This window comes from Mytilus edulis, chromosome 3 (assembly GCF_963676685.1).
Source record: "Mytilus edulis chromosome 3, xbMytEdul2.2, whole genome shotgun sequence".
NCBI lineage: Eukaryota > Metazoa > Mollusca > Bivalvia > Mytilida > Mytilidae > Mytilus > Mytilus edulis.
The window spans coordinates 51,842,066-51,914,154 of NC_092346.1; the positions used below are offsets into that span (position 1 = coordinate 51,842,066).

General features: G+C 32.3%; 5 protein-coding genes across 7 annotated transcripts; 4 read left to right on the forward strand and 1 right to left on the reverse strand.

Moving 5' to 3' along the window:
- Positions 1 to 1,867: 1,867 nt before the first annotated feature.
- LOC139516802 (uncharacterized) lies at positions 1,868 to 24,477 on the reverse strand. 2 transcript variants are annotated; one of them, XM_071307118.1, is made up of 8 exons: positions 24,342 to 24,477; positions 14,831 to 14,949; positions 13,915 to 13,969; positions 13,353 to 13,420; positions 12,813 to 12,918; positions 11,522 to 11,640; positions 6,729 to 6,868; positions 1,868 to 4,237 (listed from the first exon to the last, which is right to left on the reverse strand). In XM_071307118.1, the coding sequence occupies exons 1-8, from the start codon at positions 24,400 to 24,402 to the stop codon at positions 4,132 to 4,134; spliced, it is 774 nt and encodes a 257-aa protein (XP_071163219.1). In that variant the 5' UTR covers positions 24,403 to 24,477; the 3' UTR covers positions 1,868 to 4,131. The 2 variants fall into 2 exon arrangements, with proteins under 2 accessions (XP_071163219.1, XP_071163220.1); XM_071307119.1 differs by lacking the exon at positions 24,342 to 24,477 and adding an exon at positions 16,109 to 16,275.
- Positions 24,478 to 24,524: 47 nt separating this feature from the next.
- LOC139516801 (serpin B6-like) lies at positions 24,525 to 33,094 on the forward strand. Of its 2 annotated transcripts, none has more exons than XM_071307116.1 (2): positions 24,525 to 24,628; positions 30,713 to 33,094. In XM_071307116.1, the coding sequence occupies exon 2, from the start codon at positions 30,730 to 30,732 to the stop codon at positions 31,831 to 31,833; it is 1,104 nt and encodes a 367-aa protein (XP_071163217.1). In that variant the 5' UTR covers positions 24,525 to 24,628; positions 30,713 to 30,729; the 3' UTR covers positions 31,834 to 33,094. The 2 variants fall into 2 exon arrangements, with proteins under 2 accessions (XP_071163217.1, XP_071163218.1); XM_071307117.1 differs by lacking the exon at positions 24,525 to 24,628 and adding an exon at positions 29,399 to 29,664.
- Positions 33,095 to 44,706: 11,612 nt separating this feature from the next.
- LOC139516803 (serpin B6-like) lies at positions 44,707 to 48,806 on the forward strand. Its single transcript, XM_071307120.1, has 2 exons — positions 44,707 to 44,912; positions 45,968 to 48,806. Exon 2 carries the CDS (start codon positions 45,985 to 45,987, stop codon positions 47,287 to 47,289), a length of 1,305 nt encoding a protein of 434 aa, XP_071163221.1. The 5' UTR covers positions 44,707 to 44,912; positions 45,968 to 45,984; the 3' UTR covers positions 47,290 to 48,806.
- A 6,629-nt stretch (positions 48,807 to 55,435) lies between these two features.
- On the forward strand, positions 55,436 to 58,422 carry LOC139516773 (uncharacterized). Its single transcript, XM_071307064.1, has 2 exons — positions 55,436 to 55,711; positions 56,493 to 58,422. Exon 2 carries the CDS (start codon positions 56,493 to 56,495, stop codon positions 58,155 to 58,157), a length of 1,665 nt encoding a protein of 554 aa, XP_071163165.1. The 5' UTR covers positions 55,436 to 55,711; the 3' UTR covers positions 58,158 to 58,422.
- Positions 58,423 to 64,295: 5,873 nt separating this feature from the next.
- Positions 64,296 to 71,159, forward strand: LOC139516804 (monocarboxylate transporter 12-B-like). Its single transcript, XM_071307122.1, has 5 exons — positions 64,296 to 64,947; positions 66,175 to 66,318; positions 67,369 to 67,515; positions 68,495 to 69,649; positions 70,654 to 71,159. Exons 1-5 carry the CDS (start codon positions 64,902 to 64,904, stop codon positions 70,812 to 70,814), a joined length of 1,653 nt encoding a protein of 550 aa, XP_071163223.1. The 5' UTR covers positions 64,296 to 64,901; the 3' UTR covers positions 70,815 to 71,159.
- Positions 71,160 to 72,089: the final 930 nt, after the last annotated feature.

Sequence of the window (72,089 nt, forward strand, 5' to 3'; positions counted from 1 at the left end):
AAGAAGCATTCAATACTTATAATTACATTTTTTAGCTATGATCATGAACACACGAATTTTATATATTTTATTATTTAATTCACCTGTGCACTTTATTGTTGGAGCACATGTTATCATGAGTGAAAAGTTGTATTGAGCAATGCAACTGCTTACGGAATAACATGTGATGTGCAGTTAGCCAATCAGAATAAAATATTATAATGAAACATACATCTAATGTTATTATTAAAACATGAATTGCTCACTTATGATGAGTAATAGAACTACAATGTCTACTTGGTATATTATATGGTATCCTTGCAAAGTCTTCAAGTCTGTTGAATATGGTTTGTCCAATTATGACCTCATTTTATGGATTAGTGATCAAGATTAAGTTTTGTAGTGAAGTCCATACCTCAGATTCTATAAGTAATAGGTCAAATTTTGTTGGTTTATGATTGTACGGTGTACTTGACCATCTGAACCTCAGGCCTCATCTTATCAATTTATTGGTTAATTTTAAGTTTTTGTGGGTAAGGTCTATTTCTCAGATAATGTTAGCACTAGGTCAACAATTTTGGTGCATGGAAGGATTATAAGGTGTACATGCCATATGAATTCAAACATGATCAGGAAAGTAAGCAAGACCTTTCAGTGTGTACACTTTTATAATTTTCATTTAGAAAATCTGATAGGGCAAAAGACAATGAAATGAAGTCTCATTGCTGAATTGGCAGTTCAAGAGCATTTTTTTTCTTCAGGACTTTGAATCCAATTTTCTTCAGAACTTTATAATTTTGATAAAGAAGCACATGATAAATATATAAATGGTTTCTTTCAAGCTGTACTTGATTCCGATTAAAACCTGATTTGTGGTGGACTACAATAGGGTTCCAAAAGAAAGTTATGATGCCCTAAAAACTCCACTGTATTCAATAGGTATGTTATGTAATCAGAATCTAGGATATCTTCTCATGTCTTGTTTTTACCTGCGTCCCATATGTGAAAAGCCAGTCTAGTAACTATTACAAGCCTTTCATAGCTGACTGAGATATTGGTTTTACTCATTGTTGAAGGCTGTAGAGACCTATAACTAGTAATGTCTGTGTTATTTGGTCTCTTGTGGAGAGTTGTCTCATTGGCAATCATACCACATCTGGTCCAACCCTATTATTTGTCTTGATACTTCCTAAAAAAAAACACTTGTGTTTATATAAAGGACCTTCCTGCTTCCACTATTTTGATACATATTTAGTCAAGTCCTTTGTCTATTGATCAGCCACAAATGAGGAATCATGTGTACAGTCTTCCTATCATCATTTTTAAAAAGTTCAAAATATTTTACTTTGTAGCTAGTTGAAGACAAGATTGACCAATTAGAGTATAGATTTGTCTCTGATGACAACAATTTTTGCATAAAAAAAATAAATGATATATTATACAGTTTATACTTCTATAAATGAATGTCAATGCATTATTCTTGGCTAATTTGGTAGACGTTTTAAAAGTAGAATATGACATAATTTCGAAAAATATATCGGAACATATATAGAATTATTCCCAACATGTATGCTGACTTTTCAATACAAAATCATGAGTTCCTTGGAGTCATCAATCCTATAAAGTTGAATTTTGCATGTTACATTTTTGGAATAGAATACATTGAACCAGTAATTAGAATCAATCATTTCTTCTGGTACCATTACATGTTTTTATGCCAAATTGAAATAATTTTTTTTTAGAGATCTTCCATACATATTATTCCTGTTAAGTTTGGTTGATATTGTATTCATAATTCCAAACAAGATAATAAAAAAAGTGCATTCAGGGAGAGCATGAAATGATAGGATAATACAGAATAATTTCACTAATAAATAAAAAGTCAAAATAAACAAATAATTTTATTCACAAACAAAAACAAACAAAAATATCCCCAAATAAAGTTACTAGCTGTTATAGTTGCACCAAATGATAAACATATAAACTACTCAGAATGATCATAATGATAATTGACAATCTACCACTATACTGTAAACCAACTAATTTTAGCAAGCGATTTATTTTTCGGGACCTTCGCGAGTAGTAACAGAACGTCAATATAAATCGTCAAGAACTTGTAAAACTTGAATCTTTCCTTATAGAATTAAATTTGAAAATTGCAAAATTAAATGGCCATGAAATTGTCATGAAAGGACTTAACGCGAAATACAGTATCCCAAAAAAAATAAGTTGGTTTACAGTAACATATATTCAACATTCAAAATATCCATTTTGTTATGCTTTTTGACAATAAACTGATTTTTTAAGGTATTATCACATACTTTAGCTTAGCTTTACAATGAAAGTGTCATGCTATATCAAATGTTTGCCTTTGATTTCCAAAGAAAATTGTGAACAATGTAACAGACATATACAAATCTATAATGTGCATAGACAAATGTAAGAAAGATCTTTCTCAATATAATGGAACATGAAAATATGATACAATAAAACATAAGAATAATTAAGTTATAAATTTAGAGAAAATAAGAACACCTAATCCTGACCTCTGCCTAATTTACACCTCTCCAAGGCAAAATGATTTTTACGATTAATTGCTGTGTCATACAACATCCATTAACTGATATCTAACAGTACAAAACAGGAGATTCAAAAATATAAAATATTAAATGTACAATAACAGCTGTTTCCCTAGGCAAATTAAAGTAATGCAATGACTGGATATAAGCTGCAATTAGTCTTTTAAGAGGGGGCAGGACCTTTTTCGGGACGTTGGGATCAGGTTTTTAAAGCTTGGGATTTCAGGATTGATCCTTTCTGGATTGTGATTTCTTTTTTCGAATTTTGTGATGTTGGGATATAATTTTTTCTAAATTTGGGATCTTGGGATTTCATGTTTGTAACGATTTCCCCCCATTTTACTAATTAACGGAAAACGGTGCTTTTAGATTAGATACACCTCATCCCTATTTGTAAGCCATTATTGGACTTTACAAAAGTTCTAGTAAAATTGTGATGTCAAAATAGAAAATATCTGAGAACACAATGGAAAAGTGATTGTTGTGTGACATCAAAAGTTCAAGCAGAACAGATTTCCAAATAGCGATAAATATAAAAACAAGAAGATGTGGTGTGATTGCCAATGAAAAACTATCCACAATAGAACAAATGGTGTAGAAGTTAGCAACTGTAAGTCATAAATACATTAAGCATTTTCAAAAAATTCAGAAGACATTTGAAGATGAATTAATGCTTTAAATTCAATGTGCACCAAACCTCTATATAAAACTTACTGCATTAGACATATTTTATAAAACATATACCGATAAATAACCCAAAATCCCTAGTTACAAAGGTGAAAAAATAAAAATAATACCCTATTGCACAATAAATGATTGAAGATACATTTGAAAGCCAAGCAAATTTTCATACTTAGGGTTTTCATAGAAGAAAAAAAACTACAATGTTTTCAGTGTCTTTGATTTTGTAAACATAATTGTTATGGAAAACATTTTAAAAAACCAGATGCTACGGCGCAGCTTTATAGGACAGCAGAGGTGAAACCCTGAACAGTTGTGGCAAGTATGGACACAACATTTAAGCTTGATACAGGTCTGAATTTGGATTGTGATTAAATAGTTGACACAACATAAGTTTCTGACACAGAATGAATGTGGTCTAAGAACTTAAACTTAAAAACTTAAAATTTTTAAATTGGACGTTTACCTATTATGGTCCAATATCCAAAATCTAAATACACGGTTAGATTTGGCATATCAAAGAACCCCAATAATTCATTTTTTGATGAAATCAAACAAAGTTTAATTTTTGACTCTTTTGGCCCCTAATTCCTAAACTGTTGGGACCAAAACTCCCAAAATCAATCCCAACCTGCCTTTTGTGGTCATAAACCTTGTGTTTTAATTTCATAGATTTCTATTTACTTATACTAAAGTTATAGTGCGAAAACCAAATGTCTTCCGACAAAGACGACAACGACCAAGACGCCTATGTCATACCAATATACGACCAAAAAATTTTCAATTTTTGCAGTCATATAAAAATCTAATGTGAAAAAAATGCTTTTGTGATGGATATATTTCATGAAGACATGTGGTCCGTATTAACATTGTTCTTGACTTGTTTCCTATGTTAGGATTGTTGTTGCAAAACTAAGGCAGGTTGTACCATTTCTTGAGTTAATTCTATGGGAAACCTTGAGATCAAATTAGCTATTCCACTGGTTAATTGTAACAACCTGAAAAAAACAATTTGTTAAAATAATTTTCATTAATTTTTTTTTCTGTTGGTGAAGAAAATGTAAAAGTTTTAAAATATTTTGAGCTTCCTTGCTAAAACAAGAATGATTTCTGTTGGTGTTTGATAAAGTATAATGGTGTTTATCCCTGTTCATACTCTTGTTATCCAGTAAATTGTTATACTACCGTTAGGTGTTTTATGTACCTATTTTTATACGACCGCAAAAATTTTAATTTTTTGGTTGTATATTGCTATCACGTTGGCGTCGTCGTCTGCGTCGTTGTCGTCGTCGTCCGAATACTTTTAGTTTTCGCACTCCAACTTTAGTAAAAGTGAATAGAAATCAATGAAATTTTAACACAAGGTTTATGACCACAAAAGGAAGGTTGGGATTGATTTTGGGAGTTTTGGTCCCAACATTTTAGGAATTAGGGGCCAAAAAGGGCCCAAATAAGCATTTTCTTGGTTTTCGCACTATAACTTTAGTTTAAGTGAATAGAAATCTATGAAATTTTGACACAAGGTTTATGACCACAAAAGGAAGGTTGGGATTGATTTTGGGAGTTTTGGTTCCATCAGTTTAGGAAATAAGGGCCAAAAAAGGGCCCAAATAAGCATTATTCTTGGTTTTCGCACAATAACTTTAGTATAAGTAAATAGAAATCAATGAAATTTTAACACAAGGTTTATGACCACAAAAGGAAGGTTGGGATTGATTTTTGGAGTTGAGGTCACAACAGTTTATGAATAAGGGGCCAAAAAGGGGCCCAAATAAGCCTTATTTTTTATTTTTGCACCATAACTTTAGTATAAGTAAATAGAAATCTATGAAATTTAAACACAAGGTTTATGACCATAAAAGAAAGGTTGGGTTTGATTTTTGGAGTTTTGGTCCTAACAGTTTAGGAATAAGGGGCCCAAAGGGTCCAAAATTGAACTTTGTGTGATTTCATCAAAAATTGAATAATTGGGGTTCTATGATATGCCGAATCTAACTATGTATGTAGATTCTTAATTTTTGGTCCCGTTTTCAAATTGGTCTACATTAAGGTCCAAAGGGTCCAAAATTAAACTTAGTTTGATTTTAACAAAAATTGAATCCTTGGAGTTCTTTGATATGCTGAATTTAAAAATGTACTTAGATTTTTAATTTTTGGCCTAGTTTTCAAGTTGGTCCAAATGGGGGTCCAAAATTAAACTTTGTTTGATTTCATCAAAAATTGAATAAATGGGTTCTTTAATATGCCAAATCTAACTGTGTATGTAGATTCTTAATTTTTGGTCCAGTTTTTAAATTGGTCTACATTAAGGTCCAAAGGGTCCAAAATTAAACTAAGTTTGATTTTAACTAAAATTAAATTCTTGGGCTTATTTGATATGCTTTATCTAAATATGTACTTAGATTTTTGATTATGGGTCCAGTTTTCAAGTTGGTCCAAATCAGGATTCCATATCAAGTATTGTGCAATAGCAAGAAATTTTCAATTGCACAGTATTGCACAATAGCAAGAAAAATCTAATTGCACAATATTGTGCAATAGCAATAAATTTTCAATTGGAGTTATCTTTCTTTGTATAGAATAATAGTTGATAATATATGTTGGAAATTTGCCAGACATGACTATGATGTCATTTTCTATTTTTATTTGCCAATAACTTTATGTAAATAACTTCATTGGAAATTTGCCAATATAAAATGTTGCTGATGAAGTTTTTTTTATTGTTTTATACAATAAACAATGTATATTCACTTTTACTACCAACCAATCTTTACCATTCAGTGATAACAAGCACTTTATTTTACATTTTAATATTTTATGATGTATTTAAAAGAGTAGTTATTGTTGCAAACTCCATTAGAAATTTGAATTGATATCAGTTTTGGAAAAAGGGAAACGGGGATGTGAAAAAAAAGGGGGGGGGGGGTTAAATTTTTCTCATTTCAGAATTCATAAATAAAAAGAAAATTTCTTCAAACATTTTTTTGAGAGGATTAATATTCAACAGCATAGTGAATTGCTCAAAGGCAAAAAAAAACTTTTAAGTTCATTAGACCACATTCGTTCTGTGTCAGAAACCTATGCTGTGTCATGATCAACTATTTAATTTTAGATTTAAAAAGTTTGAAGAAGAAATCTTTAATTGATTTGTAAAATCTTGACATTTGTTTTGTGTAAAAAAAAACCATGTAATGTCAAAGATTTGATCACAATCCAAATTCAGAGCTGTATCACGCTTGAATGTTTTGTCCATACTTGCCCCAACTGTTCAGGGTTCGACCTCTGCGGTCGTATAAAGCTGCGCCCTGCGGAGCACCTGGTTATTTTATGTTCTTTGCTTTACCTATTATTGATCCTCTGGTCAAGTTATATAACATTGTTAAAATATTCATAAATGTTAAAAATCTACAAATTCATTGTGATTAATGAAGTTTTTAAAGGCTATATTTTTTTCTGAAATATTTATAAAAAATATTGAGTGAATCTTACCATTCTTTTTGTTCTGGTAATAATTTCCTTGTACCATCCTTATGCTCCTCATTGAGTGTTGTCTTCACGGATTTAAAATTCTCCTCTATACTTTTCTTATATGGATCAAGGTATGAGTTGTTGATATTATTAACTGATTGCTAAAACATAAAGTAATGCATCAGCAAAAGATGATAATTTTCTTTTGGGTGGAATATTCTTCAACAAGTATCAAACCTTAAGGGTTTTTGCTATGTCTCTCAATTTATTTAAAAATTAGGGGAGCCTTTTTTTAAATGAATATTAATTAAAAAAAAACCTGAATTTAATGTCTTGTTTAAAAATATCCAATAGGGAACATATATTACATAACTAAAATAATGCTTTTAATGATTTAAGCATACATTAGTTTTTTTTACTCTACTTGACAATGAGTACTGTAAATTCAATAAACATAAATAGTTTCTGAGAAAGTTTTAATCAATAACCATATATTGTTTTTTTAGGCACGACGGGGCATGTGAAACCTCCAACTTTGGTTTTTTTTTACAAAAAACTAAATATCACTAAAATAAAATTTTGAATCAAAACCAAAAAGTATGCACATCTTTAGATTAATATAACAAAGAAGTGTGTAAAGTTTTAAACAAAAATCATAAATTATTTTTGAGATACGGTGTGACATGTAAAACTAGAGGCTCTAAAGAGCCTGTGTCGCTCACCTTGGTCTATGTGCATATTAAACAAAGGACACAAATGGATTCATGACAAAATTGTATTTTGGTGATGGTGATGTGTTTGAAGTTCTTACTTTACTGAACGATTTTGCTTCTTACAATTATATCTATAATGAACTTTGCCCATTAGTAACAGAGAACTATATTTGGTAAAAATTTACATATATTTACCAAATTAATGAAAATTGTTAAAAATTGACTATAAAGGGCAATAACTCCTTAAGGGGTCAATTGACCATTTAGGTCATGTTGACTTATTTGTAGATCTTACTTTGCTGAACATTATTGCTGTTTACAGTTTATCGCTATCTATAATAGTATTCAAGATAACCAAAAACGGCAAAATTTCTTTAAAAATTACCAATTGGAGGGCAGCAACCCAACAACCAGTTGTCCAATTCATCTGAAAAATTCAGGGCAGATAGATATTGACTTGATTAACAATTTAACTTCTTGTCAGATTTGCTCTAGATGCTTTGAATTCATAGTTATAAGCCAAAAACTGCATTTTACCCCTATGTTCTATTTTTAGCCGTGGCGGCCATCTTGGTTCAATGGCCAGGTCATCGGACACATTTTTCAAACTAGATACCCCAAAGATGATTGTGGCCTAGTAGTTTCAGTGGAGATTTTGTAAAAGATTACTTAGATTTATGAAAAATGGTTAAAGATTGACTATAAAGGGCAATAACTCCTAAAGGGGTCAACTGACCATTTTGGTCATGTTGACTTATTTGTAGATCTTACTTTGCTGAACATTATTGCTGTTTACAATTTATCTCTTTCTATAATAATATTCAAGATAATAACCAAAAACAGCAAAATTTCCTCAAAATTACCAATTCAGGGGCAGCAACCCAACAACCGATTGACCGATTCATCTGAAAATTTCAGGGCAGATAGATCTTGACCTGATAAACATTTTTATCCCATGTCAGATTTCCTCAAAATGCTTTGGTTTTTGAGTTATAAGCCAAAAACTGCATTTTACCCCTATGTTCTATTTTTAGCGGTGGCGGCCATCTTGGTTGGTTGACCAGGTCACGCCACACATTTTTTAAACTAGATACCCCAAAGATGATTGTGGCCAAGTTTGGATTAATTTGGCCCAGTAGTTTCAGAGGAGAAGATTTTTGTAAAAGATTAATTTAATTTATGAAAAATGGTTAAAATTGACTATAAAGGGCAATAACTCCTAAACGGGTCAACTGACCATTTTGGTCATGTTGACTTATTTGTAGATCTTACTTTGCTGAACATTATTGCTGTTTACAGTTTATCTCTATCTATAATAATATTCAAGATAATAACCAAAAACAGCAAAATTTCCTCAAAATTACCAATTCAGGGGCAGCAACCCAACAACCGATTGACCGATTCATCTGAAAATTTCAGGGCAGATAGATCTTGACCTGATAAACATTTTTACCCCGTCAGATTTCCTCAAAATGCTTTGGTTTTTGAGTTATAAGCCAAAAACTGCATTTTACCCCTATGTTCTATTTTTAGCCGTGGCGGCCATCTTGGTTGGTTGACCGGGTCACGCCACACATTTTTTAAACTAGATACCCCAATGATGATTGTGGCCAAGTTTGGTTTGATTTGGCCCAGTAGTTTCAGAGGAGAAGATTTTTGTAAAAGTTAACGACGACGGACGACGACGACGACGACGGACGACGGACGACGGACGACGACGGACGACGGACGCCAAGTGATGAGAAAAGCTCACTTGGCCCTTCGGGCCAGGTGAGCTAAAAATGGTTAAAGATTGACTATAAAGGGCAATAACTCCTAAAGGGGTCAACTGACCATTTTGGTCATGTTGACTTATTTGTAGATCTTACTTTGCTGAACATTATTGCTGTTTACAATTTATCTCTATCTATAATAATATTCAAGATAATAACCAAAAACAGCAAAATTTCCTCAAAATTACCAATTCAGGGGCAGCAACCCAACAACCGATTGACCGATTCATCTGAAAATTTCAGGGCTGATAGATCTTGACCTGATAAACATTTTTATCCCTGTCAGATTTCCTCAAAATGCTTTGGTTTTTGAGTTATAAGCCAAAAACTGCATTTTACCCCTATGTTCTATTTTTAGCGGTGGCGGCCATCTTGGTTGGTTGACCAGGTCACGCCACACATTTTTTAAACTAGATACCCCAAAGATGATTGTGGCCAAGTTTGGATTAATTTGGCCCAGTAGTTTCAGAGGAGAAGATTTTTGTAAAAGATTACTTTAATTTACGAAAAATGGTTAAAAATTGACTATAAAGGGCAATAACTCCTAAACGGGTCAACTGACCATTTTGGTCATGTTGACTTATTTGTAGATCTTACTTTGCTGAACATTATTGCTGTTTACAGTTTATCTCTATCTATAATAATATTCAAGATAATAACCAAAAACACCAAAATTTCCTCAAAATTACCAATTCAGGGGCAGCAACCCAACAACCGATTGACCGATTCATCTGAAAATTTCAGGGCAGATAGATCTTGACCTGATAAACATTTTTATCCCATGTCAGATTTCCTCAAAATGCTTTGGTTTTTGAGTTATAAGCCAAAAACTGCATTTTACCCCTTTGTTCTATTTTTAGCCGTGGCGGCCATCTTGGTTGGTTGACCAGGTCACGCCACACATTTTTTAAACTAGCTACCCCAAAGATGATTGTGGCCAAGTTTGGATTAATTTGGCCCAGTAGTTTCAGAGGAGAAGATTTTTGTAAAAGATTACTTTAATTAACGAAAAATGGTTAAAAATTGACTATAAAGGGCAATAACTCCTAAACGGGTCAACTGACCATTTTGGTCATGTTGACTGATTTGTAGATCTTACTTTGCTGAACATTATTGCTGTTTACAGTTTATCTCTATCTATAATAATATTCAAGATAATAACCAAAAACACAAAATTTCCTCAAAATTACCAATTCAGGGGCAGCAACCCAACAACCGATTGACCGATTCATCTGAAAATTTCAGGGCAGATAGATCTTGACCTGATAAACATATTTACCCCATGTCAGATTTGCTCTAAATGCTTTTGTTTTTTAGTTATAAGCCAAAAACTGCATTTTACCCCTATGTTCTATTTTTAGCCGTGGCGGCCATCTTGGTTGGTTGACCGGGTCACGCCACACATTTTTAAAACTAGATACCCCAATGATGATTGTGGCCAAGTTTGGTTTGATTTGGGCCAGTAGTTTCAGAGGAGAAGATTTTTGTAAAAGTTAACGACGACGGACGACGACGACGGACGACGGACGACGACGGACGACGGACGACGACGGACGACGGACGACGGACGCCGGACGCCAAGTGATGAGAAAAGCTCACTTGGCCCTTCGGGCCAGGTGAGCTAAAAAACTCCCCTGTTTAACAAAATACTCAATATAACTCAAAAATAAAAATTTTGAATCATCACCAAAAAGTAAACAGATCTTTAGATTAATATAACAAAGAAGTCTTTAAAGTTTTAAGCCATAATCAAGAATCGTTTTTGAGATACGGTGCGACATGTGAAAAAAACACACCCCTGTTTTAGTCAAAACTCAAAAACTCAAAAAGTTTAAATCTTATTTTCACCAAAAAGTATACAGATCATTTGACCATCATAAGAAGCAACTATATTAAGTATCATGAAATTTGGATAAGTCGTTCTCAAGTTACAGTGCGACATGTTTAAGCCAGACAGACAGACAGACGGACAGACCGACGGACAGATGGATGGACACCGGACATTTGTATACCATAATACGTCCCGTCAAAATTTTGACATGCGTATAAAAATTATTGCGTGCATTTATTATTGCGATTTTGTCTTTTAAGACTTAAATGCGATTTTAATTTTTATATGATTTAGAGAAAAATCCTGTTTAATTCATATAAAATATTTCAAAATGCCAGTTTAAATTATTGAGTTTACACCTCTTTTACATTTTTCCCAATAATAAAAACCTCGCAATAATATCTGAATTTACCAGTAATTAACAAATTTGGAACCCATATTTCGCAAACAGTTGCCTAATGTACAGGGTGAGGTCATGTTTTTTCTTTAAATACTTACATATAATATTGAGATCTGGTGAGCTACGTATTTGTGTTCAGATAAGTTGCTCAGATCAGAATTTATCTGATGGGCAAGGTATTTCAGTTGATTTAAGCTAGATATATCTGCGTAGTATGCTACAACATAAAAACAAAATTTGATGTATTAACAATATTGCTTATTCTGAGACAGCCTTATTTTAGCAACAACAATCTGAAAGGTCAATGAACTGAAAAACTGAGGTCAAGTTGATTTCAATTGTGAACTCTCAGTGGACTTGACTCTTGTTCTTTCTTTCTGAATTTTAAGTTATAATTTACAAAAGATTTATTCAATACATGTAGGTTCTACTTTAGGTCAATTTTTATTTTAGCATCTCCTTTTTCCAAAACATCATTTTTAAAACCAATTTATTATACTCTTTGCAAACAAGCTAAATCTCAATTTGCCCAGCCATTGTCTTATATCCTTCTGGGTGTAATTTTGAGTCAGAGTGTATATAAATCCCACATGTCTGTTTTGTCCTGTTGAAGGGCTTTGAATAACATCCAAGATTTTTCTAAATTTTGCAAATGTTTAAATTGTCCTTGTTAAAAGTTTATTCATGAAACTATCATTAACTGTGTTGAACGTAGTTTAGCTAAAATGATTGCAAAGTGATGCAACTTCGTTTAATTTATATTTCGTTAAAAGTTGTAAAAACAACTGATTTCTATGTGACACATGAAGCAATAAATAATCAAGGTGGACAATTTCAAACAGCTATAACTCTTTTGCAAAATACTCAAGACAGTTATATTTTTTTCTCTGCCAAAACTTTGTTGTTAGCAAAATGTGAAAAAGTCAAGGATAACCTAAAAAATGAGTGGAAATGGGAAATGTGTCAAAGAGTCTCAACAACCCAACCAAACAGCAGAAGACAGCCAAAGACCACCAATGGGTTTTCAATACAGCAAGAAAATCCTGCACTTGGAGGCGTGCTTCAGCTGGCCCCTAAACAAAAATATGTACTAGTTCAGTGATTATGGACTTCATACTTAACTCCAAAATATATAAATAAAACTTAATATAACACACTTGGGACAGGCGCAAAAACACAGCGGGGTTAAACATGTTTTGTGAGATCTCAACCCTCTCCTACACCTCTAGCCAATGTAGAAAAACAAAAACAGAATACAGCTTCTCTAAATAAAGAAATATCGAATTAAATTTGTTATAAGGCAAATAAAATATGTTTAAACTGACAGTACATGCTTGTATTATTTCTATCCAATGAAATAAAGAATAATTTGTACATATCTATGCTTACCATCAAGACTTGTTTTGTCGTTCAAATAAACAAGATTGACAGGTGATGAAATAAAAGCTGATGCTCTAGGAAATAATCTATCTAAACCCTTTGCTGCCAAGTATTCCTAGAAAAAAGGATAGTTTTGTTTCACTACTGTATGAATTACTATAAGAAGTTTATTTTATCTTGTTTCAATATAACCTTTGACACAATGTTTGATGTAATTGTCACAGATTTATATAATCTAAATGTTAAAAGCATAGAAATAAATCACTGGTGACCCCTTTTGTCATATGGTATCTTTTACAGCTTTTATACAAGTTAACAGCAAGAGGCTGTCAGATTGACAACAAACCAGATTTATTTGCATGAAAATTATATTTGCAAAACTAGTACCTAAAATGACCGCCCTCCCATCCCCAAATTAATTCTCAATTTTTTTCCCTTTGGAAATCCAGTTAAAAATACAATTTTTAAAATATATTACTACAATAATAAAGAGGATAAATACATTTTAAGAAGTTTACTTCCAAATCTTTGCAATATGTTTATACTTACATTTACAAACATTCTGTTTTGTACATTTTTGTGTAAAACTTGATTCATTCTGTCCTGTACCACTGCAGCTACAAAAGAAACGATTCAATTGTGATGATTTAAATGAAGATCTTTATCATTTACACACTTTTTTTAATGGCATTGAACACTTAATAATCAAATATTGATAATCCATGGTTTTTCTATTTTTATGTTAATTTTACAGCAAAAGTAAGAAATCTTCATTTTTTTCTTTTCCTTTTGATAGATTTTATACTGATGAAGGTTTCTAATAATACATGTGTCTTGTCTAATGTAAGAATAAGTTTTGTTTTGCTTATTTACCTTTAAAAATATTATTTTGTACTAGGTACCTTTACCACCTACAAAACAATAAATTCTTTAAACAAAGTTCTATAAGAGAACAGAACTAAATGGTGAAATATCCTATAACAAGCACAAACATGAAAGTTGAAAGTCTTTAGAGAATATGCTTACAGTAAGTAGTAAGTTAATATAACACTTCTGGTACTAGCCAATCACTAAATGTATTCATTCAACATTAAGAAATAGTCAATAGTACCTCTATTTGTAAAAGAATTACTGAATCTTCCTTGTTCTATCTTCTCTTTAGGCTGCTGTAAATATCAAATAAAATTATATAACAATGCCAGGGTAGTCCTAAATTTACCTTTTTTAACACAATTACAATTTCCAGAATTATATTTAAGTTTATTAAATCTTACTTTTCTGACTTCATGAAATATTGTAAACTTATGACAATAAGTGCTATTATCACAATAAAATTATCACTGAATAAATCAATGCAACAAGATTGATAAAACAAACAGAGGAAAATTAAAAAATATCATTAAATGTAGGTTAATTTGATTCAAATGCATTGAAATGGTTCTTGTATTTTTTTGGTGGATTTTTTTTAAAAAGTTCATGGATAAAAAATACAATTTTGCCAGATGAGATGCATAGGATTAGGGCATTTAGGCCCATATATATGTCCAAAGAAAATTTTGCGTTTTTAAACTGTTAAAGATCATTAAAAAGTGCAAAAAACATGCATATACAATAGAGTAATGCATCATTGTTTACCCGAACAAATTAATAGATTCATGTTTTATATGGAGAATTCTAGCTAATATTCTCAAAAAGACATTACAAAGTTGCAAAACTTGTATCTCATCCTTTTGTTTAATGTGTTTAAACTATTTGATGTTGAAAATACCTCTTTTTTTGTTGTAGTGGTTTGGTAAAAGCAAACAAATAAACAAAAACAAAAACTGGACTAAGACGATTTTTTAGCTAAATTTGATTAAATTTTTACAGAAAACTTTAGAATTCATTTCTTTTTCTGGTTTTCATATACATGTTTTCAGCTTATTTGCTGTCACACTGATTAAGATGCCATATCCCCTCCTCTATATGTACCTTTTAAAATGTGAAGATATGTATAAATTGAATGTAAAGACACTACTAAATATTACCTCCTTAAGTTCCTTATGACACAAAATATCTAACTGAGAACATAATGACATCATTTCTATTTCTGTATCTATAGGTGTTATATCCCTAGTTAATAGAGGTTCATGCAAGCGTACATCAACTGAAAAATAGATGTTCATATTAACAATCATATACTGCAAAGCAGAAGAATATATTGTTTTGTTTTTTTTCACTGATCAGAAAGATTTTATATGTGTGTTTCCTATTATATCTGTGAAAAAAATAGGGTAGAGGGTACATATTTTTTCTTATTTTACCATTTTTTTTACATTGAGTTTATGGCGTGTATGGGAAGGACATTCCAACTTTAAGAGTCCTTATTGATAAATGAAGAGTGTGAAGATATGCATTTTATTTATTTATGATAAATGACAAACAAAAAATTTAGGGTAAGCTATTTTTAAGCTTAAAGAATAGGAAGGGTATGGTAATAGGCATCTTCGCTAGCCAAGGGTTACTATCCACTCCCGTTCTCTTCACCCTTGGCAGATCGAGATAAAATTTCGATGACAAAAGGTAAGGATTTTTATTGGTTGCAGTAGAAACTCGCTGCATCCAGTCAAAAAGTGCCTATAACATGATCATGTATAAATGTAGAAAGTGTTTGTATACAATTGCCACAGGTTTATTGTGCAACAAGTCTTTACATCACCAAACATACAACCCATATTTAGTGACAACTTGAATGTTTTTAATCAACTAATAGAAGTTCCTGTGTATGTTTCATGCATAAATGCATTAATGTTGACGTATATTTTCGTTTCTGGCTTTACCAAGTGTGTAAGACTAGAAGCTACCATGTTTTTTCCTCCAAATTGAAAAGTTCAAGTGCTACCATTAGTCAAGAATAATGTATTCGGAATGGGTGTGACTTTAATCTTCCGATAGATGGTGCAACATTGGTATCACAAATGTTAGCTCAATCAGCCAAGGGTGAAGAGAATGGGAGTGGACCGTAACCCTTGGTTAGCAAAGATGGGTAATAGGAAACACACATCTTTTTTTTTTATTTGTCCTAACCGACATTCAAAACTTATATATGACACATTTTAACATGATGAGCAAGTAGAATTTCTGCTACAGAAAATCAATACCATTTAATGATGCAAATAATTACAGGATAAACTCTATAAGACTAATGTTAAGAACTGTGTAGCCACATCGAGGTAAACCAACTTATTTTCGCTGATATCTCATTTCAATTTTAACCATTTCTAGCACACTTTGTGGTGATTTAATTTCAGGATTTTCAAACTCACTTGAATAATTTAGTTTAACTACTGTGTCACTGTACTAGCCTGTCGATACTGAGGTTGCAAGTTAGAACACAGCACACATTAGGTGCACTTGACAAGGTTTTTCAGGTTTTTTTTGCCAAAGTTCAGTTGTTCTTTCTTGGCATTCTGACTTCCTCACCCAAAAAAACTGACGGCAATGAGATAGCTATAAATAGGGCTAAGAGTGGCATTTGACACCAAGCAATCAACTGATCAACCATTGTACATAGCCATTCTGTTATCCGAACATACGGGCATTTTCAAAACGAGTAATCTCCCTTTCCTAGTTACGCCGATTTCCGATGTAAAGGAGGTGAAGCTTTGGTGTATAGATAATAGGGCAGATGCTCATTTTTAATAAAGAATTTGTTGTGAATGCACCTGTGTCTTATATTGTTATTTTAATTGAAACATGCCCAAGTCATGTTGTGCAGTTGGCTGTAAAAATCACAACTTGATGCTGAAAAGATTATCATTCTTTAGATTTCCAAGAAATGCTAACAGACAAATTAAGTGGTTAGCTGCACTTAAAAGAGACAAACCAGACGGTACACCGTGGGTTCCAACAAAACACTCAGTAATATGTAGCGAGCATTTCATCACAGGTAATACATTTGTATTTCACTTCATATGTTTAAAATGATTATAAATTAATTAATTCCTCTGTTTTAAAACATACAGATACACGATCTTAACTGTGTAATAGATGTGCCTTGATATGCCTAGGTTAATTCCCCTTAATTTGGACAGATTAATTATTTAGTATTTAAATGTTTATTTTAAGTTAAATTTGATTTAAATATAGTAAGATAAAAGTAAGGATTGTTAATTTTACTGTTTTAGTACATGTATATAACTTTTGATGTTTCTGTAATGTTTTAAGAATATTCATTTATTTAACTTTTCTTCAGTACCTTTTCTGTTAAAGTTCTCCTGATTAATGACAAGTTTAGGATATCATTTGATATTCAGTCGGAGTCGGCCTTGCACAGGCCTCCAAATACTCGCCGGAACTAATATTAGTACTTATCGAGTCTAGAGTTAGCCACTACTTCGGTGCAGTTCGCCAGAGTTAGTCACCCCTTTTTGGTGCAAGTTTTACTACCTTAAATAACACAACGCGAAGCAAATTTACTTTATTTTACTTAAAAGACTAACTCTGGGAACACTCTATTTTTCATTTTACATTTGAAATTACTTTATTTTTGAACTCCATTTAAGAAAGTTTTCTGACTCCTGTTTTATCCGACTTTGTTTAATATTCATGCAATTACTGTACATTTGTTAATAAAATATAGTTTCATTTAATTAATTGTTTGTTGTTCAGCCATAATCTGATATCAGGTATCCCAATGTACGAATTGGGGCGAAGTACTGGCCGCTACACGTCCCGGGAGGTGTCGTCACCGACCCCCTCCGTTACAAATGGTGCCGTGACCAGGATACCTGATCCCTCAGTTTTGGTTTGAATATTTTTATTACATTTATTTTTGATTTTGTTTAAATTTTTGATTTTCAAAATGATAAAGTTTGAACAGAAACCTTGTACTTTTGACGGTGTTAGTGCCGATGTACAAGATTATTTTATTCAATTTGAAGCAGTTAGTCTGTGGAATAACTGGAATTTATCTGAAATGGCTCTTCAGTTAGTAATAAATTTAAGAGAAGAAGCACGAACTATTTTACGTCTTCTTACTCCAATTCAGTTGCAAAGCTATGATTTTTTGAAAAGTTTACTTTTTCAACGCTTTAATCCTAAGGAAAGGATAGCATTTTATAAATTTCAACTGAATAGTTGTTTAATTTTGTCAGATGAATCTGTGTTCGATTTTGGACATAGATTCAAACTTTTATGTCATCGTGCATATCCAGATAATTTTCAAAGTATGCAAACTTATTTTATTGATCTTTTTATTGGAAAGTTAGAGAAGGAAATGGGAAAGTTTGTCCATTTTAAGCATCCTGAAATTTTTGATGATGCTATATTTTTGGCTACAGAGTTTGAATGTTTTAATTTGACAGTTGAACCTGTTGAATGTGAAATTAAGGAAAGTGAAGAAAACTGTGATTTTAGTTGTTTGAAGTCTGGTTTTGATCAAATTGTCAAAGTTCTTAAAAAGCTGGTTTATAAGAAGTTTAAAGTTAGAAAATGTTTTAATTGTTCGGTAGTTGGACATATCAGAGCTAATTGTCCCAATAAAGTTTGTAAAAGTGTCAATTCTGTTCATGTTGTTGAACCAGAAAAACCAGTTTCTACTGCATTTCATAAGAAAGTGAAAAAATCATGCAAAGTTGTCAACAAAGTTCAAAATTTATTTCCATCTGATTTGCAAAGCTGTTTATCTAATTATTTGATTCCTACCATGGATGAGTTTTCTTGTTTGAAGGATAAGCCAGTTAAAGTTTTCATATAGTATGTTTTATTAGTTTTAATTTGTATATTTTGTATTTTACTTATTTTGTCAGTTTATATTATTGTTTAGTAGGTATGGTTTCAAAGTTTTCATTGGATTTGTTGTTTTTCTTGGTAACGTTACTGAGCCGGTTTTGCTATCTAAACCACCCTCAAAAACGTTGTTTGATTTGATTGTGTTTTTCTTTAGATGTTGGTTTGTTTAGATTGTGGCTAAGTTTTTTGTTTGAATAGATTTATTAATGAGTTTGCTCATTTATTTGGATTTTTAACCTTTCTGAACAAGTTTTATTGTTTTAAATTTGTTTAGTTTGGTTATGGTGTTCCTTTTGTGACTTTTATAAGTCATGGCAGAAATCTATTGAGTGGCAGAAAGTTTATGTGTGAAGACAACCACCTGATAAAGTAAGCAGTTCTTGTTATCAAGAACACCTTTCTTACTTTTTGGTACAACGTTTGATCATCTTGAACCCGGAATCACATGTTATACGTGATTCCGTGAGATCTACAATGGTGGACTAAACCTGGTACAACTTGGACCATGCAGATTATCCGTATTAACATTCCGTTTCCGTTTGAAGAACTGTGTTTTACTGAATGCTGTATAACTGTGTCCGTTTATATTTATATTCTATGGACCGTACCTTATAATTTGTGTTTACCACCTATTCCTGGACATTTATACCGTGAGGAACTTTTACGATGGTTGGACTGTGTGTAATATGACATTTTTGAGACATTTATTGACATTTCATTTGCATTGATTTATGTTAATGTTTATTGTTTTCAACACATCTATTTTAAATAGTTCTGTTCCCAAATATTAATTTCTTTAATATTTGTCCTAAGGGGGGAGGATTGTAATAGATGTGCCTTGATATGCCTAGGTTAATTCCCCTTAATTTGGACAGATTAATTATTTAGTATTTAAATGTTTATTTTAAGTTAAATTTGATTTAAATATAGTAAGATAAAAGTAAGGATTGTTAATTTTACTGTTTTAGTATATAACTTTTGATGTTTCTGTAATGTTTTAAGAATATTCATTTATTTAACTTTTCTTCAGTACCTTTTCTGTTAAAGTTCTCCTGATTAATGACAAGTTTAGGATATCATTTGATATTCAGTCGGAGTCGGCCTTGCACAGGCCTCCAAATACTCGCCGGAACGAATATTAGTACTAATCGAGTCTAGAGTTAGCCACTACTTCGGTGCAGTTCGCCAGAGTTAGTCACCCCTTTTTGGTGCAAGTTTTACTACCTTAAATAACACAACGCGAAGCAAATTTACTTTATTTTACTTAAAAGACTAACTCTGGGAACACTCTATTTTTCATTTTACATTTGAAATTACTTTATTTTTGAACTCCATTTAAAGGGAAATTCCGCGATTTTTTACTTATCATCTAATTATGTTCATCTTAACATAAAAAACACATTTGCAAAGTTTTAAATTTATATTCCTTCTAATAACGGAGAAAATCAAGTATTTGTAACTTTTTTGGTTGAATTCTCGAGTGGGTCGTGACGTATTAGCCCGATTTATTGAATTCTGGGAAAAAATAAAATCTGTTTAACTCTTATAGCTTATCGACAATATACGTAATTAAAAGCGCACAGCTGACGAATGGTCGAAGTTATAAACCACAATATAAGAATGAACGAAAGTGAATATGCATATATATACCGTTTTGTATTGATTGAATTAAACTCCTATAAAATTATCTCTAGTAAATGTTTTTGAATAAATTTAATTAATTATTGTTGAGATTTTTTTCATAAAATATTTATTGAACATTTTTACTGATATTGAACTGAAAATATTTCAGTTCTATTTACCGTTATTGTTTTGATAATCATTTCAATGCAACTAATGTGTGAGCAGAGTGTGTATATTATTTTGTAAAGGTCACTGTATATTTCTCGGCTTGAGGTCAATTCGTTTACCTTGTAGCTATTTAGCCGCAGGTGTGAGTTCAAGCGTACACAGGTATAAATGTTGTTATTTGGAAAGGATAAATAGAAAGGATTAGAGTATATGCTGTCATGATGTTAATACACTAAGATTAAATACACGATGAGAATAAAGATACAATAATTAAATTGTGTAAATTAATTGAAAATAAAATTCAGATTCGTAATTCCGAAAGTGTATAAAAATAAAAGGAAACAATTTTTGATTACTTTCTTAGCGGCAATTGGCGTAAAGATTCAAATATGAAGCAAAAAATAGTAGTTTTAATCTTTAATAAAAACTAAATGCAATATTACCCAATTTGATATACCATTGTACATCTGTTTGATATCATTGACTTTACAGGAATTTCTTAACTTGTATTCAAATCTGGCTGTGTTTAAATGCTAATAAAACTATTGCAATTTTAAAGTTTTTAATTGACAAAAAAATACAACATACAACATGCATAATTTTTTTTTAGTTTCTTTTTAACATTTTATTCTTACATAATTAATTTCATTTGACAATCATTTACACGAACTTTTTGTGAAAAGAATACTAATTATCTAAGCTAAGGCATTATATCTTTTGAGGATTTTTGAGGATTTTTTTTAAAATTCTATGATAATAGTTGTGCAATGTTGAACATGATAGCCGTCATTAATCCAAATAAGTAATACAGTAGTTGTAATAAAAGTTATACTTTAGTCATGCATTACAGATATTGACGAATTTATAATAGTTCGTTCATACATCGTTGTTCATGAAACAATCATTATTAGTATACATGTAAGTTTCCTGACGTATAAGAGCCATTGAGGATGAGCTCCAGAGAAATCAGACTAGTTGCGTTTCGTTCGTTTGTTTGTTGGGAAAGGAGAGGAAATGCAACCGCTTGTACAGATAAAGGACAGAATGACCATACAAGCATTTATATTCAACACAATCAGAAAGAGTTCCCATCGTTAGACGGGGAATATGAAGGCTTCCAAGAATGAACAAGTGACATGTCTAACTCTGAACAGTTAGAGAACAGACTATCGACATCGAACGCTTGTTCTTGATATTTGAAACTGTATGCATATATATACGTATACGTTTATGATATAGTGATGAGTTCTGACAAAAACTAAATTCCTTCATGGTTATATCTTGCCATACGTTTATATTGGTTTGTAAGGTGATTACTCAAAATCGTTATTTGAAAATCCTGTTTGTGAGATGTAGATTCATTTCAATACAGAAATTTCGTCTATATATTTCACAAGTGTATAACACGGAGAAGCTCTGAAGGTTCATTACTCCCATTTTGTTTGGGTGTGAACCATCGATGTTTACAGCAATATCAAGGAATAAGGTGATGATGGTAGAAAGAACTATGGGCGTCATGTGGCAAATATTACATGCATATCGGACAATGAGTTGTCAATCTGTATGAAAAGTTTTCCAATACAACCATATTATTGAGAAGGAATGTTTACATGCTATACTCTCGTACTAGTATTACAGGGTTCTTGTGGCGTTCACCTTAGACACACATCGTTTTAACGATGTTTAAAAAAAGACAGAACCAATTTAATGTCATATTTCCCTATTTTTTAAATATAACTAAAATTCTTTTATCTGACAAGAATATCCCTATTTAGCGAACAAGTAATTTATTCTTTTTTCGGTTATTGAATACCAAGAAAGAAAATAAATCCCTAAATTAATTTGAAACTTTGATACTCAAAAGTTTCCCAGCAAAATATTCACATCCCCTGGGGATAATTAGTGTTCGTCCAGTGGCATATATAACAATTGTGATGACGAATTCCTTCCTTTGTTTGAGAACAATCTTATTGAAATATAAATCTGTGATTTTCCTAGGTCCACAGCTTCAATGAACCAAAGCAAAAGTTATACATCGACCTGTATTTAAATCAAATTGGTTCTCTTCTTCTTTTGGTATACAACTGTAGTCTATCGACATTCGATGATTACATACTGTTGGCATACGTTGGCTAGTCTATTTACAACACTTTTACCCCTATTTATTCAAAATATATGTTTTTTTCTTATGTTCAATGTATACACGTATATATTTTAAATTGCGCTATAGTTCCGTAACTTTATATCCAGTCGTATAAACGAATCGTCGGCAAGTGCGTACATTTTTTTAAATCAATATTTCTGGTCTGTTCCAATCTGTCCTTCACTATTGACAATGACTATATATTACATTTTCCCAAATTCACCCTTGGAAAAAATATTTAAATAGATTTTAATTTCATCAAATCTTATTTTTTGGGTATTATTTATATATTATGAATTATATTCTTTACACCAGAAATGTTATTTATAAACAAGCGTATGAGTTTAGTAATGACAAGTAAGACAGAGTTGTATATTATACATCTGATAGTTCAAAATGGAAAGTTATAAGTTATAAGTTATCAGCCGTGTACACTGATCAATACCTGCAGAAGTGAAACGATGCATGAACTTGCAAGCCCGACAGGAAATCGCTTGAATACCTGGACGTGTCACCTCACACCCCTCACAATACCTTTGGAAGTAATACCTTTAGCCATGCTGGTGATCAGATAAGGGAAGATCAAAATATATTTGAAAAAAGTTTATTACTTTAAAGAATTATGAACAAATTAGATTTTCGAAAACAATTTTCACGGAACACTTATTTATGATTTCAACTTTGACTTTTCACCTAATTCCAATATCAACAGTTTAAAAACAACAGACCATGGTAATTTAAAAAAAGTAAGAATATTTTCCGTATCAAGTTAGTTAGTCGTATTAAACAACCGTACGATTGACAAGATATCGACACGCAATTACGACTACATCGGTTACTGTAGTTTTGTTTCTTTGTGGTTTATAGACATATCGTTTTTATTCATCGGGAAAGAAGACAAGATGGCGGATCTCGGAGAATTGATACTCTAAATTTAAAATCGATGGTGATCGCTTATCTAGCGGAATAAAACTTTAATATCTATGAATTTGAACATTTTTATACAGAATGAACATAATATCAATTTTTGATTTTTTTGCGAAGTTTCCCTTTAAGAAAGTTTTCTGACTCCTGTTTTATCCGACTTTGTTTAATATTCATGCAATTACTGTACATTTGTTAATAAAATATAGTTTCATTTAATTAATTGTTTGTTGTTCAGCCATAATCTGATATCAGGTATCCCAATGTACGAATTGGGGCGAAGTACTGGCCGCTACACGTCCCGGGAGGTGTCGTCACCGACCCCCTCCGTTACAACTGTTTTATTTCAACTCACAAACACACACCTTCAAATTTTGTTTTTTTCAGCACTTACCGTCTTGTTACTTTTTAATTCCTAAAGACAAGTTTTTAAAATCCTGTTTTTGAATATTTTTCATTTAATTTAACTTATTTTAAGTCCGTTTGCAATACCTTTAAATATAATTGATGTAAAATAAAACATTTTGAAGTCAAATGGATATTAGAAATTATTTTAATGAATCCCAAGCCATGTGCGATTGTATATCTTGTTTGATTAGCCACGATCGTATTCCTGTTGAAATTAATTGCGATATTAAAATTATAATTTTTAATTGCTCAAGTTGATATCAAGCAATATCCAATTCTCACTTGTTATGACACCTTAATTTATCAAGATTGGTGATTAAGACTGTGAAAGTAAACAAAAATCTACATCTCAATCTGGAAAATAGTGTTCTGCCACTATATAATTTATAAAAATAAATTATTTGTGACATTAGTGCAGGACATGATTTGGTAGCTCTAACACGTTTTCCTTAACCTGGGTCAATCGACAAAAGAAGCTTTTTCAGTTGGATAATAAATACCTTTGAATGATGCATCATAGTGCAAGGGAAGAGACAAAGGAGGGGTGCAAACTACTGCCATCCAGATGCTGGATCCTTTTCTTTAAAAAAAAAATCAATAGAGTGACTTCCCTTTTTTGTCTCTTGACTTATCATTTGGAACACATCATAGACCTAAGTGTGTTCCGAAGTCTACTTTCACTTCATAATTGAATCCTGGTCCAATCTCTGCTTCGCTCTACTATCAAGCAGTAAACAAGGTTCCCAGGTTACTTTCACTTTCTTAATTTGTGACAGTCATGGAAACGGTAAGGGATATTTAGATAAATGACCCTTCACACACAAAATCAGTGGAATGCACAGTATCTGTAATATTTGACACAAGTATTTTTACTGGTCCAACTGTCTCAGAAACGAGGCAAAATTACAGTTATCCATTAAAAGATATTCATGATCAGTTGTGAGTTGACAAACATGTTTCCTTATTATATATTTTACAGATACAAACACTCATAATGTGTAAGTGTGCTTGTAAAAGTAAATTAAGAAATGTCAGTGCTGCCTATTTTGAGGTATAGAGACAGCTGTCTCATGCCACTTTTTCCACCGGAAATATACCTCCTATTTTACATTATAAAGCAATAATTTAAAAACAGTTGAAAAGTCAATTTAATTGACAATTGGCATTTGCAGCATTCAAAAACCAAATTCATGCAATGGAAAACCCAATTTTATATCAAAACTATGCATTCTACAGTCTTATTGTCAGTGACAGTCTTGTGTGTTATTTACCGAAATCAATGTTATGAAACTAAACAATGCTAATTTCCCCTTTATACAGATCAAGTTGGAAATTGGGTGGCGTCACTTGTGCAGTTCTTGAGTTATGCCTCTTTCTAAACATAAATATTGTGAACTTTTAGTTTCGGTTCTCTTTCTTTAGTTTTCCTCAACCAAATATATTGAAACTTATACACAATGCTAATTACCACATAATACAGATCAAGTTTGAAATTGGGTGTCGTCACTTATCATGTTATTGAGTTATGCCCCTTTATAAACATCAAAATTGATGAATTTTAGGTCTTCATTCTCTAGCTAAGGTTTGCCTCAACCAAATATTATGAAACTTACACACAAAGCTAATTACCACATAATACAGTTCAAGGTCAAAATTTAGTGGTGTCACTTATACGGTTCTTGAGTTATGCCCCTTTCTATACATGAAAATTGGTGAATTTTTTATTTCTGTTCTCTAACTTTGTTTTTTGGTGATGTCACTTTTGCCCTTTTAGAGTTATGCCCTATTACAAGTGTCTCTTTAACCTTTTTAGAGTTATGCCCTTTTACAAGTGGAAAAATTGCTGAATTTTCGTTTCTTTTCTCTAACTTGAGTTTGCCTCAAATAAACATGATAAATGTTATGATACCTATAAACAGTGCATATAACCACAAAACTGAGATCAAGTACAAATATGGAACATTTGAAACATTTTATTTCACTAAAGGCCTCACATGAGGCATGATAGTACAACAATATAACAAATAAGATATAATGCATGAACAAACATATTTACAAATTATGCATGAATAAATGGGAAGGTAAATATCATTTGTAAATTGACATTACAATTTTACAGAACTTGGCTAAGCCAACAAGAACAAATTTATCTTTGCTGTTCATTAAATTAGAGAAACTCATAGTATTTTTAACTTTACAAATATCTGCAGGCAAAAATTTCAGCCTTTCAACTTTAAAGAAAGTACAATCATATATATATGAAATTCATCTCCTAGCACATTGCTGTTACATAAATCACATATTCTTTCTGATCTATTAATGCTATAAAATCGCTTCACTTCTATATTTCTTGTGTTATGTCCCATTATAGTGTTATATGTGCAAGTGAGGGCATCATCTGTGTCCTATGGACACACTCCCCATTTATTTCTATAAATATTAGCAAATTAAAATTAGGAAATCTACTTTTGTTTTAATATAGAGCATCAAATATCTGATCTTGGTCCCTGCTGGAAGGAATTATCCGTTACTTAAAACAGCTTCCCTGGTTAACAAAAGGGACCAGTAAAAAAAAAAGAATTTCTGTATTCTGTTGAACTGCTGTGTAAAAACACAAAAGTATGCAAGTCACATTATCAATTTTTTAAATAGAGAAAGGGACAACTTCAAATATTTGCTTCATTTTAGAAAAAAATCGTCAACGTTATCCTTCATCCTTCCATCATGTCCAAGTAAATACTACTCTTGATCATTATTTGCCTTGAAAGATTAGAACCCATGGCAAAATAAAATAGATTATACAGGAGTCTCATAAATATATTGTCAAATGTCAAGCTCCCAAAAATTGGCCAATCTTGCATCATGCTTTGACCCATATGAGAACCACTTAGAAAGTTAATCAGTTACTGCTTCTATAGTAAAACTATAGTTTATAAAAATTGACAGAAAATACAAATCTAAATGATAGAAATTATCATTTAAAGTGATACCAAACACTTTGACTAAAATTAATTTGGCTTGTTTAATTTTCATAAAATGTTGACAAAATATTTCTGCTTTGAACATGTTGAGAAAAATATAAAAAAATAAAAAAACTTGAACCACACTCTTTATCTGAAAAATTTCATTGGATTTATACATGTAGCTAAGCAGTTTGACAAACACTATATTTGATAATTGAGAAGCTTACTAATTCCTTTACAATAGAAGGTGATATAATGGAAATAAATGATATGGATGCCAAAAAATTGATGTAAAACACTTTTATTGTTGTGCTTCATCTGAGTGCTTCAACAGGGAGCAAAATTCACTTGTTTTCCAATCCTGATAAAACTTGTCATATTGTAATGTTTGTCATTAGTTTCACCATAAAATACTGTTTACACTAACATGGAGAAAAAACTCCTGCCTTGCTGCAAATTTATCTATATATTTGTATATGATATGTTTTCTGTGGTATGTTGTCTGTACTGGTACACTTAACATGTATATAAAATTAAAATACAGGTACATAAAAACAAGTACAGAAGTATGAAAATGCAAGGTGGCAACAGCTGCTCGTTACATGAAATATTTCTTGACAATTGTATGGATATGCTACTACAAGTTTATTAATCTTATAGGGTTATTGCTCAATTATTTAAAAATTTTGAGAAGAAAGGTGAAGTCAGCTTTTCGCATCACTTGGTGTCCATCGTCCGCCTTTGTCGTTTTCTGTCGTCGTTGTTGTCCCTTGTCGTCTGTTAACTTATACAAAAATCTTCTCCTCTGAAACTACTGTGCCAACTTATATCCAACTTGGCCATAATCATCACTAAGGTATTTAGTTTAAAAATGTGTCGGATTACCTCACTTGCCAACCAACATGGCTGATATGGTTAAAAATAGACCTTGGGGCAAAATGCAGTTTTTGGTTTATTTTTCTGAAACTAAAGCATTTAGAGCAAATCTGACAGATGGCAAAAATGTTTATCAGGTTAAGATCTATCAGCCATACAATTTTGGGAAGAATCAGACAACCTGTTTTTGGGTTGCTGCCCCTGAATTGGTAATTATAAAGAAATTTTTCAGTTATTGGGCATCTTGAATATTATTATAGATAGAGATAAACTGTAGACAACAATAATGTTCAGCAAAGTAAGATCTACAAATAAGTCAACATTACCAAAATTGTCAGTCGACATCAGAGTTGTTGCCTTTTACAGTAACTTTAAAACAATTTTTCATAAATTATTGTAATCTTTTATAAAAAATATTCTCATAAACTACTGAGACAAATTTAACCAAACTTGGCCATAATCATCACAAGGGTATTTACATGTAGTTTACAAATTGTGTCAGATGACCCTGCCTTACAACCAACATGGCCAATATGGCTAAAAATAGAACATAGGGGTAAAATGCAGTTTTTGGTTTTTATTTCTGAAACTAAAGCATTTAGAGCAAATCTGACCGGTGGCAAAAATTTTCATTAAATTTAGATTTATCTACCCCTGAAATTTTCCTGGAAATTTTGCAGTTTTTTGTTATTATCGTAGATATCATTAGAGTATCCTATAATATCTTATATCTAAAACTATTAATTACGATTTTAACCTTAATTTACATGATTTCCAAAGCATCAGTAAATACAGGTGAGAGCCTCTAGTTTAAAGTTGTACTTGCAAATTATATGCTTAAATTCTAAGCTACATGTATGATATTCAATGATATTTTTGCATTGCTGTTGATTTAGTATTACATGTATTTGAGGATACCTATCATGTAGATTTATTGGTAATTTAGGTAAACATTGAATTCAAATGTTCAAAGTCATCTTAGGCTTGTATGACAAAACAGGGCGAAATCAAATATCAACAAAATACAATGTTTCTCTAATCAAAGAATTTTTGTTATCATGAAAATGAATAAAAAAGTACCCTTTTATTGAATGAGACTTTTTTTTAAATGTTATGAATATCTTTTGTATGGATTCACAGCAATTAAAAAAGACCACAAGTTGACAACAAAATCATGGAAACCTTATTAAAATTAAACTGTATTTGGGACAGACCATCAGTTATACAGATTTAACAGAGGCAGAGACTGGAAAACAAAATGATCCCCAACCTGTTCATATTTTATGAACAAATCCCATAACCTTGGAAATGTAAAATATAAAGAATTTTTAAATAGTTCAATGAATACAGTTGTATGAAAAATTCACCAAATTTTCATGAAATTTAGTGAAAGTGTTAATATGAGTAATTTTCCGAAGTGTTGACAACAACATACAAACAGACATTATGTCACATACGGACAGACAACAGTATACCATAATTTGTCCCTACTATAAAGATGGGCATATAAAGACTGCTGCCATTGTGCAAATTCAGCACTGTGGTTGTATCATAACTTGAGTAATTCAAACATTAAAAAAGCAATTAATTTACACTTAGTGAACTGAAGAACTAACAACAGATTATGTTATTGATTATATTTAAAAGAACAAAAATGTTGAACTACATAATTTGCTCTTCCTTGTTCTATTATTAGGTAACACATTGAAATATGATCCACTACTTTTAATTTGTTTCTTCCTGTTTTATTTACTATTTTGTGTTTAATAGTTCTTCCTGCTTTATTTTTTGGAATCTAATCTGTGTAGATTAATAAGTTGGAAAGGAAATTATTTGATTTAATATTTTGCTAGCTCAGCACAATCCTTCCTTCCTTTCATTGTGTAGAATAGAGTATAGGGAAGAAATAATCAGATTGATTAAAACATGGCTGATATAAATTTGCAAAAAAATGTCTATGAATGTACAGTCGATCAATTTTAAGGTAAAGTGTTTTTTTACTTTTTATACGACCCCATAATTTTTTTTGGATCCTATAATGGTATGATGTCGTCGTCTGCGTAGTCGTCGTCCGAAGACACATTGGTTTCCGGATAATAACTTTAGTTTACCACAAAAGGAAGGTTGGGATTGATTTTGGGGATGATGGTCCCAACTGATTAGAAATTAGGGGCCCAAAAGTGGCCTAAAACAAGCATTTTTCTAGTTTCAGGATAATAACTTGTGTAGAAGTATTTCAATTGCTCTGAAATCATAACGCAATGTTTAAAACCACAAGTAGAAGGTTATGGAGCCAAAGTTTAGGAATTAAGGGCCAAAAAGGGTCAAAATAAGCTTTTTTCTAGTTTCAAGACAATAACTTATGTGTAATTGTATGGATCTCTCTGAAATTGTACCACAATGTACCATATAACAAAGGGGAGGCTGGGATTAAGTTTTGGGTTAATTGCCCAATATATGTAGGAATTAGGGGCCAAAAAAGGGCCAAAAAGAAGCATGTTTCTAGTTTCCAAACAATCATGACAATAACTTGTGTTTAAGTGTATTGATCTCTCTGAAATTGTACTACAAGTTTCAATACTGCAATGGAAAGCATGGGATTGAGTTTAAGGGTTATTGCTCCAAGGGGGGTTCAAAAAGTTGGGGGGGATTTTATGTTTACCATTTTTTGAAGGGCTTCCTTTTTTTCAAAGAAGTTTCAAGAAGAAATCTTTAACTGCACAGTATTGTGCAATAGATTTGTTAGATCTTTGACCACATTAATTTTGTGACAAAAACCTATATTATGTCAAAAATTTGATCACAATCCAAATTCAGACAGAATCAAGCTTGAATATTGTGACCAAATTTGCCCCAACTATTCAGGGTTCAACCACTGGGGTCGTATAAAGCTGCACCCTGCGGAGCACCTGCTTTATATAAGGGATAAGAATAACTTTATTTTACAACATGTACAAACACTTTTTTACCTAAAAAGATAGGTCATTGTGTCGCATATTGCTATAATTAGTTTATTTAATTTATATTTTCAGGTTTGAATAAGTAATAAATGAAAAAGATACCATTTTCGTCGTACTTCCCAAAGAAAGTTGTGTTGAAGGTGTTCCTGTGTCTCTTCCTGCTGCTGAATTTGTTCATTTTGACCTTTAGCTCCTCAAGTTCAAATATGGCGGATAGCAATTTGAATAATGACACATCTGCAGCATTATCCAAGTCCAATTTACAGTTCACCTTTAAGCTGCACAAAGAGTTAACAAAGGGTAATTCTGACAATGTTTTCTTTTCACCATTCAGTATATCAACTGCCCTTGCTATGACCTTTCTTGGAGCACGAGAGAAAACTGCAGAACAAATGGCAGACGCATTGGGAATATCAGATATGAAAGATGAGGTTCATCAAAATTTCGAAAAGTATCTGTCTATTATTTTGAAGAAATATAAAAATTTTACGCTACACACAGCTAACAGACTATTTCCAAACCATTTATCCAAAGTTGAGACTGATTATATAAATAGTTGTATAAAACACTACCAAGCTGACATACTTCCATTAGATTTTTCTCAGGGTGAGGTTTCTAGGAAAATTATCAATGACTGGGTCAGTAAGAGTACAAATGACAAGATTAAGGACTTGATTGGTTCTGGAATCCTTAAACCAGATGTTTTTATGGTTCTTGTAAATGCAATATATTTCAAGGGTAATTGGGCTAGCCAATTTGATGAAAAGCAAACTCGTAAAGACCGCTTTCACATAAACCTCTCAGAAGAAGTAGAAGTTGATATGATGTATCAAAAGAAGAAATTTTCCTACACATACAATCCACAACACCTCTGCAGTGTGTTAGAATTACCATATAAAGGAGACAGCCTCAGTATGGTATTCATCCTGCCAGATATGACTGATGGTTTGTCTGCCATTGAAGAAGCCATGAATCCTGATATGTTCAATGAACTTCAGAGTACTCTCAGAAATAATTCAGATGTTGAAGTTTTTATACCAAAATTTAAGTTTTTATACCAAAATTTAAGTTGGAAACGCAATTTGAACTGTCAACAATTTTGTCCAAATTGGGAATGCCAGACGCCTTCAATGAAGCAAAAGCAGATTTTTCGGGGATGGATAAAACAAAGAATGTTTACATTTCTAAAGTAATACACAAGGCTTTTGTGGAAGTTAATGAAGAAGGAACGGAAGCAGCTGCAGCAACAGGAGTGGTCATGATGACGAGAGCTGCCGTCCGTAGGCTTATATTTAAGGCTGACAAACCATTTTTATTCTTTATTAAGGACAAGAGATCTAATATTATTCTGTTTAGTGGTAGATACAGTGGTCCAGAAGGAAATGTTGTGAGAGCCAGAGAAGACCTCTAGAATTCAAATTGATTTATTTGTCTTGAATTCAACTAATTTATTGTCTTGAATATTGGTATCACTTATATATAATATTTATTAATTTGATTAGATTATTACAGTTGATATGATCATGATATTCAGATATATGTTTTTCATAAGCAATTTAATTCTTTTGTTCTTTCTATACATGCTGTGATAAATTATTTATTATTGACATTTTTACCCCAAAAAATGTGAAGTTAGATTACCTTTAAGAGATTACTGTATTCAATTTTAATGTTTTTAAAACATCAACTCAGTGACTGATCCCCCCCCCCTTTTTTTTAGAAGATCAATGCATTTGAATGGGAACATATGGGTAGACCCCTTCCCCCTTTGAAAATTGCTGAATCCACCCAAGCAACTGTAGATTTTATTGTTGCAAAACTATTTTATTAGCAAAATGTCAGTAATTAAAGCTATCAATTCCTATATTGATGCCAACAAATATTGAAATACAACACTGTCATCTTATTTCTCATGTATATTTGAATTTTAATAATTGAGAAAATAATATCATTTTAAGGTACCTACATGCAAAGCAAAGCCTGTTCACAAAAAAATTGCACTAATAATATGTACATGATGTATTATGTATTATGTAATGAAATCCTTTAAAATGTTATGAAATCCTGTTATCAATAAGTTATCTGAGACAATTTAACAAATATAGTACTTGGACCAATTAGAGGCAGATTAAGGGAAGGAAGTGTGAGCCCTCCATCACTCTAGTTGATTTCACAACTTGAAATACAAATGTACAGTTTTTAATTCATTCATGATCAAAACATTTGTTTAAGGTTTAATACACAAATATTTTTTAGTGTGAGAGTCAACTAGAGATTTTTCCAGGTTAACATGTTAAAGGTATTTTTTCTTTCTTTTTAATGATTTAAATAAAATTCCTTGTTCAAATTTCTGTGAAATAAGTCAGAAAAAATGTTCAGAACTACAATATGTAAGTATGGTATAGATTGGGAAATAGATTTAAAATGTTTCCTCTTAAAAATTGACAAAAGAAAGTTCAAAGAACACAAAAAACTAGAAATTCAATTTTCTTGGTTATATATGTTTTTATTGGTTTAAACATTAGTGTAACTACTAGTATGCAATTATAGTCAGTATTGTAAATTGTGATACTTATTACCCTCTAAAAAATGTTGGTTACATATTGTATTACCCATATATCGTTAACCATATACATTGTGTACCATACTTTTAAAAGGTGGAAACAGAAATGATTTTGTGCTTATCAAATGATTTTTTTTAAAAGCCAAAAAAAAAAGATTTTTTTTAAATGATTATGCTGCTATAAAATAAGAAAAGTCTTTTGTTTGACTAATATTAAGAATTATTAAAAGTATGCATGTATTACCATTTATCATGTTTATGAAAACACTTTGCACAATTAAGAAAAAAATGCATTGCAACAAATATAAGCAGTCAGAGCTCAGACATAAACAAGTCGATTTTTGTTTTTGACTTAAATAAGTCGAAACATGTATTTATTATAAAAATGTAGTTTCAATTTTAGACTTATCTAAGTCAGAAAATGACAGACTTGTTTAGGTCTATTTATGTTGGTGAAAAAACTTAATGTTACTTTGTGGCCAAACTACACCACCTATGACAGCAAAAACCTGTATGAGAGTTCACAAGGACTTGAGCTATCTATATTTAATTATCTAATTGAACATCCTTACTAAAACACAGATGTTTTACCTCATTAAGTGTGATTCCAGGTGGTTGCATTGTAAGGTTAATTAACATTATCTCCGATTTTTTAGACTCTCATTCATATTTTTCTTTAGAAGATAAAGCATTGGCTTTCAATGTTGTCATTATTTGATTTAGATGCATGACCTCCTTATAAATATGCGTGGGTCTTGAAGTTAACCAATTTGGATCACTCATCGACTTGTAGGAGTCAATATTTGCAACTTTTTGATTCTGGTCAATTATTTCTTGTTTAACAATATTGGACTTATTCAAGTCACATTTTGTCGTACATTAAAGGGAGACAAATCCTAAAACTTACAAATTTAGACCTCTATGAGTTAAATGCAGATTCAGACTTATTTATGTCTGAGCTCTGACTGATAAGTGTGTTGATAGTTTGAAATATAACATTCTCCAAATTTTCACTTGGTTGTGTTTCAGAAGAGAGCAATTACCATTCAAATAAAAGATAGTATTTTCTCTTTATTTTTCATTGAGTTGATAAAATTTTACATCATTTTAGCCAATATATCATTAATAAGATGTAATCTGAATGAAAAGGTTATAATATGAATTTATGGGGATGTGTGGTATACGTCAATGAGACAGTAAACTTATGACACAAATAACAAAAATACATCTAGTGGTCAAAGGTTGAACGGTGGCTGAGTGGTCTAAGTAGTTACTACTGTTATTACTAGCCAGTAAACACTGAGGTTGTGAGTTCGAACCCCGCTCGTGCAGATGCACTTGACTCCAATCTTAATTGACAAGAATAGTCAGTTTTCCTATCGAAGGTCGTGGTTTTCTCCGGGCACTCCGACTTCCTCCACCAATAAAAACGAAATAGCCTATATGTGGTGCTTAAAAGTGGTGTTAAAACACTCATTCAGTCTTCAACTATAGATAAAATAACAAATTATATTTGGATATAACATAGACAATCATGGACAACAATGGTAACGTTTTCTTCTGCTGCTCAGTCCATATCGTTAACTTGGATATGTGTGATGGCTCGTTTCGAAGCTGAGACATTTTGACATATGTGGTTAAATTTTCGGGGTACGAAGTGAGATTACTTTTTCCGTAAATTAGCAAACCCCGAGTATCCTTTTGTGATGCGGCTCCTCATGGTAAATAATCCCATTTTTAACACAAAAAGTTCTTTGAAAATTTAATACTTTGAACACATTTAATAGCTCCATAGATTTTACACATTTATTCTGTGTTCCCCTACTTTCTAAATTAACTCAAATGGTTAAGCTCAGTCACTTGTTTATCATAGAAAAGCTCAGTCACTTGTTTATCATAGAAAAGTGTCAAATATCACTACACAGAGAATTTTTGTTTACACGTGACTTTTGAGTTCCTCATTTCAAGGCGCATTAGGGATCTTGTCCCATATTGAAATCCATACTTCTGATTTTTCCAAATATTTTCATGTGATCTTCATCGGTATAACATTCTGAATAAATCTGTGTATTTTTGTCCATTTCTGAAAAAAAATAAAGTTGTTTTAGCACTATAAGGCAATGACACTTTCGTCGCTATATTCATTTATTTTGAATACAATGAGTATGTATAAGTAATTTCTTCCAGAATACCTTCACTAGTCAAAACAAGGACAAAACTTCTGATTATAACCTCTTATTACAATACACAGACCCTGTTAAAGCATTCTACAAAATTTTCTTGTGCCTTAAAGTGCATTTTGACAGAGAAATTATGCAAAAATGAAGGTTGTATAAAAAAAACAACACCAAAATAATTATTCTTACTAGTGGAAATCTGGTATTTAATACTGTTAAAACCACTCTCAACTACTTGGAAATCATCCATATCATATAATTAGAGTACAATATAGTGCAAATTTTCAAAACTTGTCCTTTCACATAATTCTATTTGAGAAAAAAATGTTTTTTACATGTATTTCAGTGAAAACCTTTTATCAGTGAGAAATCCACAAGAGGTCTTAACGGAAACATTGTGACATCACATGTATAATGGCGTCATTAAATAACGACAGATCAAAGTAGTGCTAAATATAGTTTGCAGTGTTACATGAGAAACAGTTGCCGCAAGATTTAACTCGAAATATTGAGTCGTAACGATCTGTAACTAAGCCTTTTCATTTAATACCAAGACCATAGCAACAGTTTTCATATTAGCATATTTTTAACATACCGACTGTAATTTCAATTGCATAAATATCATAAAAAACAATTTAGAGCTTGCCTAATAAAACAAAATGTTTACCAGTTATTCAGGACTTTTTAAAACCTCTAGTTTGCCATCTCAGGTTGAAAATAATGATACGTCTGGAACTGAAATAAGACAAAAAAAATACTCAGGCTTTGTTATCATTTGATTTAAATACATAAGTATTATTGAGAGAGAAAAATCTTATTCTTGAAAGTTTAATCACAAAGAAAGACAAATGCTTCTCCCTTGTGGCTTAGCCACCTTCATTTAAACCTTTTGTATTAGAAGCAATGGGTAGTAGCTAACTAGCTTAATAATTGAATAGGTGCAGAAATATTGTTTTCAAAAAAGTTTGACCCTCCCCCTTTTTCAGTGCTGAGAAATGACAATATCTTTTGTTTTGCTCATGTGCATTAAAAATAATAATTCATGAAATCTCGCATACTGCGTGCCGGCATAGATCAGAAGGATTAGGGCAATTAATTATGAAAGCCAACGGGGTCAAAATTCTTAATTCGTAACTTGTAACTGTGTAATTTCTAAATTGTTAATTCGTAAATTATTTATTTGTAACTTGTTACTGTGAAATTCATAATGCTTAATTCGTAAATTGTCAATTTGTAACTTGCACCTTTGTAGTTTCAACATTCTTATTAATCGGTAAATTGTCAGTTTGTTACTTGTAACTGCAATTTCATAATGCTTCATTCGTAAATTGTCGATTTGTAAATTGTATCTTTGTATCAAAATTCAACATTCTTCATTTGTTAATTGTCAATGTGTAACTTGTAGATTTCAAAATTCTTGATTGGTAAATGCTAACGATCATTATGACGACAGATGGCGCTCGGCTTCTTCTTCTGTGTATAAGCCTCCTGTAAGTAAGAGCACCGCCATATAGAATATATACCACAGGAGTTTAAATCAATTATGTACAGCGCATACATATAAAAGATAACAAATAGATAAATACATTCATTTTGTTTGTTTTATATGGCATGTATAAAAGGGACTCGGTTTTATATTGAGGTAACCTCGTATAAACATGTTTGTTTACTGTACTGGTCACCAAACCTGCAATGAGGTGTGTCACTTCCTTTATTAAGGTATATAGATTTGTCGCTGGAACGGGCTTCCTTATCAACTTCGCAAATATATTACTGTCACTTGGCAAGAAATTTCTACTTAATATTTAACCGAGTCCAAGGCCGTAACTACCCTTGAGGCAAGTGAGGCAATTGCCTCACTAAAATTTCGACACTGATTATTTTTTTTATACATATATATAAATATAATAGTCATTTGTTGTTCTGTCTCAACCTTAATTTCTATAACTTGTCATCATTCCTTTTTAACTATTCCTCCTGGATATAACTCAGCATCTCAACGGGTGATGTTTCTCGATTACATTAACCTATAGTAACGATAATCATCATGGATCTCTGGTTAAAAACAGGCTTTTGCAGAAAAAGGAAAAGCGACACTGAAGGTAAAGAAGGAATAACTATTTTTTTCTGTCTGAGTATTGCATATAAATTCTTCATTAGAACAATCCAAAAACGATAAGTAGACTGACAAATCAAGTACTGGGCTTCGCAAGGGGGAAGTCCTGTCTGCGTATTCATTTCTCCGTTTCACCAACTTTTGACAAATCAAGTACTGGGCATCGCAAGGAGGCAGTCCTGTCTGCGTATTCATTTCTCCGTTTCACGAATTTTAATCTTTCTCTTTACAGATAAATAAAATATAAATAATATGAAACATGCATGGATTAGTTTTTATCCATGTTTCTTTAACCTTAAAAATTGAAAGAATATCCCATATTCCAATTTGATATTATTAAGGAATGGTAGAACCTTTAACACAGGATTTTGTCTTTATTTATTCGGGACAACGTAATTTCGTTTTCTTATATTCGGGGTTTCGGAATCGGACACCCCAACCCCTTATCCCTAAATTTATAGATTCTGGAACTAAAATACCACCGACTATTTCCAGAAATAATTTGAAATTACGGACCTATATGTAAACGTCAAAAACTCCATTCAAATTCCCCTGTACCCATATCATATATACTTACTCTATAGATAGAATCATATACATGTATCTTACCTCATTCTATCCCTTGTTTGTCTTCTCTATGTCAGCATAAAAGCGAGTTTAATATTTTGTAAATGCGACTGTATGATGGTGCTTACAGGAAAGCTTAATTCTCTTTTAAAAAAACTGTTACTATCGATACTGCTACCGAATTGCTGATGGAGAAGGAATTGGAAGAAGACATTGATCATTGTGTTGATGATAATGTGCTACCTTAAGAAACACAGAATGCCCTGAAACGACTGAAAACTTGGAAAAGAGCATGCATGAGTGGCGAGAGATTGTGCGGTCTTGCCATGCTCCATGTTCATCACGTTAAGGATATCAGCAGACCAAATTATGATTCTGAAACGATTTGACTGAACCGGCCATAGAAAAAATTGGAAAACTCTAATGATTCGATGTTTGTTTTATGTTCTGGCAGCAGACTCAAATTGATATTTGGATGATTATCTTACATATATAAATTTAAATAAAGTTGTCAAAAATTTGATGTTAGTAAAAGTCTTAAAATATGAAAAAAAATATATAAAAAGTGTCCAAATTCAAAACATTATCAAACTCTCGAAAAATGCCTGGAATGCAGGATTTTGCACCATTCATTTCATACCCTCCAAAAATTTGTTTCGCCTCGCTTCGCTCGGCTCAATTATTTTGCCTCACTAAAATAAGAGGCCTAGTTACGGCCTTGGAGTCAAAACAAGACTAAAAACATGAAATATAAGACGGTGCTGGAAAAATACTAATATTGTCATGGCCCGCAAATTTTGGACTCAATGTATAATGCAGAAATGGTTTGACAACCATCATTCATTAATATTATAATCTCAATATTAAAATTTCAGAAAAGAATGTAATTATCTAATGATATGTTTTAATACAAGAAACAAATGGACGAACAGTCTTTATTTATTTGGCTCCTGAGTAATGAACATAAATCAGGAATCTGATGTACAGTAGTTGTCGTTTGTTTATGTAATTTATACGTGTTTCTCGTTTCTTGATTTTTTTTATATAGATTAGACTGTTGGTTTTCCCGTTTGAATGGTTTTACACTACTAATTTTGGGGCCCTTTATAGCTTAATTGTTGCTCTGTGTGAGCCAATGCTCCGTGTTGAAGGCCGTATCTTGACCTATAATGGGTTACTTTTATAAATTGTTATTTGGATGGAGAGTTGTCTCATTCGCGTTCATACCACATCTTCCTATATCTGTAAAAAAATGTTTAATGATATCATATAAGTACTTTGAAAAACAAACTGAATGAAAAATTATTTTAAATGAGTCACTTAGTTAATGTATACTATATATCAAAACTGTGTTGAATATGCACTATTTTGTAATAAAAAAACCTAAAGGAACCAGAAAACTAATCGAGGCCCTAAAATTTGAGATATTGTCAACCGGAATGCAAGAAAACCGCATATATTTTAATGGTCAGGTCAATAATGGGTTATGGTCAATAGTATGGGACCAGAACACATCTACAATCATCAATAAGCTTGAAAGAATACAGGGACAACCTGTGAGATTTATAACAGGAGAGTACAAATCCAGAGAAGTTGGTTGCGTCTCAAACACACTCACCAAACTGAAACTACAAGACATACAAACAAGACGCTCAAGTCAGAAGCTAATATTTCTGTACGAGGTAGTCGCAGTGCTATAGAACCAGACAATTTAAAAAAAAACTCGTCCAAAAAGAACACTAAATTGCTGTCAAGAGCCCGATTTAACAATGATCAGTCAAGAAATGTTGTGAACAAACATGCAGATAAAAAACTACACGAGGTGTTTTGAGATCTCAACGAGTAAAATACAATAATATTCTAACTCATTTTTCGCAAAAAACAGTATTCGAATAGAACCACATTGAAGAAGCGTAGTGCGTACACCAAGCGTTGACAGCCGTTCACAAACTACTCTCGTGCATCGTCAATACATCGACGGCGCTCCCTCTACCGTTGTATTAAAGCCGGTATTTGTATCCACAACGTTCTCCTATAGATACAGATCTAAAATGATCATGGTACAAGATCGAAATATACTAGGAGATATCCCCTCTATATATAGATCTATATATTTTTTAATGACCATGATCGTTAAACTATGAAACTGTTTATTTTTTACTACACGCGTCACCTACATAAATTTGAGAATGGAGATGGGGAATGTATCAAAGAGACAACAACCCGACCATAGTGCAGAAACACAACCGAAGGCCACCAATGGGTCTTCAATGCAACGAGAAACTCCCGCACCCGGAGGAGTCCTTCAGCTGGCCCCAAAATAAATATGTATAGTAGTTCAGTGATACCGGACGTCATTCTGAACTCCGAATTATACACAAGAAACAAAAATTAAAAATCATACAAGACAAACAAAGGCCAGTGTTTTTTCGAAAACCCCCCTTCCTAATACTCCCACTTTTAAACAAATTGACGCCCTCTCCCTCTGACTTGTCAGAGAAAAGATCTTGCCATATCGCCATTTGCATGAAAGAGACAATTATCTCTTATATGCTTACACTTATTATACCCCACGCAACGAAGTTGCGGAGGGTGTAATGTTTTGACCCGTCTGTCTGTCTGTCTGCCTGTCCGTCCGTCCGTACGTCAGTCCATCGGTCCTGTTTCTTGTCATCGCAACTCCTCTCAAACCACACAACAGAATTTCATGATAATAAGAACATACTAAGTAGATTTGCATATCGACAAGAAATTACAATTTAAAGTTACACCCCCTTGATAGAGGGTTGCTGCTCACAAGGAAGCTATTAAACCAAGAGTTCCAAATGGTGAAGTTGAAATCATCCCTTCGTAAATTTTAAGAACGCCATCACGAGTTGGTTGACCGTTATGGAATAACCATTTCACAAATGATATCGGATATGTTCCTTGCGTCGTAACTACAATTCCCTTCCCTTTCATGAATGTGACCTACCGAATTAGACTATTTACCGGATTTGTTATTACATAAGCAACACGACCGGTGCCACATGTGGAGCAGGATATTCTTACCCTTCCGGAGCACCTGAGATCAACCCTCGTTTTTGGTGGGGTTCGTGTTGTTTATTCTTTAGTTTTCTATGTTGTGTCATGTGCACTATTGTTTGTCTGTTTGTCTTTTTCATTTTTAGCCATGGCGTTGTCAGTTTATTTTAGATTTATGAGTTTGACTGTCCCTTTGATATCTTTCGTCCCTCTTTTTGAACATATGTGCTTTGATATACCTCTGCTACAGTTTATCGTCGCAACTCCTCTGAAACCACACCACAGAATTTCATTAAACCTTGTAGATAATAAGGACATACTATGTAGATGTACATATCTACAGGAAATTATGATTTTTTTTTCTTGTACAACTTTTTTTTCTTACAGTTACTTTATTTCTCGTGACAATGTGGGTACGTTGGGGTATGTGAGCGCGCTCACTAAGGTTCTTTAATTTTATTTCTCCACGAAAATATTTGCACATTATTTGGGGTTGGCCAAAAGAGTATGTATTTGGTCATTTTTAGAGTAAAATGATAGCCTGGGATCCTGGCTGACTGCTCGACAGAAGAGTCAGGCGGAATACAACCTGGTTTGTCAATAGGATATTAGGATTATATTGTTACGAATTCATTGCAAATGATTTTTAATTTATATTTGACATGCAAATTTAAAAAAAAAATTAGGTATATTGATTAACATCGTGAATCATTTCAGTTAATTAACGATTGATAACATGTTAGATTTAGTAAGGTTGCCGGGCTATAAGGAGGTGTGGCACCAGGTGGGGTTCATATCGGGAGTACGGGGCATTAAGCAGCTTTTGAGATCGAGGGACTCGTGAATATTTGTTCTTTTTGTTTGTACATTTTTATTGTAGGAAATCTGATAGCGGCAATTTTTAAGCTTCTTGACCAGAAAAATTCAGTATATTTGTCGTGTACAAGTTAAGATTTTGTACAGGTTATAACATGTACAAAAATATTGTACATGTTATAACTTGTATAATGCAAAAATACAAGTTACAACATGTACAAAAGTACCTCATACATGTTATAACCTGTACAAAATATTGCTTTAAAATGGTTTTAACTTGTACAAAATCGAAAAATAAGGATATGTTTCTATTATCGCAACAGATGATAGTGACCTCAATAATATTTTCATAACTTTTGTATTATTCCTTCATGTTAGTGTGTTTTGTCCTTTTTTGATACAGTTAATGTCCAGGGGTCAGTATATACGAAGCATTCCTAAGACCTGTCATAAGATATATCTTAGGACATGTCTTATGATCCTCTTATGACTATCTATGGACATATCTTTATTTGATGAATTAAAATTGTGAGTGTCCACTTCGAAAGCAATAGTAAAATGCTTTCTTTCTAGTTGACACTAAAAGACATAAGAGGATAGCCAGGATAGACGTGTCTACAAATAAAATTGGGAATTAAAATGGGGTATGTGGCTAAAATACAACAGCTCTCTCTTGCTTTTACAGAGTAAGCATATAAGACATTGTTTTAGTCATTGCATGCTATAAAAACGAGAGGGAGGAGTATTTCCCAAAATTATTAAGAATCGTTCTTCAATTTTTTGGAAGAATTTAGTTACTAGTATCTAATGTAATTGCCATTGAGGAATGCAAGCTTTCAGTAAATAGTTTCACACCATGATGGACTGCATAAAACATACAATTACATGAAAACACATTTTGCCAACATAAGTCATGAAACATATATTTCTGAAACTTTGTGATCATTGTCCTCCACAGAAAAAGACACGTTCTGGCCTATTTATTGTTGTTCTTTATGCATTGGTGAATTTAAATGTATATTTTACTTCATTAAGATTTATTCTAAATTTTGTACACGTTAGAACCATTTTTAAGCAATATTTTGTACAGGTTATAACATGTATGAGGTACTTTTGTACATGTTATAACTTGTATTTTTGCATTATACAAGTTATAACATGTACAATATTTTTGTACATGTTATAACCTGTACAAAATCGCAACTTGTACACGACATATTAATACATAAAATTGAGAATGGAAATGGGGAATGTGTCAGAGACAACAACCCGACCATATAACCGACAACAGCAGAATAGAATATATATGTCAGCCCTTTCCTGTCAGAATAAAATGGTCCGATAATAGCATTTTATGATTAATAGAAATCGTTTATTACTAGTACCTGAGGTTTTCAGTAATGATGTAGCCTTTTAAAGCCGACTATATGGTATTAGGTTTTGTCATTGATGAAGGTCGTAGGTTGCCTATAGTTGCTTACATCGACTTTATTTGTACTTCGCGTTGGTGGATAGTTGTCTCGAGCTCATTGGCAATCATACGGTTTATTACCACATCTCCTTATTGTATATACCTGAATAATCCAGTCGTAATATTCCACTGACCAACGACTATTTCATTAACCCCGTAATTAGGAGAGCCTCAATTACGTTGAGGGACTGAACTAGTACTCGGGATGTTTTTTTATATAGTTTCCGTTCTCGAACGAAAGTCCACGTCAATAAACAAAATAAAACTGGGATCCTGTAAACATGCAATTTTTGTTTTGCTTTTTTTAGACGCATTTGCTGTAATTAATGGATTAAAATTACTTAGGTATATATATATATATATATATTCCACATGGAGGTACTCCGACTAACAGGAGGATTATACACCGAAGAAGAACCCGAGCGCCATCTGTCGTCATAATGATCGTTAGCATAATACAACGATGACATTTTAAAACACTTCGACATTTCACACATCGACAATTCACGAATCGACAAGTCACATATTACAAGTTACAAAACATCAACATACAAAAAGACAATTTACCAATAAAGAATTTTGAAATCTACAAGTAACAAATCGACAATTAACAAATGAAGAATGTTGAATTTTGATACAAAGATACAAGTTACAAATCGACAATTTACGAATGAAGCATTATATATGAAATTGCACAGTTACAAGTAACAAACTGACAATTTACCGATTAAGAATGTTGAAACTACAAAGGTGCAAGTTACAAATTGACAATTTACGAATTAAGCATTATAAATTTCGCAGTAACAAGTTACAAATTAACAATTTACGAATTGACAATTTAGAAATTACACAGTTACAAGTTACGAATTGACAAGTAACGAATTAAGAATTTTGACCCCGTTGGCTTTCTAATTAATTACCTGGTGTGACACCGCGTCCAGACTGGGAGAGAAGTCGCTAATACAATAAACAAAAGGTAACGGATTTACGTGGAAGTCGGAGGGAATACTCCCAAATTTCTCCGAGAATTTAGGGAGTGATGTCGGAGTTTCCTGGTGTCACACCAGGAAAAAACTCGGTGTATAGAGTTTGGGATGGCTTTCGCGAAAATTGTACATGTAATTCAAACATTAAAAAAGCAATTAATTTACACTTAGTGAACTGAAGAACTAACAACAGATTATGTTATTGATTATATTTAAAAGAACAAAAATGTTGAACTACATAATTTGCTCTTCCTTGTTCTATTATTAGGTAACACATTGAAATATGATCCACTACTTTTAATTTGTTTCTTCCTGTTTTATTTAATATTTTGTGTTAGTTCTTCCTGCTTTATTTTTTGGAATCTAATCTGTGTAGATTAATAAGTTGGAAAGGAAATTATTTGATTTAATATTTTGCTAGCTCATCACAGTCCTTCCTTCCTTTCACTGTGTAGAATAGAGTATAGGGAAGAAATAATCAGATTGATTAAAACATGGCTGATATAAATTTGCAAAAATATGTCTATGAATGTACAGTCGATCAATTTTAAGGTAAAGTGTTTTTTTACTTTTTATACGACCCCAAAATTTTTTTGGGATCCTATAATGGTATGATGTCGTCGCCTGCGTCGTCGTCGTCCGAAGACACATTGGTTTCTGGATAATAACTTTAGTTTACCACAAAAGGAAGGTTGGGATTGATTTTGGGGATGATGGTCCCAACTGTTAGAAATTAGGGGCCCAAAAGTGGCCTAAAACAAGCATTTTTTTAGTTTCAGGATAATAACTTGTGTAGAAGTATTTCAATTGCTATGAAATCATAACGCAATGTTTAAAACCACAAGTAGAAGGTTATGGAGCCAAAGTTTAGGAATTAAGGGCCAAACAAGGGTCAAAACAAGCTTTTTTCTAGTTTCAAGACAATAACTTATGTGTAATTGTATGGATCTCTCTGAAATTGTACCACAATGTACTATATAACAAAGGAGAGTCTGGGATTAAGTTTTGGGTTAATTACCCAAAATATGTAGGAATATGGGGCCAAAAAAGGGCCAAAAAGAAGCATGTTTCTAGTTTCCAAACAATCATGACAATAACTTGTGTTTAAGTGTATTGATCTCTCTGAAATTGTACTACAAGGTTCAATACTGCAATGGAAAGCATGGGATTGAGTTTAAGGGTTATTGCTCCAAGGGGGGTTCAAAAAGTTGGGGGGAGGGATTTTTTGTTTGCCATTTTTGAAGGGCTTCCTTTTTTTTCAAAGAAGTTTCAAGAAGAAATCTTTAATTGCACAGTATTGTGCAATAGATTTGTTAGATCTTTGACCACATTAATTTTGTGACAAAAACCTATATTATGTCAAAAATTTGATCACAATCCAAATTCAGACAGAATCAAGCTTGAATATTGTGACCAAATTTGCCCCAACTATTCAGGGTTCAACCACTGGGGTCGTATAAAGCTGCACCCTGCTGAGCACCTGGTTTATATAAGGGATAAGAATAACTTTATTTTACAACATGTACAAACACATTTTTTTACCTAAAATGATAGGTCATTGTGTCGCATATATTGCTATAATTAGTTTATTTAATTTATATTTTCAGGTTTGAATAAGTAATAAATGAAAAAGATACCATTTTCGTCGTACTTCCCAAAGAAAGTTGTGTTGAAGGTGTTCCTGTGTCTCTTCCTGCTGCTGAATTTGTTCATTTTGACCTTTAGTTCCTCAAGTTCAAATATGGCGGATAGCAATTTGAATAATGACACATCTGCAGCATTATCCAAGTCCAATTTACAGTTCACCTTTAAGCTGCACAAAGAGTTAACAAAGGGTAATTCTGACAATGTTTTCTTTTCACCATTCAGTATATCAACTGCCCTTGCTATGACCTTTCTTGGAGCACGAGAGAAAACTGCAGAACAAATGGCAGACGCATTGGGAATATCAGATATGAAAGATGAGGTTCATCAAAATTTCGAAAAGTATCTGTCCATTATTTTGAAGAAATATAAAAATTTTACGCTACACACAGCTAACAGACTATTTCCAAACCATTTATCCAAAGTTGAGACTGATTATATAAATAGTTGTATAAAACACTACCAAGCTGACATACTTCCATTAGATTTTTCTCAGGGTGAGGTTTCTAGGAAAATTATCAATGACTGGGTCAGTCAGAGAACAAATGACAAGATTAAGGACTTGATTGGTTCTGGAGTTCTAAAACCAGATGTTTTTATGGTTCTTGTAAATGCAATATATTTCAAGGGTAATTGGGCTAGCCAATTTGATGAAAAGAAAACTCGTAAAGACCGCTTTCACATAAACCTCTCAGAAGAAGTAGAAGTTGATATGATGTATCAAAAGAAGAAATTTCCCTACACATACAATCCACAACACCTCTGCAGTGTGTTAGAATTACCATATAAAGGAGACAGCCTCAGTATGCTATTCATCCTGCCAGATATGACTGATGGTTTGTCTGCCATTGAAGAAGCCATGAATCCTGATTTGTTCAATGAATTTCAGAGTGATCTCAGAAATAATTCAGATGTTGAAGTTTTTATACCAAAATTTAAGTTGGAAACACAATTTGAACTGTCAACAATTTTATCCAAATTGGGAATGCCTGATGCCTTTAATGAAGCAAAGGCAGATTTTTCTGGGATGGATAAAACAAAGAATGTTTACATTTCTAAAGTCATACACAAGGCTTTTGTGGAAGTTAACGAGGAGGGAACAGAAGCCGCTGCCGCAACAAGAGTTGTCATGATGATGAGGAGAGGTATGGTTCGAAGGCTTATTTTTAAGGCTGACAAACCATTCTTATTCTTTATTAGGGACAAGAGATCAAATATTGTTCTGTTTAGTGGTAGATATACTGGTCCAGAAGGAAATGTCGTCAGAACCAGAGAAGACCTCTAGAATTCAAGATTGATTTATTTGTCTTGAAATCAATTCTTTCGTTCTTTCTTTACATGCTGTGATAAATAATTTATTATTGAAATTTGTATCCCAAATAAATGTGAAGTTATATTACCTTCAAGAGATTACTGTATTCAATTTTAATCTTTGTAGGCATCAACTCAGTGACCAATCCACTTTTTTTTAGACGAACAATGCATTTGAATAGGGATATATGGGTGGATTCTCCCCCTTTTATCCTGGGCTAGAACCCCCCCCCCCCCCCCCCCCTTTTGCCCCCTTGTATTGAAAGTGGCTGGATCCACCCGGCAACTGTAGATTTTATTGTTGCAAAACTATTTTATTAGCAAAATGTCAGTAATTAAAGCTATCAATTCCTATATTGATGCCAACAAATATTGAAATACAACACTGTCATCTTATTTCTAATGTATATTTGAATTTAATGGAGAAAATAATATCTATTTTAAAAACCTACAAACAATGCAAAGTCTGTTCACAAATTAATAGCACTAATGATATGTACATGATGTATTATGTAATGACATCCTTTAAAATGTTATGAAATCCTGTTATCAATAAGTTATCTAAGACAATTTTACAAATATAGTATTTGGATCAATTAGAGACAGAGGGGAGGAGGTGTGAGCCCTCAATCACTCTAGTTGATTTCACAATTTGAAATATATTTTTTAATTCATTCATCATGTTCATGATAAAAACATTTGTTTAAGGTTTAATACACAATTATTTTTCAGTGTGAGAGTCAATAAGAGATTTTTCTAAAGGTATTTTTAATACATGTAGTATTTTTTTTTATTTCTTTTAATGATTTAGATAAAATTCCTTGTTCAAATTTCTGTGAAATAAGTCAGAAAAAATTTCCAGAACTACAATATGTAAGTATGGTATAAATTGGGAAATAGATTTGAAATGTTTCCTCTTAAAAATTGACAAAAGAAAGTTCAAAGAACACAAAAAACTAGATATTCAATTTTCTTGGTTATATATGTTTTTATTGGTTTAAACATTATTGTAACTACTAGTATGCAATTATAGTCAGTATTGTAAATTGTGATACTTATTACCCTCTAAAAAATGTTGGTTACATATTGTATTACCAATATATCGTTAACCATATACATTGTGTACCATACTTTTAAAAGGTGGAAACAGAAATGATTTTGTGCTTATCAAATGATTTTTTTAAAAGCCAAAAAAAAAAAAGGTTTCATTGCTCTAATAATACTAATTTCTGAATTATAGGGTTTTTTAAATGATTATGCTGCTATAAAATAAGAAAAGTCTTTTGTTTGACTAGTATTAAGAATTATTAAAAGTATGCATGTATTACCATTTATCATGTTTATGAAAACACTTTGCACAATTAAAAAAAAAAATGCATTGCAACACATATAAGTGTGTTGATAGTTTAAAATATAACATTCTCCAAATTTTCACTTGGTTGTGTTTTAGAAGAGAGCAATTACCATGTTCAAATAAAAGATAGTATTTTCTCTTTATTTTTCATTGAGTTGATAAAATTTTACATCATTTTAGCCAATATATCATTAATAAGATGTAATCTGAATGAAAAGGTGTTATAATATGAATTTATGGGGATGTGTGGTATATGTCAATGAGACAGCAAACTTATGACACAAATAACAAAAATACATCTAGTGGTCAAAGGTTGAACGGTGGCTGAGTGGTCTAAGTAGATACTACTGTTATTACTAGCCAGTAAACACTGAGGTTGTGAGTTCGAACCCCGCTCGTGCAGATGCACTTGACTCCAATCCTGATTGACAAGAATTGTCAGTTTTCCTATCGAAGGTCGTGGTTTTCTCCGGGCACTCCGGCTTCCTCCACCATTAAAAACGAAATAGCCTATATGTGGTGCTTAAAAGTGGTGTTAAAACACTCATTCAGTTTTTTTTTTTTTTTTTGGATTTAATATAGACAATCATGGACAACAATCCTAAATTGAAACAGGTGCACAGAGTTAGAGCTAGGTTTAACTTGTTGTAGCTCACCTTCAACAAAGGTCCATATGAGTTATTACCATCAATTGGTGTGCATCACTATTAAAACATATTTTAACATAACTTTGTGTGAATGTTCCTTGTGGTATCTAATTTAAAAATTGCATTGGAGATTGATTCAACAAACAAAGTTGCTTTTGCTTAAATTAGAGTATCAGAGATTTATCATATTTTGTAGTAATGTGGGATATTATCTTGAAAATTATTTCAATATTTCCAAAAATCAGACAACCAGTTTTGGAGTTATGGTCCCTGATATGTAATTTTTGTTTTAAATTTTTGCAATTTTGAAAACTATAGCAGATGAATAAAACAATTTATAAATTGCAAAAATTATCAGCAAATCACGATCTGTCTCTTTCAAAGTTTAACAATGCGAAATAAGATCTATCTTCCTTGAAAATTTCAGAAAAATGGAATGCATCATTTGTCAGGGATAACTTTTAAAAAAGCAAGTCTGCAAACTAATTTTATTTAAACTGTTTGTAAATTTCCAAATAGTATCTAGTTTATAAATTGTATGAAATGTTCTGACTCATCAATAAACATGACTTCAGTTTCTTTGAATTTGGGGGTCCAACTACAGAAATTGGCTTATTTCTCAAGCACTATAAGAGATTTAAAAAGATTAAGGTAAAAATAAGAAGATGTGATTTGATTACCAATGAGACAACTCTCTATTAGAGACCAACTAACATAGATAATAACGGCCTGATTTATGTACTTGTGTACACAAATATGATATCAGTGGCGGATCCAGGGGGGGGGGGGGTCCGGGGGTTGGAACCCCCCTTTTTTTTTGGCCGATCAATGGATTTGAATGGGAGCATATAGTTGGAACGCCCCTTTACTCTGGGTTGGGAACCCCCCTTTTTAAAACGGCTGGATCCGCGCCTGGATATACAGCAACAACCGACAACCTCTGAGTTTATAATGGCAGGGAAACAGTACATGATCGTAAACAAGATCGTTCTACATCATCATTCACTCCTCCTCTTCGTGCTTCTCACAGCAGCATAAAAGGCCACCAGATTTGCCTGTCTTTTGGCTTCTTCTCAATCTTCCATATTTCCTACGGTCTCTCATCTACGCCAAGTCTATTTTGGCTTCCCTCTTTTTCGTCTTTCATCATGTGTCCATTGCAAAGCAATCTTTGTGATATCCTCATTTCAATTCCGCAATACAAGACCGATCCAACGTCATGTCTTCCTTTTAATCTCAGACTCAATACAAAATTGACTGATTTTGTGATCCAGGTATTAACTGTTAACAAAACTTTGAATTTTTAAAATACTAAGGCTTTTTCTATCTCAGGAATAGATTACCTTAGCTGTATTTGGCAAAACTTTTAGGAATATTTGGTCCTCAATGCTATTCAACTTCGTATTTTATTTGGCCTTTCTAACATTTTTTTATTCGAGCGTCACTGATGAGTCTTTTCGCGCTTCTGGCGTAAATATAAAATTTCAATCATCAGGGTATCTAGGATGAGTTTATTTAGTCGGTTATCGTACTGGGCCAGAATATCTTGCTGATGTTATGGAATGAGGAAAGCCTTTTCATGTCTGATTGGATAATTCTCCAGCATTCTGCCCCATATAGAGGGACTGACTTCACATTGCTGTTGTATATTCTGATCATCCATATGGACTGTAATTGGCAGAACACATATCTGTCTTTGAAAATTCTGACTCTAATATCTTTGCTGTTCATATGGTGTTACTTAGCATGCTTCCAAGTTATGTAAAGTCCTCACCTCTTCTATGATGTTATTTCCCTAAGTACACTGGTTGTATTATGTTACTGTTGATGTTCATGAGTATAGTCAGGCCTATACTTTGTGCTGTTTCATTCAGTCTGTTGGCTTTGTTTAACAATTTGGTCCTGTTGCTGGAAAGAAGACAGATATCATCAGCAAAGAAATTCATGGTCCATATGATGCCTGTGACTTCATTTCCTAATGTTGTTCTCATACAATAATCAATTGCTGTGCTGAATAAGATATGAGATATTATACACGCTTGTCATACCCTATATGTTACTTGCAACAATAATTAATTCTGACTGTTGACCATTATGTTATACACAGCATTCATAGTTGTTGTAGAAAGCTTATATATATATAAGATGATTATTTTTAATTGCACCATATGCTCTAAGGATTGACCATAGGCAACTTTTTATATTACTGCTACGATCTACGACATTCGATGAGATTAAGGACAAGTTTGTTTTGCCACTCTATACTCTATTATATCTCAGATGGTAAAAATATGGTCGGTACATCCTCTACCTGATCTAATTTCTGCCTGCTATTTTCTCCGAATTTCACCTAAATCATCATCTATTCTGTTTAAAAGTAGGCACTGACAGCAAAGTTATACTACGCCAGTTTTTGCAGTCACTTTGATCTCCTTTTTTGAGTAGTTTTATTATGAGACCATTTGCCAGATATGTCTTAACAGCTGATGTAACATGGTCGTGCTAGTTTCTATGTCTACTTTAAGAATTTCAGCTATTAATGCATCTAAGCCATGTGTTTCCCATTCTTCAGTCTTAAAAGTATTGCCGTTCCGATTTCATCCCTCGATACTATATCTATAAAATTGAGAATGGAAATGGGAATGTGTCAAATACACAACATCCCGACCAAAGAGCAGCAAAACTATGTCTAGTTTCACTCCGAACTGTTCTATTATTTAAGTTGTAACATCTCCCTGGTGTTGAATGTCCAAGTGATGCTTCTTTGAAGTTTTCAGTCCAGCTTTTCAGTTGATGATTTTCTGAGGCTAACACTTTACCATAGTTGGACTTGCATGGTACACTGGAGCTTGTGCGTTTACCACTTAAATCTTTTGTGATTATATGGACAGTGCTAATTTCTCTTTTAAAAGCTGCTGTCTTCTTTTGCAAGTGACTCTAGGTATATTGCTTTAACTGATTTTGTTGTACGTTTTACTGTTTTGTCTTTGACTAAATATTCTTTTCGTAGAGAAGTTTGGATTCGTTCTGATTTTGTGCTATTTAGTTTTGTCTTTTTGTCTTTTCTCTGCTCATCCAGGTGTTATCACTTATCCATTTCTTTCTTTTACGTTTTCTGAGTATAAGAGTGTTTCTTGATGTTTCTTTAAACACTGTTTCGATCTTACTCCAGCCCTGCTCTAAGCTTTTTACAACGCTTGGCTCACTGTTTTGTAGTATTTCTAACACTTAAAATCCTATTTTGAATTCGATTTAAAATTTCTTCCGAATTTTAGGCTGTTTCAGTATGTGAGAAATTATTTTAAATTAAGGAATGTATCTCCCTCATGCAAAGCTCTGATTCCTTGCCTGGCTTTGGCTATACTTTTTGTACCTTTTTGAATAATAGCTCTTTATCTTTTAATTAGCTTTTGATTTTCATCTGTTTAGTCCGCGAGCATCACTGAAGAGACAATCATCTGATGCGTGAACATTGGTACCGTTAATCTTATTGACTGTATCGAATATTTCCCTCTTGTTGGATCTATTCTTTACTGCTTTTCTTAGCTTCAGCCACATTTTACCACTGATCACGTGATGGTCACTACCACAGTCTTCTCCTCACATAGCTCTTACGTTACAAAGTGAGTTTTTCCATTGTCCGTTTATGCTCTATTTTGTTTTTATCACTAACATTTGTGGAGTTCCAAATAATATATAATGGATGTTTTGTATGCAAAAAGTGTACCTCCAATAACAAGGTCACTATCTGCACAACAATCAACAAGTAGTTCTCCATTTTCGGTTATAGTGTCAAGTCAATGTTTGATAATTACTTTTTCTCCATCTAAGTTGTCATTTCCTACTTTAGCATTCATGTCACATAAGACAATAAGGATGTCATGTCGTGGTGTTTTGCAAGTTATACTTTGAATTTCTCATAAAATGTTCTTTTTGTTTCTTCACCCGCATCATTTGTTTGGTGTTCAACATATAATGTGAGTTTATTGAGGTAATTTATTGTCGGTGCTATTATTGTTGTTCGGTTAAGACGATGAAATTGTACGATAAGTACTATGTTTATCTGCAGACAGTTAAGACAGAGTAGAACATATTTACGGTTGTTTATTACAAAGCAATTAAATTGCAAGGCAAAGGTCTAACCACTCTTTCGGGAAAATATCTAAGGTAGAGCTGTTTTGGTTCTTAATATGTTTGGACATTTTTTACTTATTTCACAGTTTGTTGATTTATTTTGATATCATACAAACATACAAAAATTTTATTATTTATCTTTATGATTTGTATATTTGTTAATAGATATTTTCCTAACATATGTGTTACCCATCTCAAATTATGGATAACATTTATGGACGCATGGATATGGATTCAAATGAGGTTAAGTCACTGAATAACTAGCTAATAATGCACCAGGAATATTTTTTAACTTATTGAACAAAATCGGATGCTATAATCGAAATACTAGCAGTTATTAAATTCAGATTTTATAAATCTTTGAATCAAAGGAAAATATATTTTGAGTTTTTTGTTTAAATCGTAGCTATGTATGGGCAAAACGTGATATATCCGAAACGCAAAAGTTATTGTTGATCTGCCGACGCCAAATATCAGTACAACAATTTGTGTTCACGCATCGATGTCAATATAATGGAATTTAATGCGACTGTCGTACAAGTGAGAGGTATAGCGCTATAAAACCATGTTTAATCCACCATTTTCTACATTTGAAAATGCCTGTACCAAGTCAGGAATATGACAGTTGTCATCCATTCGTTTGATGTGATATCATTTGATTTTGCCATTTGATTAGGGACTTTCCGTTTTGAATTTCCATGGTGGTCAGTATTTTGGTGATTTTACATTTTGTTAGAATTGCAACTGTTTAACAGTAAATTTTGCTTACTTGTTCAACAAGGACTCATTTAGAAAAGGGGGGACATGGAGAGCATTTTTTTACGTATTGACTTTCAAATATTTGGTATAGAGGGTTCCTGACTAAGGTTAAATCCTGAAAAGCGCTTCAGATTTTAATGTAATTAAAAGAGGGTTATTTTCATTATTTTACAGTATTATGTTACTCTATCGGTAAGGTATTTACTCTCTCAGGCAAAATATACCTTGGATTTGGCTATTCGATTGTTCTATTTGTACAGATCTTTATCTGTTTCCGTTCTTATTTTATAGATTTCCTTAGACGTATTTGGCACAACGTTTTTTGGAATTTTGGGTCCTCAATGCTCTTAAACTTTGTACTTGTTTGGCTTTATAACTGTTTTTATCTGAGCGTCACTGATGAGTCTTATGTAGACGAAACTCGCCGCGGTTTGGTGCAATAAATTATAATCCTGGTACCTTCGACAACTAATTATGCATTCTTGGTATTCAAATATTGAGTTCTGAGCGAATGTAATGAATATAAATCGAGAACAGCGTCTTGGACGCATGATTTTTTTATTGTTAAGATTTGAATTTCATTTTTTGGATGTTAAAGTATCATTGTTGTTAGAGCTAACGTGAGGGTACCCAAATCGCACCTATTTTGACTGGTTTTTTTTTCGCCTACGTTTTTTATGATCCTACATGTATTAGTTTGTGATTAGGTCAGTTTATAGGGAACCACAAGTGGTAGGTCAATGATAGTTGGTATGCAGTTGTATGAGCATTGGAACATCTCATTTCCATGGAGATTATTTGGCTCCGCCCCTAAGTCATGATCTATTGACTTTGCAACTTTTGCTTATTTTACATGTATTAGAAGAACTGCTAATGTTAAGTCAGTGATATTTTGAATGCAAATTTATTGTCATTTGCAAGAATTCTTTCCATGAAGATTATATAGCCCCACCCCCTCTTCATAGTTCATTGACTTTGAAACTTTTACATAGTTTACAAGTTAATGTTTGTACTATCTGTTATACTGAAATAACGAGGTCCAATTTGTTAGCTGGCATGGGGTATATGAAGGCAACAGAGGTAAACCGGTGTTCAAAGGTCATAAATCGATTGAGAGAAAACAAATCTGGGTTACAAACTAAAACCGTGGGAAAACACGCAAAAACATTAATCACAGGGAAACACACAAACAAATAGTATAAAAGTCGACACAACATGCAAACTGCAGAACAACAACGACAAACACCACAGGATATACAATTTGTCACATTGTTTCCTACTATTAAAAGTAGTTTTATCAGCATGACTTTATTAGATACTTTTATTCAGTCAAGGACCCGCGGGTGTGTTCCAATCTACTCCTAAAATATTATGCATTTATCAGTTTGTTAATCGTATATCATGCCATTATCAGTAAATGAAGATGTACCCAAGTAACATTTTTGTCAGATCACGAGACTTACAATTGACGTAGATAGTGTCACTCGGAGACGATATCAAAGGTAAATTATTAATTTGTATTTTTACACAGCAAAGAGTATGCTACGAGTAGAGCAAATGCTATTTGAGACAAACACCTTTTTGATATTTATGCATGTAATTTTCACCTAATTTATCGGGAATTTCATAGTATGATTAGCTAGTTACTTCATATTTGTAAAACAACAACATATTTTGTCTTTTAAATATTTGGTTTAAATAAAAGTGTAAAGAAAAAACAAACGAAATGAAACATTAACATCAACAAGCAATTTGCAATTGATGCCCTGCTGATAAACATTTTTTTCATGTTTTCAATAATGTCCTGTTGAAATTGAAATGTTCAATGTAAGGAATCGAGTTTGGAAGTAAATCCGACAATATATGTTTATCTGGATTAAAACTGATTGATTTCTGTTTACTTGAAGTTATATGACAAAATCAAGTTGATTGAATTTTGTTTGCTTAACTTTTAGTAACAAATCTTTCATGTCTTTTCAGGACACAGTTATGTACGGTTCATTAAATTCTATCAATTGTTACGACATGGTCTGTGGTTTAATCTTTAATGTCAAGTAACTCGACATTTCAATAAAATTTACAAGAAGTAAACTCGTAGTCTTTAAAAATCGAAAATCGCTTCTATGTTTTTCTGTTTGATACCCCAGATAATTCTTAATGTTTTTCATAGACAGACAATTCGTTCAATTTCTGATGAAGTAGTAAAAACTGTTGATTTCATACCTCTGATATATACTATTTTATATTGGTAATAATACATATAGCAAAACTATACTTTTACAGATGTCTGATTTGATACTTTGTGGTCCTTGTGGTAATGCGAACAATAATAAAAATGCCGAGAAATGGTGTACTGTCTGCACAGAGGGATTATGCACAGATTGTGAGAAGGTTCATAATTCTATCAGAACATCACGGAATCACAAACTTAAATCCATCGAAGACAATCGACAAATTAAAGATATTTCTAGTAGTTTAACTTGTAAAGACCATGAAAAGCGTCTCGAACTGTACTGTAAAACACATGATGTTGCAGTTTGTGTGGGTTGCATTCCATCTCATCATCAGACATGCACTGACGTCATTCCTTTAAGAAAAGCTGCTGTAAATACCAGAAATTCAACTGCACTGGCCGATTTAGAGGACACTTTAACCAGAGCATTACTAAATGTTCACCATACCATAACCGATCGTGCTGAAGCATTGAAAAATATTGATTGTCAAAGGCAAAACATCAAAGATACAATAAACAATACACGAGCAAGAATAATGAAAAAAATTGACGACTTAGAACAAAAACTACTTCTTGAATTAAACACAAAATGGGGAAATTGTAGTTCTGAAGCGACCAAACTTTTGAACCGTTTAAAAAAATCAGAACGAGATTTAAATTGTCTCAAGGAGCAAACATCGCAATTGAAATCACTTGCATCAGACATTCAACTTTTCCTTAGAACGCGCCAGATCAACGAAGCTGTCTTCAAGGAAGTGGAAACTACCAAAGAAGAAATCAAGTCTTTGTTCAACTATGAAATACACTTGGAGTTACAATCTTCTATCATGTCATTAATGACTATGGTGGATCAGCTCGGAAAAATATCCGTTGAGAAGATCTCCATTACTTTACCGTTCAATGCAGGGAAGGTAGATCAAGCTGATATACAACTTTCGGTGCCAGAAATGAAAAGTATTGATAGCATCCAGGTTAAGTTGAAAAAGAGATTTAACGTGAAACAAAAAGAAGACGAAGAGATTTGGCTAAGTGGATGTACTATGTTACAAAATGGTAATTTGATGATTGCTGATTATAAGGGAGAGGGTGTACTAATGGAATATAATGAAGACGGTCAGCATATTCGTAACATACCATGTTCGGAACCCCCGTTTGATTTGACAGTCATAGACAATGATCGTATTGCTGTTACTTATGGGCACAGGAAGTACATACAGATTTTGAACACAAAGAACCATATTGTAGAGAGGAAAATTAAATTTGATAAAGACTGTTACGGGATATCATACCAGGCTAACAAACTTTTTATTATCATTGATGATGAAATTGTGATATTAGATATCGCAGGAAACGTACTTATAACATTAACAACTGACTGCCGGTTCTATTTAGAAACAACCGTGGATAGAATTTATTATAACAGAGATCATACTGTACAATGTATCTCCATGGCAGGTGAAGAAATATGGGTACATAAAGAGAATTTTTTAGTCTCTCTGGGCGGCATTACTGTGGATGATTATCAAAATGTATTAGTTGCGGATGCAGAGTCGAATTCGCTGATTGTAATACAAAATGATGGAAAATCAAGTAAAACACTACTTTCCGAAACCGATGGTCTAAATAGGCCAACATTTCTTCATTATAACAAAGACAACAAAACATTACTGTTGTGTAATGAAGATGGAAGTGTTGCTCTTTACAATGTTGAGTAATTTTATGAACTAAATTTCATTTGTTTGTGCATTTACATTATTTTTCATGAATGATTTTAAAGTAAAGAAGGAACTAAATTGGCAATTCATTTTCCTAAACAAATCATGCTATAAAACAGTCTTTAATTCAATTATGAAAAGGAACAAATTATTTTAGAGATATCTTCCAATTTACAAATGGTTGTGCAAATAAATGCATCATAGATACCAAGATTAAAATTATGTCATAACTATGATTAAAACAGAGTTTGATTTTATGTTTATATATTGAAAGTTAGTTATTTAATTTCTTTTTTTATGGACAAATTGAACATCATTTCATTAAAAAAAAATGTGTGTACACATTATAGGCATTTTTTCACTAGTTACTGGTACTTTATTTTCATTTGATGAATATTATCACAAGCTGAATGCGTACATGTTTATATTTAACGATTATTCTGTTAAAGAACAAATTCCTGGATATTTTGACAATACTGAGCTACCTCTTATTTGTTACATATACAAGAAATCTACCCGGAAATTTGTGTTTAATTATAGTCAATTGTGTAAAGATGTTAATATCAGTGAAAATACACCTACTTCATGTAATTGCAGTAATTCCGAATATATTTATGGACCCATTTCCCATGTTATAACAGGAGATCTTAACATCGTTCAAGACCGAGAGTTAAAATCATTCCTCAGTAAAGGACCTAAATATCGTCCCCCGTCAATTATTAATTGGAATGAGTGTCGTAATATCATTCACGACTCAATCCATACTTACTGTATGAAATGGATAAAACGGGAAAAAGCTGACAAAAAATCTTTGGACTCTTTTTTTAATTCAGTAATGAAGATAGTTGATATACGTATTCAACATTTTAAAGAACATTTTACTATAAACAATAACCACAATAAACCTATTTCTCGTATCAAACATATACTAAAAGAACTAGCCAAGGAATTTGTTTTTGTCCCGGCCGATAAAGCTGCTAATAATATTATTATTATTTGACGTAAATTTTACATTGAGGTTCTGAAAAAGGAAATCACCAATTCACCAACATTCCAACTGACTCCATTTTCAGAAAACGAAATCTGTAACAAACATAAACTTTTAGCCACCGCTTTACAAGCAGAGCCAAATACAATGAAAGTCCCAACTATGTATTGGCTTCCGAAGCTACACAAAACCCCTTACAAATATAGATTTATTTCATCTTCAAGCCATTGTTCAACTACTAAATTGTCTATTCTTCTTACCAGCACACTTGGTACAATTAAAAACCTGATAATAAATTGTTCAAATAAGGTCTTCGAAAATAGTGGAATAAATTACTTTTGGAGTGTCAAGAACTCGTTGGAAGTACTTGATAAATTGCATGCTTATATTGATGATTTTGAATCTGTTCAAAGTTTTGATTTTTCTACCCTGTATACCACATTGCCTCACATTCTCATTAAGAAAAAATTCACACAACTTATTAAATGGGCATTCAAAAAATCAGAATGTGAATATATATGTTCAAACTCTTTTAGGTCATTTTTTAGTAGCAATAAACAAAAAAACTATGTTAATTGGACATGCTTTGATACTATATATGCCCTTGAATTTTTACTAGATAACATTTTTGTTCGCTTTGGGGATTCCGTATATCGTCAGATTATCGGAATTCCAATGGGGACTAACTGTGCACCACTTATTGCGGACCTGTTTTTGTATTGTTATGAGTTACAATTTATGACAAAAATAAGCAAAGACCCATCGAAACAACATCTGATAAACAAATTTAATAATACTTTTAGATATTTGGATGATATTTTGGCTCTCAATAATGACGACTTCAGTATGTATATTAATGAAATTTATCCTGTTGAACTTATTTTAAATAAAGCTAATACTAACAATGACCACTGCCCTTTTCTCGATCTTGATATCTATATCACTAATGGAAAGCTGAATACTAAAATTTATGATAAAAGGGATGATTTTTCATTTCCTATCGTTAATTATCCGTTTTTAGATGGTGACGTTCCCTTGTCACCATCTTACGTTGTTTATATATCTCAACTTGTACGATTCGCTCGTGTATGTAACAATGTTTTAGATTTTAACGAGAGAAAGGAGTAGGTCCGGTAAGGGCCTATTTTTGCCTCAAATTTCAGGTTCATATAACGAAAGTTTTCGGACACTTTTTAAACACTTAAGTGTCTATTTCAATTGATTCGATTAGTTTATGTGAAAGATTTTAACTGATTTAGTCATTAAAAACGCCCTGATTCAAGCTTAAATATGAAAAATCTATCAAATATGCCAAAAAACGTCACTTTTCAGATGGTTTTTGTCAAAAATGAAAGTGGCCGCATCCGTGTTCATCCTCAACCTTTATATATGTTTTGTATTATCATCAAATACAACTTACATTTCAATATTATGAATGAATACGAATGCGGCCACTTTCATTTTAGACGGAAACCGTCTAAAAATTAACCAAAATGCTAAAATTTTGAAGATTTCAGTAATTTGGCATGACTTAATGATGCTAGAACGCGATATTTTTGCATTGTATGTGGCAAAAATAGCTTATATTTATGTAGCAGAAGCATTTTACTTTTCAAAATATAGCTTAAAGATTACATTTTCACAATTTTGTAAAACTGCTATATTTTGGGGCCAAAAAGGGGTCTTACTGAACCTACTCCTTTGTGTATTACTGAAAAATTATTACACCAGGGTTTTCGATATCACAAACTAGTCAAAACATTTACTAAATTTTATCATCGGTATAAAGACATCATTCGTAAATATAGTTCAACATGCAGACTTCTAATACGTTCAGGTATTTCACATCCAATTTTTTTATGGAAATATTCTTTATAAAGCACAAAGGTGTCAGTATTCACCTCAGAAACTTACAAAACCTTTGAATAGACTTATTAAGAAGGGATATAATTACGATACTGTTGTCAAGTCATTAAAGATTGCATATTTTGGCGTTAATATTGAGTCACTGATAAGGTCTTTGCATCGGAACTAAACACATTTATTCTAAAAACAGTTGTTGGCATGACACGGGTTATGTTCTTCTCATATATGTTATGATGGTATGATACTAAACCCCTAACGGGAAGGATTGTGCCTGATGTTCATATGATGAAATCATAATCTTTCAGTCAGTTTAATTGAAGTCTGAAGCTGGCATGTCAGTTAACTTCTAGTAGTCTGTTGTTATTTATGTATTATTGTCATTTTGTTTATTTTCTTTGGTTACATCTTCTGACATCAGACTCGGACTTCTCTTGAACTGAATTTTAATGTACGTATTGTTATACGTTTACTTTTCTACATTGGTTAGAGGTATAGGGGGAGGGTTGAGATCTCACAAACATGTTTAACCCCGCCGCATTTTTGCGCCTGTCCCAAGTCAGGAGCCTCTGGCCTTTGTTAGTCTTGTATTATTTTAATTTTAGTTTCTTGTGTACAATTTGGAAATTAGTATGGCGTTCATTATCACTGGACTAGTATATATTTGTTAATGGGCCAGCTGAAGGACGCCTCCGGGTGCGGGAATTTCTCGCTACATTGAAGACCTGTTGGTGACCCTCTGCTGTTGTTTTTTATTTGGTCGGGTTGTTGTCTCTTTGACACATTCCCCATTTCCATTCTCAATTTTATTAGTTGTATTTCAGTGATTTGATATAAGGGATATATCTTTAGTCCTATTATGTAAGACTTCTTAGGTTCATATCGTTTTCATTCAAAGTCTTTTATCGGATATTAACCACACATTGATAGTTAAATAAGATATGCGATAAAAGCTGTTGAATACAAACAATATGAACCAAGAAAGTCTGATATTATAGGACTATGCATTTCCACAACCTTTGCTTTTCATTTAAAAGTCTCACCAAATTGCAATCATTTCGTAAATTGAACTGTTCAAGATTAAGACGATATGGTATGATTGCAAATTAAACAACTCCCCGCCAGAGACCAAATGACACAGCAATTAACAACTAAAGGTCACCGTACGGCTTTAAACAATGAGTATAAATCATTCTGCATAGTCAGCTTTTAAAGGCGCCGTAATGACAAATGAAAACCATTCACACTAAACAACTAATGGCATCATTTATGTTCAAAATAATAAACGAAAACAAACACAAACATGATATACAGCAACAAACGACAACCACTGAACTATAGACTCCTGACTGTCATAATCCTGAAACGGTACAGGCACTTCTTTATTTTGAAAATGGCGGATTGAACCTGGTTTTGAAGCTAGCTTAACCTCTCACTTGTATGACAGTCGCATATCATTCCATTATATTGACAACGATGTTTGAGCATACAAACAGACATAATATGTAAAAATGTGAAAAATTTGGGTACAGCCGTCAAAAATGTGTTATTATCTTAATCACATTTAAAGCAAATAACTATTTCAACCAAGAAAAACAGAATAGCATATAGACCTTCTTTAAATAGAAAACATCAGCAAAATAAAAGACAATAAAACACAAAAAAATCCATAGGACGGAACCAATTGGCGCGAGTGTGTCAAAGAGACAACAACCAAATTTTGTTCGGATATTTAATAGTTGTATATATTCGAATTAGTTTTTATCAATTGTATTGATCTATACGCTCTAAAAGAGTCTTTTGACATAGAAATAACGTAGGCTACTTTGATTTGATTTGATTAGAGGACAGAACCGGTTTGATGCTTTTAATGATTTTTAGAACGGATAACGTGTATTGACATCTATATACCTAGTCCTAATTACAGGAACATGCCCTAATAACCAGGTTATATCGGAAACAATGGCGTTCTGCAAAGGCTGGGTAATTAGTAATTAGAGTAATTCTGGAGTGTTGAGTTGTCACTGAGATGTACGTGTTATATTTTGCGTTTTGTTTGACTCATTTGGGTGAAATTCGCAAATTTAGTGATATTATTTTTTGCTATAATGATGTTCAAATTATAGTAAATTAACTTGAGCCGAGAATGCTCTATTAAAATCAAACTACTGAAAAAAAGTATGCAATTACTCGCAAAAAAACGTATTGGTCTAAACCGTGACCATTGCTATCGTACATTACTATTTTAACTTTAGTTGTAACACGTTATCCTAAATAACTGTTATATCATTATCAGATAGAAAATAATGATTGGGAAATTTAACCTCGGTTCATAACTAGAAGGAAATTCAAAACAGTGTGGCTGTGGCCATTGATTGACACATTAAATTCATCCATTGACTGGGACAATTTACGTGAACGTTTGTCTGTAACGACCACTGTTCACGACGTACCTATGATAGACATTTAAACTGTGGGGTCACCAAAGGTTTCTTAACGCCTTTAATTATAAAATAATTCGAAAAATTAATCAGGAATAACCTTTATGAAACTAAATGGAATTGTCCTTATATATTGCATTGTCATTTTAAAGAAAAAAGAAGACCCAAATTCAAAACAATGGTTAAATTTCAGGCCTGCTTTATCGATTGTGATTGAACGTTATGTTGAAAACTACTTAATGACAAAATGGAGCTATTCCCGAAACTTAAACAATTCCTTCAGAACCATTAAATTGGGGTCATTTCCTCATTTTAACCATGGCAAAACGACAGGTACACCTTACAATTACTCTATGTTCATCGAATGAGATTAAAATATTGGTTTAGAATAATTTGAGAAAGGAACATACCGTTTCCCATTGAAAAATGAGTTGAGGTCAAGTACAAATGAACCCTGGTGATGCATTATCCAGCTGCATACAAAAAAAATTAGGATATCTGTTACTCTGTATATGTATTGCTATGTCTTTCATTATACGTCACATGCGATATAGTAAAACCATACATTCATTCGCCAATAATTGAAATCAGGTCAGCACATTATCAATGATTATTGATTGTTTATGAAGAGAGTTTTCATTTTTTCTGTATGGTATTTATTATGACCAAAATTCTCTTTCTTGTATTTTGTTCAAATTCATATAAGTGTTGCAAAACTCGAGAGAGTATATAACACATTTTAAAGGAAAGGGGCACATTAAAATCCATTGGAAAACATATAATAGCCTGTTTATTTTTTTGTTTTGATATTGTCTTATTCTGTAAAAAAAATACTGGTTATTTCCCTTTCGTTAAATGCGTGTTGTATGATTCATGTTAGAAACGATCACGAATTGGCGAAGTGTTTAATGATCTTTAATAGTAAAGGATGTTATCGAGAGATAGTTTAGAAGCACTATATTAAATATTGTCATTTTAATTCCATTATTTTCAAATTAGCATCATTGAACTTTAAATATATTTATATCAAGTTTGTGAGCAAAAAGTTAAGGTTACTCGAAGGAGGATTGAATAAAATCATTATATATAATATACAAGGATAAATCAGATGATTATTGCTATCTTTTTGCTATTTCAGCAAAAATCGATCGTTCTTTTCTGACGAAATACATTGTCGTATTAGTGTAATCACTACATACATTTTCATCAGTACTACGAGTATTTATTGTCAGTTTGAACATTTAAATGTCATTTTATCGTTATCAACAAACGAAATACTACTGATACCGGTTAAACATCTCGTAAGAGACAACTATTCTATATAACACCACAAAAATTCATAACTTATCATGGAAAAATACGTTGCACATTAACTGGTCATGTGAAAATGTAGGACGAACTTATTAAACTTGGACGTGGGAAATTAAGTCTGCAGAAAACCTTAAAAAGAGAATGAAAGGATCCGTGGATAGAGGTTGGGCTTGGATTGTATTAGCAGGTATAGTAAACTTTCTTTGTAATGACAGATTTTAAACAGAAATCGATCACGTGTAAGAAAACTAGAGACGAATAACATTATGGTACTATACGCCGATACTATACGTCTTTGGTGATATTCTGATATATTTTAATCTTTCTCGGTTAATTTCATCATTCTAAATATATTATCAGTGTCATCTAAGACGATTTTATGTTCCACATTTCTTCTTTCATTTTCGACATATATACACTATGTACATATACAAGGATCAAGGACATAAGCAAATACTATAAGTCAACATATATTATTAATATGGGCCCCCTTTTCGTTGGAAAAATTTGGTTGATTATATAGGGAATCATTGAAGCATGACCGGAGCGGGACCCCCTTAGGTCAGTCAGCGCCCCCCCCTTTTTAGGATAAGTTCTGGATCCGCCACTGATATACATATCAAACATACACAATAAAATCAGTATCGAAATTCATAACAACAAAAAAGCTGTTAAGAAATCCCCAGCCCTCAGTTCTAATGACTTTTTCAAGAAGGATCCTAATTTACTTGTTTGTAGAGTCGTTGATGGATTTAGTAAATAATGAATTGTTTCTTCTTCAGCAAGAAAGCGAACAATTATAGCAACTTTGTGTGACAACATAATTAATATTTAGAAAGTAACAAAACAAAACTCTCTACTTTAATTATAATAAAGAGTGGAAGGATCAGGGTTAGTGAAAATCTAGCTTTCCTATACATAAATATTCGTATGAACTTTTGAGATTTTCCACCAATTTTACTTTAATTTACTTATTTACTCTGTTAAACTGTTTATTCTTCCACTTTATTTGTATAACCATAACGTTTAGATTAACGCTGCAATTGAATCTCTTTATTGCACTTCATCACACACATTTAAGGTAGAATAAAAAAGGAAAATACATAATTCAAAAATAGGACAAATGCAAGGACGTGGAATGAATACATACGAGACAAAAATCCCATGAAATATTATACAATTCATAAAAGGTAGCTTAATTGCTCGGTGTTTTTCAGCTACACTTCCGATAGAAAAGTTATAATACATATTCAACCTTATCCGAAAAAGACTATGAATCTAAACAATCTAAGATAGTTAGGTATCTGGATAGTAGACTAATTACAATAGAGGTAAATATCATTGATAAATAAGAAATTATATCCAAACTGTGTCATTTGTCTTACTGTCATTCTGTCATTTCCTGTTATTTCAGCATGTTTTCTAAGATCATTCATGGTGATAGGCATAAACAAAGCATTTGGGATGTTTTTCGTAGAATATATTGAAGCCTTCGAAAGTAACGCATCAACGGTATCTCTTGTAATTTCAACACAACAAATAATGTTTAGTGTGTCTTGTAAGTATGATTTAGAACTTAAAATTTCTAAGTAGATATAAGAAGATGTAGTATGAGCGCCAATGTGACAACTCTCCATCCAATTCACAGTTTATAAAAGTAAACCATTATAGGTTTAAGTACGGTCTTCAATACAGAGCCTGTTTATAGTAGTTGCAATTACCATTCCTGACATAATTAAACGACTTTACTTTCATTTGATACATTGTAATCCTAGAAGCGATGTCGATCACAATCCTTCGAAATATGAACACTTCTACACTGGGTTATCGGGTTTAAAATACTAAGACTCTTCTACCTCAGGAATAGATTACCTTAGCTGTATTTGGCAAAACTTGTAGGAATTTTTGGTCCTCAATGCTCTTCAACTTCGTACTTTATTTGGCCTTTTCAACATTTTCTTATTCGAGCGTCACTGATGAGTCTTTTTGTAGACGAAACGCGCGTCTGGCGTTAATATAAAATTCCAATCCTGGTATCAATGGTGAGTTTACTTTAGAATGACTTGTTGTACATATATTGATTACATCGGTGTTCATAAACTAACTGTACATCATATATTTCGCACATACATAGAAACGTAAACACATAGAATTCTCACTGCCCTGAAATTGTTCACCGCTCGTCTGATCTCATAGAGTTCAGACTTGTGAAACTAGAGGGTTGGGTAATCATATGTCGCCTAGGTCAATTTTTTAAACGAAATAAATATTTGAATTTCGTGTATCCGAGCACTTTCTTGGAATTACCTTAATTAGAAACGCTCAAACCTAAACATTAGAAAGCCAGTGAGGCAATAAAAGTATGAACCGTATTTTGGCTGACTTGACATCATAAATTACATTTTTGTACTTGTAATCATATACGATTCATATACATGTTCTATTTTCTCTTACCGTTGTAAATTTAAAATACGTTGAACTCAAGCAATCAATAAAAAAGATAATAAGTAATTGCAAAGAATTTTGAACCAAATATATCACCAATTTTGAAGCATAACGTACAGTTGTTGGTTTTAAAAATGCATGTATATATTTTTGTTCATTTCAGCATTCTTGATACTGACCTTTGGAAATAGATTCTTTACTTTCCGACCTATCATAATACTTGGATCTGTTCTTATGGCAGCGGGATATTTCCTGAATGCATATGCACCAAATGTACAATTCTTACTCCTGTCACAAGGAGTATTATTTGGTAAGTTATTACTGGTTAAAACGATGGGCTGTTAGTATTCTCGTTTTACATTTGTGATTTGTTTGACTATGCGGTATGAGCTTTGCACGGTAATCTATAGTTATTAATTCTATGTCATTTGGTCTCTTGTGGGGAGTTGTCTCATTTGTAATCATACCACATCTTTTTTCTAATGTACATGGGAAGCTGTAGGTAATAACCGTGCTTGGGATTCTCTTTTACAAAGAATGATCTTCTTACATCTGTAGAAATTCAGCATAATCGAGATCAATAATGGTTAGATTTTTCCTTTCTTCGGTTCGATTCTTGTTTTGCAAATACACTTTTATATTGCTTCAGAAATTATCATCTGAACTAACACAGAAGCGGAATACATCTTATAAAACAACATAATCGCTCAAACAATGGTCTCCTTTCAACGATATAACTTGAGCATGATCAAGCTTAGATTTTCCCTTCTTTTTTATCTAGTATAAAGTTGTATTTATACTTAAAAGAGTGTTTGTTGTTTGAACATAAATGTTCATATCAATAGATCAAATTTAACATACACGGATGCTTACAAATCAAACATGAAGAAAGAACATGCATAATTATTATTGTGCAATTTTTACCGAGAATCTTTACAAAAAAATGTCTCGTGACCCTGGACTTATAACCGTTTTTGAGCAAACATTTTTAAATATTGCATTGCGATTATCAACTAAACTAATTTTGTAATGCTATAGAACTAGAATACGTCACAGTAAGTACCAGTCGAACTAAGTTTTATAATGACGAATCAAATTTATTTTAAATTTTTGTTGCTCATTTTCAATTATGTTATTTTCAGTTTTCCTATTACAAAAGCTCAAGCATACATCACTTAAGACAAATGATGTAAAATAATATCAGGAATAGCGTTTTATCAAATTTTAAGCTTGGTTGATATTTATTGTTCTATATTCTACCATTTTACTTTAATATGTTTTATGTTCAGGTATCGGCCAAGCTGCAGCATCCGGTCCATCAGTAGTAGTTCTAAATTCATATTTTGACAAAAGAAGAGGTCTAGCTAACAGTTTAGCAAACTCTGGAGGTAGTCTAGGAGGACTTTTGCTTCCATTGATTATACAGGCTCTTTTAGAGACGTATGGATTACAGGGTGCTCAAATTGTAGTTTCTGGGATGCTTTTAAATATCGTAGTATCTGGTGCATTATTAAGACCATTGACAAACACTGTTCCACAAGATAAATTAAACTTGGAAGTAAAGGTAGAAGAGGATGATGAGTCTAAAAATGGAAACCACATTAAAATTAACCTGAATCAAGAAGACCTGTCTTTATCGGCTGACGATATAAGAAGCAAACTTTACAAATCAGAAAAAGCAAAAAAAGAAAATGAAAAGCTTTTGATTGAACTTCCGGAACCGAATACCCATTACAGAATGAGGACGTTTTCAGAAAACTTACATGAATATCGTGTTTCAACGGTCCCTCCTCAAACTGGCATTCCAAAGTCAGCTGATGCATCGAAGTTTACGAATTTGTCGGCTATTTTTGGTAGTTTAGTGGATGTGTCTTCTTCTGTGCAAAGTGTTTTCCTTGCTAAAAATGTGGAAGTAATCAAAAGAGAAAAAGAAGATGATGAAACCGAAACATGTTTTTCTAAATACATCTTGAGTGTTATAAATTTCAAGATTTTACGGAATCATCATTTGAAGCTAGTGTATCTCGTAGGTTTTCTTGCAGTTTTTAGTGCTAGACTACAATTGGCATATATTCCACCATATGCACGAGACTGTGGAATTTCAGGCCGAAACATTTCATACTTAGTGACTATCATTGGCACATGCGACTTTTTTGGAAGGTTTGGAGTAGCTTTAATTGCCGACTCCAAACGCGTCAAACTAAGTTCTATTATATCAGCATCACTCATTATAATGGGAGTAACCTGTATGTGTAATTCTTTTATTCGAGACTTCCATACATTTATAGCTTATTGTGTTATATATGGATTATTTGGTGGACTGTATAATTCCGTGGTAGCACTTTTACTGGTTGATGCTGTAGGTCCAAAGAATTTGTCACCTGCTTTGGCATTTGTAATCCAGGTGCACGGAGTTTCAATATCAGCAATGGCGCCGATTTTAGGTAAGACGTTTTTACGAATACTTAAAAAGCTGTTAGGCTTCATTTATCGCATTGTACTGCTTCCTGTCTTAGTCCGACACTGGTACATAATTTTCGTTCACTTATGCCCTTTTTGTGAAGTATATCGTTAGATCGCTTTGCAGGTTGTTTCAACTTTTATTCAGGTATCTTTATGTCTATATCTTATTTGAAATAATACAAAAACTCCAGAACTATAAGAGAACACATTTTTTACAGAACGGCATGCCATATCTATCTCTTCAATTATGTTGAATAGTTCTATGTGTAACTCGAGCGTTATTTAAAAAAAAAATGCGGGTGCATTTGTCGTCATAGCAATATAAATAACTAGAATTAAACCACCACCAGTAAAAATACGTTGAAATCGGCAGCTATATATATATAGCAATCAATTAAAAAGGTACATTGATGTAAGTTTTCTCGTGAGAAGCAATTAAGGATAATTATCTCGACTTATAAAAATAAAGGAGGAAGATACCAAAAGAAGACTTTATAAAAAGTTGAGGACCGACAAAATCGTGGAAAAAAATGTAAAACACAAGAAAAAGCATCGGTCTACATAACAATTCATCTAAAACTAAAGACCGAGTAACCCTACAAAAACGAAGTTCATATCACCGGGAGAAGTTACTTCTTAAACATAACCTGGCCATATCGGTATGTTAACAGTGTTACAATTTTCAAAATTTTGACATCTTCGATCATAAAAAGATGGAAACAAAACCCAGAGAAAAAAGTTCCTTCAAAACTTCAACTTAAAATACACAGGGAAGGACAGAAAACAGGTCTTTTTCAGATACCATTCGTGAATGCAACATGTTCAGGATTTTTAAATCGACCGTTCATTTGAAATCAGTATCGGATTATGAAAGCCTATATATAAAAGATAGTTTAATAAATTTCAGTCTTTAATAAATTTTGTTTTAGGTATAATTTTCAAGATTTGATTTTTATATTTATGTTTTATTTAAATCATATTTAAGGTTATATGCGAGACAGCACAGGATCGTACACCGGATCGTTCTACATAATGGGAGTTGGTAATCTATTGTCGGCGTTTCTGTTGTTGTTCGGTTTACCAATAGTCAAGAAAATGGAATTAAGACGACAACAACGATGTTTATCTGAAAACAATCAAGACTGAACAACCATTAGTAGCCGATGAGTGTTCATGACATAACAATTAACTTGGAAGGCAAAGGTCTGACAGGAAATTTCCAAAGAATTGCTGTTTTATTATAAATGGTACTGGTTCATCATATATTTGGAAATTTTGAACTGTTTGTAAATGATGACTTTTATTTTGTGGCATCTATTAGCCATGCGAAAGTTTTTTTAATTTTCTTAATACCATAAGTTTAGTGTTCATTGAACAATGTGTTTATTTGCTAAATCAAATTTATAATATTATCATTGTATAATGTTTTATACTATGCTGCAGACATAGGTGCTGTGATTTGAATTAAATTCAACGATGGCATTAAATAAACTGTATTATTCATTTGAAAAAAAGTTGAATACTCGATCACAAAAGATGGAAAATAAAATAGCCTCTCGTCAATACTAATATAATAACATTATTAATGTTAAAGGGGCATCAGCTGTCAAATTCATGGTCACCTATTTGACTCAAATTATCATATTTGAATGACTACAAACTCAAACGTATATCAAAATTATAAAAAAAAAGTTTAAAACAAACTACTTATAATTAGGGATGTCAACTCGATGAAAAATTACTAATCGATTACTCGTTGGATTTACCGAGCGGTAAAACATTTACAAAATGGTAACACAAAACTATACACATTTTATGTACTGTGGGTCCTTATCTTATGATCGTAAAACCCTCAACATTTTTACATATGACTAGATAATAGTCCCATGAATTAAATACCATAATTTATAGATCTTTTACCACATGTATGGGCTAAATAGTTTGTATACGCTTTTTGTGTGTATTTTAGTCTAGATGCAATCTTATCAACCATTGAGGTGACCTCCAAAGACTGCAGACGGTCATATAACACGTTATCATCATAAATTTTGACATCAATAGTAAGCTAACTCGGGCCATTGGATTGTTCTATGTCTGTTTGTTTTCATTTTATAGCTTAAAAATATATGTGAATCATCTTTTAACCTGTATAAGAATACGTTTTTGTGGATTGAATAGGTCAAATTTATGGTTTACCCTTTTTCACTTTCAATGTTGACATTCTTTTCCTTTTAATAACTGAACGCGCCTTGTTCATGCATCACAGCAAACTCGTTGGAGTCGAACCAATATAAAAACGTATAAGTTAAAGCCAACGATGGGAAAAGAGTTCATAGGAAAGGTTAAATCGTTCCCGTTCATTATAAACCTTGGTATTAAGATTACAATGAGAACAAAGTCTTGTTGCGTTAATAGTAAAGG

Bases quoted from the DNA above. Each gene is read 5' to 3' on its own strand.
- LOC139516802 (XM_071307118.1), bottom strand. From the start codon at position 24,402: ATGGCAGTAGTTTGCACCCCTCCTTTGTCTCTTCCCTTGCACTATGAT. The intron at 13,970-14,830 runs GTAATATTTAGT...TGATATTTACAG, and splicing joins GTCATAAGGAACTTAAGGAG to CAGCCTAAAGAGAAGATAGA. The intron at 12,919-13,352 runs GTAAGTATAAAC...CCTTTTTTCTAG, and splicing joins AAAACAGAATGTTTGTAAAT to GAATACTTGGCAGCAAAGGG.
- LOC139516804 (XM_071307122.1), top strand. From the start codon at position 64,902: ATGAAAGGATCCGTGGATAGAGGTTGGGCTTGGATTGTATTAGCAG. The intron at 64,948-66,174 runs GTATAGTAAACT...CTGTTATTTCAG, and splicing joins GGCTTGGATTGTATTAGCAG to CATGTTTTCTAAGATCATTC. The intron at 66,319-67,368 runs GTAAGTATGATT...TGTTCATTTCAG, and splicing joins AATAATGTTTAGTGTGTCTT to CATTCTTGATACTGACCTTT.
- LOC139516801 (XM_071307116.1), top strand. From the start codon at position 30,730: ATGAAAAAGATACCATTTTCGTCGTACTTCCCAAAGAAAGTTGTGTTG.
- LOC139516773 (XM_071307064.1), top strand. From the start codon at position 56,493: ATGTCTGATTTGATACTTTGTGGTCCTTGTGGTAATGCGAACAATAAT.
- LOC139516803 (XM_071307120.1), top strand. From the start codon at position 45,985: ATGAAAAAGATACCATTTTCGTCGTACTTCCCAAAGAAAGTTGTGTTG.